The following is a 63,417-nucleotide window of genomic DNA, read 5'->3' on the forward strand; positions in this document are numbered from 1 at the left end:
CTGTAAAAGCAGTCCTAAGGGGAAAGTTCATAGCAATACAGGCATACCTCAAGAAACAAGAAAAAAGTCAAATAAATAATCTAACTCTACACCTAAAGCAACTAGAAAAGGAAGAAATGAAGAACCCCAGGGTTAGTAGAAGGAAAGAAATCTTAAAAATTAGGGCAGAAATAAATGCAAAAGAAACAAAAGAGACCATAGCAAAAATCAACAAAGCCAAAAGCTGGTTCTTTGAAAGGATAAATAAAATTGACAAACCATTAGCCAGACTCATCAAGAAACAAAGGGAGAAAATTCAAATCAATAAAATTAGAAATGAAAATGGAGAGATCACAACAGACAACACAGAAATACAAAGGATCATAAGATACTACTATCAACAATTATATGGCGATAAAATGGACAACGTGGAAGAAATGGACAAATTCTTAGAAAAGTACAACTTTCCAAAACTGGACCAGGAAGAAATAGAAAATCTTAACAGACCCATCACAAGCACAGAAATTGAAACTGTAATCGGAAATCTTCAGCAAACAAAAGCCCAGGTCCAGACGGCTTCACAGCTGAATTCCATCAAAAATTTAGAGAAGAGCTAACACCTATCCTACTCAAACTCTTCCAGAAAATTGCAGAGAAAGGTAAACTTCCAAACTCATTCTATGAGGCCACCATCACCGTAATACCAAAACCTGACAAAGATGCCACAAAAAAAGAAAACTACAGGCCAATATTACTGATGAACATAGATGCAAAAATCCTTAACAAAATTCTAGCAATCAGAATCCAACAACACATTAAAAAGATCATACACCATGACCAAGTGGGCTTTATCCCAGGGATGCAAGGATTCTTCAATATCCACAAATCAATCAATGTAATACACCACATTAACAAATTGAAAAATAAAAACCATATGATTATCTCAATAGATGCAGAGAAAGCCTTTGACAAAATTCAACATCCATTTATAATAAAAACTCTCCAAAAAGCAGGAATACAAGGAACATACCTCAACATAATAAAAGCTATATATGACAAACCCACAGCAAACATTATCCTCAATGGTGAAAAATTGAAAGCATTTCCTCTAAAGTCAGGAACAAGACAAGGGTGCCCACTTTCACCATTACTATTCAACATAGTTTTGGAAGTTTTGGCCACAGCAATCAGAGCAGAAAAAGAAATAAAAGGAATCCAAATTGGAAAAGAAGAAGTAAAACTCCCACTGTTTGCAGATGACATGATCCTCTACATAGAAAACCCTAAAGACTCCACCAGAAAATTACTAGAACTAATCAATGATTATAGTAAAGTCGCAGGATATAAAATCAACACACAGAAATCCCTTGCATTCCTATACACTAATAATGAGAAAACAGAAAGAGAAATTAAGGAAACAATTCCATTCACCATTGCAACGAAAAGAATAAAATACTTAGGAATATATCTACCTAAAGAAACTAAAGACCTATATATAGAAAACTATAAAACACTGGTGAAAGAAATCAAAGAGGACACTAATAGATGGAGAAATATACCATGTTCATGGGTTGGAAGAATCAATATAGTGAAAATGAGTATACTACCCAAAGCAATTTATAGATTCAATGCAATCCCTATCAAGCTACCAACGGTATTCTTCACAGAGCTAAAACAAATAATTTCACAATTTGTATGGAAATACAAAAAACCTCGAATAGCCAAAGCAATCTTGAGAAAGAAGAATGGAACTGGAGGAATCAACCTACCTGACTTCAGGCTCTACTACAAAGCCACAGTTATCAAGACAGTATGGTACTGGCACAAAGACAGAAATATAGATCAATGGAACAAAATAGAAAGCCCAGACATAAATCCACGCACATATGGACACCTTATCTTTGACAAAGGAGGCAAGAATATACAATGGATTAAAGACAATCTCTTTAACAAGTGGTGCTGGGAAAACTGGTCAACCACATGTAAAAGAATGAAACTAGAGCACTTTCTAACACCATACACAAAAATAAACTCAAAATGGATTAAAGATCTAAACGTAAGACCAGAAACTATAAAACTCCTAGAGGAGAACATAGGCAAAACACTCTCCGACATACATCACAGCAGGATCCTCTATGACCCACCTGCCAGAATATTGGAAATGAAAGCAAAAATAAACAAATGGGACCTAATTGAACTTAAAAGCTTCTGCACAACTAAGGAAACTATTAGCAAGGTGAAAAGACAGCTTTCAGAATGGGAGAAAATAATAGCAAATGAAGCAACTGACAAACAACTAATCTCAAAAATACATAAGCAACTCCTACGGCTCAATTCCAGAAAAATAAATGACCCAATCAAAGAATGGGCTGAAGAACTAAATAGACCTTTCTCCAAAGAAGACATACAGATGGCTAACAAACACATGAAAAGATGCTCAACATCACTCATTATCAGAGAAATGCAAATCAAAACCACTATGAGGTACCAATTCACGCCAGTCAGAATGGCTGCGATCCAAAAGTCTACAAGCAATAAATGCTGGAGAGGGTGTGGAGAAAAGGGAACCCTCTTACACTGTTGGTGGGAATGCAAACTAGTACAGCCACTATGGAGAACAGTGTGGAGATTCCTTAAAAAACTGGAAATAGAACTGCCTTATGATCCAGCAATCCCACTGCTAGGCATACACACTGAGGAAGCCAGAAGGGAAAGAGACACGTGTACCCCAACGTTCATCGCAGCATTGTTTATAATAGCCAGGACATGGAAGCAACCTAGATGTCCATCAGCAGATGAATGGATAAGAAAGCTGTGGTACCTATACACAATGGAGTATTACTAAGCCATTAAAAAGAATACATTTGAATCAGTTCTAATGAGATGGATGAAACTGGAGCCTATTATACAGAGTGAAGTAAGCCAGAAAGAAAAACACCAATACAGTATACTAAGGCATATATATGGAATTTAGAAAGATGGTAATAATAACCCTGTATACGAGACAGCAAAAGAGACACTGACGTATAGAACAGTCTTTTGGACTCTGTGGGAGAGGGAGAGGATGGGATGATTTGGGAGAATGGCATTGAAATATGTATAATATCATATATGAAACGAGTCGCCAGTCCAGGTTCGATGCACAATACTGGATGCTTGGGGCTGGTGCACTGGGATGACCCAGAGGGATGGTATGGGGAGGGAGGAGGGAGGAGGGTTCAGGATGGGGAACACATGTATACCTGAGGCAGACTCATTTTGATATACGGCAAAACCAATACAATATTGTAAAGTTAAATAAAATAAAATTTAAAAATGAAAAATGAAAAAAAAATTAAGATAAAAAAAAAGACACTTTCTCCTTGGAAGGAAAGTTATGACCTACCTAGAAAGCATATTAAAAAGCAGAGACATTACTTTGTCAACAAAGTTGTGTCTAGTCAAGGCTATGGTTTTTCCAGTGGTCATGTATGGATGTGAGAGATGGACTATAAAGAAAGCTGAGCGCTGAAGAATTGATGCTTTCGAACTGTGGTGTTGGAGAAGACTCTTGAGAGTCCCTGGGACTGCAAGGAGATCCAACCAGTCCATTCTGAAGATCAGTCCTCGGTGTTCATTGGAAGGACTGATGTTGACAGTGAAACTCCAATATTTGGCCACCCGATGCAAAGAGCTGATTCATTTGAAAAGACCCTGATGCTGGGAAACATTGAAGGCAGGAGGAGCAGGGGACAACAGAGGATGAGATGGTTGGATGGCATCACCGAGTCAATGGACATGAGTTTGGGTAGACTGCGGCAGTTGGTGATGAACAGAGATGCCTGGTGTGCTGGGGTTCATGGGGTTTCAAAGAGTTGGACATGACTGAGCGACTGAACTGAACTGATGGATAGGGAAGCCTGCCATACTGCAGTCCATGGGGTCGCAAAGAGTCAGACATGACTGAGCGACTGAACTGAACTGAAGGTTTATGAACGTTAACAACTGAACAAAAATAAAGTATGATGTGCTAAATGAGATCAATGACTCAAGAGTATTTCATGGTTTAAAAATATCAGTCTCTTTAATGATGATTGAATGAATTATGCAAAGACCTGCTGACAGAGAAAGGACCAAATTATCTCAGTCCCTGAACTATGACTTATAAATCAGTTCTTGTATGTCAAAGAAATTTAACACTCAGCACTTCAGTAAAAACATTATACAATACTGAGAAAATGCCAACAAATCAGCACTCATCAAAATGAAACAGTCTAAACTTTCTTAAGCCATGCCTCAGATTTACTGAATCAAACCAAGATCCCACATGGTCCATATTCCCCATAAAGCTGGAAAAGACTATCTGATCCCATTCCAATTTCACTGTTCATCCCTAATTGCACTTAGTTCACAGTCTCATACTCTGTTCCTTTATTGTTTCAATAGCTTCATTACTGGTCTTCATACCCCAGACTCTTCCCATCTCATACAACATCCATGCAGTTGCTAGAAGTAGGTTTTCTAGTAGGTCATTATGTTCCTTCCATTTCCACAAGATTAAAAAAAAACAACAATAATGCCTACCTTATATTCAAACTCTTTAGAAATTATCTAACTGGACTCCAGACTTAATCTTGACTACTTTCTTCCATTCCTTTCACATACTCACACTTCAGCTTCATAGAATCATGTTTTTCTTCTCAGAGTATGTCTTCCACTATTGAGAAAGTCAATGTTCTTGTCCAAAATGGCCTTCTCATCTGTCCTGACCTTTTATTCATGGTGTGAACATAGAGTTTGGAGCAAAAAGTTGGGTTTAATCTTGACTTGCCAGATATGGAACATTGGACAATGTGGTCATGCATCTATTTTCTCATGTACAGAATTGGAGTTAGAATACCCGCCAGGGACCTAAAGAATTCACATGCCAATCAATATCTGGCCTGGAGCAGTCATATCTTTCATGTTTCTCATTTCCTTATTCAAATATCACCTGCTCTATGATCATTCTGCCTGATCCTCAATAAAGTCAGTCCCTTCCTCCCTTCTCTTTCCAGTGTGCTTGTTCCCAGAGCTTTAAATCTCTAACTCTGCACTTAAGAATGTGGGATGATTGTGACTTCTTTGTCTTAAAAGGGACTGATGCCTTCCTCCACTACGACTGTGCCTACTCAGGATTACACAGTCTTAACTGTCACAGGCAGCACAGTGACAATTCAGTATTCCCTTGACCATATGGTGATCAGAATTGGAGCATCACACAAAAGTATACATTGCATAATTTAGTTTCATTAAGGACATTCATGAGATTAGCAATCTGTTTTTTTAAAAACAACTAACCAATCAATAAAAATGTTTATAGAAATCCAAGAATTTGCAAGGAAAGGAAATACAGCATTTATTAAATGAAGAAAATAACCAAATTAGGATTTTGAACTTCTGAGTTTCCTTATTTTTCTTTCTTTTTACATATGAAATAGGTTTGTGTGGTTGGTCTTTATTTGCTCCCAAGGGCATATAAAAGTTACAACTATTACAAAGGATCTACCAATATAAATGACCTGAAGACCAACAGAAAAGATTGTTTACAACAAAAGATATAAAGAAAGAACCACAATGCAACAGGGAGGAGGGCCAGAGATGCAGATTGGTCAGGAACAATAATCACAGATTGGTGATCCAAACAGGAGTATAATTAAAATTGCAGAGGTTTTCCAAAAGGAATGAAGAGTAGATCCCCACATTGGGCTCCCTAGTCTGAAGACCCTGTATTGGGACGATGAGCACTCAGAATATTTGGCTTTGAAGGCCAGTGGGGCTTATTTCTAGAGCACCAAAGGACTGAAGGAAACAGAGACTCCAGTCTTAAAGAGTGTATACAATATCTCATATACTTGGTGTCAAGAATAGAAGTAGTAATTTGAAACTTGCTTGGATCAATCTACTTGTTGATAATGGAGAGTGTCCCAGAGAGACAGGAGGCAACTGGGACTCACTTGGGGGACAAAGACATTGCAATATATATTTTAGGGAGCTCATCCCACCACGAGGACTTTGATGCAGCAAAGCATCATTTTGGATCCTCCCTTTCATTTATTAGTCTTGGGACATGGCCCCAAACACCAGCTGGTAGGCATCAGGCCTGAGATGCAGTGGACCATGCAGCTAGTAAGGCAGGGACACATTATCAGGCCAGATGCCCCCCTTTGCACCCACTGAACCCCTAGCTGCCCCAGGACCTGATTCCAACCACGAGGAGGCCCACAATCCAGCCCCACCTCCCAGTGGCCAACTAGCACCAGCAGTCAACCATGTCAAGAAATGGCCCAGTCATCATAGAACAGCAAACCCTCAACATACTCGGGGCACCTTTCTTTCTCAAGGTTGATTTGGCTATTTGGGGTGTTTTGTGGTTTCATACATGTTATAAAATTATTCTACCTTTGTGGGAAATGCCTTTGGTATTTTCATAGGAATTGCCTTAAATCTGTAGATTGCTTTAGATAATATGGCCATTTTAACAATATTAACTCTTCCAATAATACATGGAAAAAAATAAGAATGAACCATTACTTAGTAGTCAGTTGAATCAGTAATTGAAAAACTTCCCACAAATGAAAGTCCAGGACCAGATGACTTCAGAGGTGAATTCTACCAAATACTTAGAGACGAGTTAACACCTATCATTCTCAGATTTCAAAAACTGCAAAGGAAATATTGCTTTTGAACTCAATGTATGAGATTAGATTCACCCTGATACTAAGATTCAGGAAAAAAGAAAATTACAGGTCAATGTCATTGACACAAATGCAAAAATCCTCAACAAATAATAGCAGACTGCATCCAACAATGTATTAAAAGGATCATACACCACAGTCAAGTGGGATTTTATCATAAGGATGGAAACAGTTTTCAATATCTGAAAATCAATCAATGACAAGTTGACAAACTGAAGCATAAAAACTATATGAACATCTCAATAGATGCAGGAAAGACTTTGGATAAAATTCAACATATTTTTATGATAGAAACTCTTCAGAAAGTAGGCACAGAAAGAACCTATCTCAACATAATAAAGACCATATATGACAAACCCACAGCTAATGTTATACTCAATGCTGAAAAGCTGAAAGCATTTCCTCTAAGATTAAAAAAAAAAAAAAAAGAATGTCCACGGTCATCACTTCAATTCAACATAGTTTTGGAAGTCTTAGACACAACAATCAGAATAGAAAAAGAAATGAAAAGAATTAAAATTGGAAAGAAAGAAAACTGTCACTGTTTGCAGATGACATAATACTATATGAAGAAAATTCTAAAGATTCTACCAAAAACCATCTACAATTCATGAATGAATTTGGTAAAGTTTCAGAATACAAAATTAGTACACATAAATCTCTTGGATTCCTATATGCTCACTGTGAAAGATCACAAAGAGAAATTAGGACACAATTCCTTATACCATCATATCAACAATAATAAAATATCTAGGAATACACCTGCTACTGCTAAGTCGCTTCAGTCGTGTCCAACTCTGTGCGACCCCATAGACGGCAGCCCACCAAGCTCCCCTGTCCCTGGGATTCTCCAGGCAAGAATACTGGATTGGGTTGCCATTTCCTTCTCCAGGAACACACCTACCTAGGCAAAAATCTGTACCCTGAATCTATAAGAAGCTTATGAAAGAAATTGAAGATGACACAAATGGATAGAAATATATACCATGTTCTTAAATTGGAAGAATTAATATTGTTAAAATGGGCAATCTACAGATTCAACGCAATCTCTAAAACAACAGTTATTTTTCACAGGACTAGTACAAAATATTTTAAATTTTATATGGAAAAACAAAACCCTTGAAAATCCAAAGCAACCTAGAGAAAAAAGAACAGAGCTGGAGGAATCACGTTTCCTGACTTCAGACTATACTACAAAGATACAGTACTACAAAGGTATAATAATCAAAGCAGTATAGTAATGACACACACAGACACACACGCAAATAAAAAACAGAAACATGGGTCAACGGAACAGGATAGAGAGCCCAGAAGTAAATTCACACATACTAATTAAGATCAATTAATTTATGAAAAAGGAGGCAAGAATATATCATGGAGAAAAGAGCCTCTTCAATAAATGGTTCTGGGAAAACTAGACAGCTACAAGAAAAAGAAGGATATTAGAACACTCTGTAACACCATACACATATACAAAGAAATGGATTAAAGACACAAATATAAGGTCAATACTTCAAACCTCTTAGAGGAAAACATAGGCAGAACATTCTCTGATGTAAATAATAGCAAGATCATTTTTTCAATCCACTGCTGAGAGTAAGGAAACTGAAAACAAAAATAAACAAATGGTACTTAATTAAACTTAAACTTCTGCACAGCAAAAGAAAGCCTTAAACAAAATGAAAAAGACCTGCCACAGAATGAGCAAGATATTTGTAAACAGGGCAGCTGACAAGGGATTAATCTCCAAAATATACAAATAGGTCATTCAGTTCAATATCAAAAGAAAAAACAATCAAAAATTGGTTGGAAGATCTAAATAGATATTTCTCCAAAGAAGACATGCAATTGTCCAAAAAAACACAATGGAAACATACTCAACATCTCTAATTATTGTTGTTTAGTTGCCTGCTGCTGCTGCTGCTACTAAGTCGCTTCAGTTGTGTCCGACTCTGTGCGACCCCATAGATGGCAGCCCACCAGGCTCCCCTGTCCTAGGGATTCTCCAGTCAAGAACACTGGACTGGGTTGCCATTTCCTTCTCCAATGCATGAAAGTGAAAAGTGTAAGTGAAGTTGCTCAGTTGTGTCTGACTCTTAACGACCCCATGGACTGCAGCCTACTAGGCTCCTCCGTCCATAGGATTTTCCAGGCAAGACTGGAGTGGGTTGCCATTGCCTTCTCCAGTTGCCTAGTCATGTTCAATTCTTTGTGACCCCATGGACTGCAGCACACCCAGCGTCCCTGTCCTTCACTATCTCCCAGCTTGCTCAAACTCATGTCCATTGAGTTGATGATACCATCCAACCATCTCATTCTCTGTCGCCCCTTTCTCTTCCCGCCCTTAATCTTTCCCAGCATCAGGGTCTTTTCCAATGAGTCAGATCTTCACATCAGGTGGCCAAAGTATTGGAGCTTCAGTTTCAGCATCAGTTCTTGCAAAGAATTTCAGGGTTGATTTCCTTTAGGATTGACTGGTTTGATCTTGCTCTCCAAATAAAAACTAAAATGAGACAACACCTCACATTTGTTAGAATGGCCATCATCAAAAAAAAAAAAAAAAAATCTACAAACAATTCTAGAGAGGGTGTGGAGAAAAGAGGACCTCTTCTACACTGTAGGTGGGAATGCAGGCTTGAATAGTCACTATGGAGAACAATATGGAGGTTCTTTCAATGACTAAAAATAAAGTTACCATATTATCCATCAATTCTACCAGAGAAAACCATAATTTGAAAACCATAACCAATTCTACCAGAGAAAGGCATATATCCAGAGGAAAACCATAATTTGAAAATACTTATATGTGGAACCTAAAAAAAAAATGGTACAAATGAACTTATTTAGAAAACAGAAATAGAGTCACAGATATAAAAAACAAACATGGTTATGATGGAGGTAAAAGGAGGAGGGATAAACTGGGAGATTGGGATTGACTTATACATACTGATATATATAAAATAGATAAATAATAAATATCTACTGTGTAGCACAGGGAACTCTTCCCAATACTCTGCAGTGATGTATATGGGAAAAGAATCTAAAAAAGAGTGCATATATACATGTGCATAACTGATTCGTATTGCTGTAGACCTGAAACTACACATTGCAAATCAACTACAGTCCAATAAAAATTGAAAATAAAAAACCCAGTGATCTGAATTATGAGGATAGGAAGACTGTTCCTGCTCCAATTAAGTCCATTCCTTTAAATTTTTTTTTTTTTTGTTATTTCAATACAATCTTGAAAGGTTACTTTCCATTTATGGTTATTACAAAATATTGGCCATATCCCTGTGTTGTACAATATAATCCTGAGCCTGTTTTACACCCAATAGCGTAAAAATGTCCACTTCTTTCCATTTTTTCCCAGGTATATTGTCCCTCCCCACTTGCACTGGCAACCAGCAGTTTGTTTTCTCTGCGTTTGAATCTGCTTCCTTTTTGTTATATTCACTAGTTTGGTGTATCTTTTAGATTCCACATATAAGTGATATCATAAAGTGTTTGTCTTTCTCCATATGACTTCATGTAGCAAGTGCTTTCCCTGTCCATCCATTTGAAACAATTGCAAAATTTCCTTCTTTTAAGCTTTCTTTTTTTAAAATTGGAGGATGATTGCTTTACAATGTTGTGATGTCTTCTGCTACACAACAGCATGAATTAGTTATAACCCCATGTATCACCTCCCTCTTGAGCCTCCCTCTCACACTCCCCATTCCACCCATCTAGGTTCCCACAGAGCATCAGACTGGGCTCCCTATGTTATACTGCAGCATCTCCTAGCTATCTATTTTACACATGGTAGGGTATATGTAAATACTACTTTCTCCATTCACTCGACCCTCTCCTTCTCCCTCTGTGTCCACAAATCTTTTCTCTACATCTCCATCTCTATTCCTGCCCTTAAAGAAATTCATCAAATAGTACCATTTTTCTAGATTCCATATATATACATTAGTATACAATATTTGATTTCATTTTTATGACTTCACTCTGTATAACAAGCTTTATGATCAAGTGTTTCACATTTGTTCCTTTTTATGGCTGAATAACATTCCATTGTATATATGTACCACAACTTCTTTATCCATTCATCTGTCGATGGATATCCAAGTTTCTTCCGTGTTCTGGCTATTGGAAATAGTGCTGCAATGAACATTCAGTTACATGTCTTTTTTGAGTTATGGTTTTATCAGGGTATATACCCAGTAGTGGGATTCCTGGGTCATAGCTTTATTCCTAGTTAGTTAAGTCATCTCCATACTGTTCTCCATAGTGGCTGTATCAATTTGCATTCCCAACAACAGTGCAAGATGGTTTTCTTTTCTCTACAGACTCACCAGAATTTATTATTTGTAGATTTTTTGATGATAGTCATTCTCACTGTGTGAGGTGATACCTTATGGTAGTTTTGGTTTGCACTTCTCTAATAATGAGTGATGTTGAGTATCTTTTCATGCATTTGTTGGCCATTTGTATGTTTTCTTTGGAGAAATATCTATTGAGGTCTTCTGCCAATTTTTTGATTTGGTTGTTGTTTTTCTGATTTGGTTGTTGTTTTTCTGATATTGAATTGCATGAGCTCTTGTATATTTTGGAGATTAATCCTTTGTTAGTTGCTTCATTTTCAACTTTCTCTTGTTCTAAGAGTTGTCTTTCATTGTGTTTCAAGTTTCTTTTGTTGTGCAAAGGCTTTTAAGTTTAATTAGGTCCAATTTATTTTTGTTTTTATTTCCATTACTCTGGGAGGTGGGTCATAGAGGATCTTGTGATTTATGTCAAAGAGTGTTCTACTTACGATTTCCTCTAAGATTTTTATAGTTTCTGGCCTTGCATTTAGGTTTTTAATCCATTTTGAGTTTATCAGTAGTATTCATATGTGTATGTATTCATATATATATATATACACACACATACCATTTGCACGTTATACATTCAATTGTTGATGGACCGTTAGACTGTTTCTGTATCTCAGCAATTGTAAATAATGCTAACATGAACATTGGGATGCATGTACCTTTTAAAATTAGTGTTTTTATTTTCTTCAAATATATACCCAGAAGTGGAATTGCTGGGTCAGATAATAGCTCTATTTTTTTTTTTTTTTGAGAAACATTCACACTATTTTACATGGTGACTGCTTCAATTTACATTCCCACCAACAGTGTATAAAGGCTCCCTTTTCTCCACATCCTCATCAACACTTGTTATTTGTGTTCATTTTGATGATAGCCATTCTAACAAGTATGAGGTGATATCTCATCATGTTTTTATTTGAATTTCCTTGATTATTAGCAATGTTGAACTCTTCATGTGTTTGTCAGCCATCTGCATTTCTTCTTTGGAAAAATGTCTTTTCAGGTCTTCTGCCCTTTTTAAAAAACTGGTTGTTTGTTTTTATTTTTCTTTTGCTATTAAGTTGTATGAACTGTTTCTATTTGCTGGATATTAATCCCTTATCAGCCATATAATTTACAAATATTTTCTCCCATTCAATATGTTATCTTTTCACTTAATCAATAGTTTCCTTTGCTGTGAAAAGCTTTCAAGTTTAATCATGTTTGCTTTTATTTCTTTACTTTGGGGCACCAAAAAAGATGGTTAAAAAGGGCCATTAGAATTTGTGATAGACATTGCACTTAATCTGTAGATCACTTTCAATAATAGGAACATTTGATAATACTAAATATTTCTAATCCATATGAGGCATGTTGTTTCATTTAATTTTGTCTTGCTCAAATTCTTTCACTAATGTTTTATAATTTTCAGTGTATATGTCTTTCATCTCCTCGGTTAAGTTTATTTCCATATATTTTTGTTGCTTTTATAAATGGAATTCTTTCTGGGTTTCCTTTCTGAATAGTTTGTTGTTAATTATAAAAATGCGGAAGCTTTTATTTTTATGTAATAAAAATAAATGTTAAAAACTAATTATCTAGCAAACCATATCCACTAACACATTAAAAGGATCACACACCATGATCAAGGTGGGATTTACCCCCAAATGCAAAGATTCTTCAATATCTGCAAATTAATGTAATATAGCACATTAACAAACTGAAGAATAAAAAACATACGATCATGTCCCTAAATGTAGAAAAAGCTTTTGCTAAAATTCTATACCCATTTATGGTTAAAAACTCTTAAGGAAGTGGGAATACAGGGAAACTACCTCAAATAATATAGGTCAAACCAATATTAACATCACTTGTAATCATGAAAAGCTTAAAATATTTCAAATTCAGGAACAAAATAAGATTGACAAAGCAATCTTCAGATAGAAAAACAAAAATAGAGGCATCATACTTCCTGATTTCAAAATATATTACGAAGCTATAGTAAATTAAAATAATATGTTGCCAACATAAGAGCAGATATATAGACATATGTAACAATAGAGGAACCATGTATTTCCCCAGCTGTGGTTCCAAAGAGATTCCCCATTTTCTCTGTGAGGTCATGGCCATCCTGAAACTGGCCTGTGAAGACATCTCTGCCTATGAGAAGGCTGTGATGATGACAAGCATCACGGGGTTCCTCATCCCCTTGTCCCTCATCATGTCCTCTTATGCCCTCATCTTCCTTGCTGTCCTCTGCACAAACTTCCCTGAGGCCAGGAACAAAGCCCTGGCCACCGGCTCCTCCCACCTGACTGTGGTGATTCTCTATTTTGGCCCAGCCATGCTGGTCTGCATGAAGCCTAATTCTCACCACAGTCCCAAGCTGGCCAAAGTTCTTTTTATGCTTCGTGCCATTCTCACTCCTATGATGACCCCCCTCATATACAGTCTGAGGAACAAGGAGGTGGTGTGCGCTTGGCAAATGGCGTTGGGATGCTGCCTAACCTCAGTTTAGATACAAACATGATGGATGTTGATCACTAGCTCTATTTCATTCTAAAGCAGTGCTGCTTAGATTCCATTTCAGCCCTGGTCTTTTCATACTTGAAATTGCAACGGGATCATTGACTTCATGGGTTCAGTTCATATATACATAAAACTAGTGACCTGTGTTTATCCTCTTCATGCTTCTTTGAGAACTGTAGGCCCACATTCTCAAATTGGGCACTGTAGGACTGATGATGGTGGTGGTTGTGGTGATAGTGGTAGTGTTGGCACTGGTAGTGGTGAGAATAGTGATGGTGGCAATAATGATGGTGGTAAAAGGTGTAATTGGAGTGATGGTAGCTGAGGTGGCAGATGTAGTGATGGTAAGGATGATGAAGTTTCACCAAGAAAACTGGATCGATGATGCTGTTTTCAACTACAAAGGAAATTCGAGTCTATTATAGTCTTTGAAAGAGGCCAACCATGACTGAAAGTCCCAAAATGCTGCAGCTTCTAAAAGACCCTTGTGCTGTGCTGTGCCTAGTTGCTCAGTCAGGTCCGACTCTTTGTGACCCCATGGACTGTAGCCCGCCAGGCTCCTCTGTCCATGGGGATTCTCCAGGCAAGGATACTGGAGTGGGTTGGCATGCCCTCCTCCAGGGGATCTTCCTGACCCAGGGATTGAACCCAGGTCTCCCTCATTGCAGGTGGATTCTTTACCACAAAAGACCCTTAAGTGAAGATAAAAACAGTTGAGTTCTTGCTGTCAAATTTTTAAAATTTGGCTAAAAACAGACCTAAACAAAAATCCAATTAAATTACTCTATTTTAATCTTGTAATAACGTATAATGTGAAAGAATCTGAAAAAAGATATATATATATATATATACACACACACACACATATACACACTCATATATATGAGTGTGTGTGTGTGTGTGTGTGTGTGTGTGTGTGTGTGCGCGCGCGCATGCTCAGTTATGTCCAACTCTTTGCGACCTCATGGACTGTGCCTGCCAGGTTCCTCTGTCAGTGGGAATTCCCAGGCAAGAATACTGGAGTGGGTTGCCATTTCCTCCCCCAGGACATCTTCCTGACCCAGGGATAAAACCTGTGTCTCCCAAGTCTCCTGCATTGCAGGCAAATTCTTTACCACTGTGCCACCTAGGAAGCCATATATATATGTATATATATGGCAGAGTGGGAAGAAGGTGATTTATTTTTAATAATATTTTGAGTATTATATGGAAGAAATGTTTTAATCTACCAAGTGGGTAACAAAGTTTTAGGACATTCTTCATATAAGGGATTAACATAAATTATCTGTACAAGAAAGAAATGTATGTGCTGATCAAGGTGTAGAGCAGGGAGGGTTAGGGGAAAGGTATGAACTAGAAATCTTTGATAGTGATTGAACAAGGACACATGCTACAGCCCATAAGCATTTATTCAGGTATCACTTGTCAGGTTCGAGCCTGTCTACTTCTGGCAATAAAGCTGAATTCCTCGCACTTCAGTTTTCTTTCTGATATAACCATTCTATTATTATACTAATTGAAACCAGAGAGGAAGTGCTTTACAAATGCCCACACAAAGTTCTATAAGTACCCTCTTCCTCCATGCAAGAACAAAATTAAGTTTTAGTAAATTGACTTATTTTTAAGATAATAAAAAAGAAAGACTGGGCAAAGAAAATTCCTAGGCAAGGCTCTCATCCATTTGCTCACTACTGCCAATGTCACATCCCTTATCAACAGGCTTCCGGTAAATGGGATGCATAACCAACTCAACTCAGCAGCTAGGAAAAAGACAAAGGCAGCCCCACTGCCCTTGAAAAGTTCATTGACCTATCAAAAATCTCTCTCCATGGAGAATGAAGCCACATGGCAGAAACCACTTCTTTCTGATCTAATTGGAAACCTCTGTGTGTGTGTGTTAGTCGCTCAGTCATGGCCAACTCTTTGCAACCCCATGAATTCTTCTGTCCATGGGATTCTCCAGGCAAGAATACTGGAGTGGGTTGCTGTTCCCTTCTCCAGGGGATCTTCCTGACCCAGGGATTGAACCCAGGTCTCCTGCATGGCAGGCAGATGCTTTACCATGTGAGCCACCAGGGAAACCTCTGGATATGTCTTAAAAGAGAAGATAAAGTTATCTAGTGCAGAGAAATGAGATACTTCAAAAGATAAAAATGACTAAGAAAAGACCTGCAACAGAGTGAGGGTAAGGCAGAATGGGAAACCAACTTTTCTCTTTTTAGACTGGAATTTCTTCAGAGGGGAGAGTCTCTAACATAAACTTAAACCTCACTGAAACAAAAATTAGTCTTTGTAGAAGACTGAAATTGCCACTGGTCCTTTATTGCCCTCTTCCTCTGAGATTAACAATTAGATGAACAGCATCCTCACTATCAGACCAAGCTGCATCACTGAATATAGTAAAGTCATTCTTAAATTCTAAATAATTGATCTAGCATGATTTCAGTTCCTTTATTTGAATCTATTTCCTTCCATGAATGATCTAGATTCCACCTCATTTGCCATTTTTATTGTGATTTAACCAGCCTCCCTGCCCCTCTGTTTTCACTTAACAATATAAATGCTAAGAGCTAAATTTCTAATGCTATATATATATATCGTGTTCCAACCCTGAATGATTCCAGAATTCTGCAGTTAGAGCTGCCCAGTGGTGAACCAATTGCAGAATCATCTCAGGAAAAGAGCATAAACAGCACCCTATGTCCCCGAGGACAGGACTTTTCTCAGCAACCGTCTCAGGACCTTTCTGTGAGTGACCATTATGCTTTCTCCCCAGTTTTTCTTACAGAATCCTTAATTTTGAAGATTTCATAAATGCTACAGATGCAATGACACAAATTTTAGATGAGGAAACCAAACCTATCAACATGAGAAAGAATTTGAACCAAAGAATTAAAGCTAGAAGGAATGTCAAAGATTCAGAGTGAGGGAAACAGAGAAAGAGAGACTGAAAAGGAGGAAAGTAGGGAGGTTGAGGATATATTTTCTCTAAGTTAAGGTAACACTAGATGACTTTATTCCAAAGATTTGACACTAGAATTTCTCAGATTTAATGCATATGACACCAGCAACAAGAGTGCAAACCGACACCACTCAGTTACAGTGACAGAGCTACCAAGTTGCTGTCACAGTTGGTTCTGCACAATCATCCACTAAGGATGAGCGCAAATGTAGACTGTTACATGCAGTTTTCTGCACTGTCAACTCTGTTCATCCCCATGAGGGTTTACTGAAGTACCTGACACTCCCGGATCATTTCTGGACCATGCTCACTAAGATCAAAGCTGTTATGCTCTTGGGGTGACCTAGGTATTGTGTAAGAATATTACATTCTTGAGGTAATCCAGGCAAGAATAGTCTCTTACTCCTAGGTTTCTGTGTTCACCAAACCAGCTAGCAGTTTAATATCAATTAAAAAATTGCCATCTTCCACACATTCAAATATTACCACATGTCTGAACATACCTAATAAATGGAGCCAGAAGTAAAATGTTTATATTAACAAGATAGAAAAGTTTTGCAAAAATTTACAAAACCACACACTCTGGTTTTCCTTCCCATAATTTTTCAGATGAAATCAATCAAGGCTAAACTATGAGGCAAGGAAATAAAAGTTAACACAAGACTTCATTTTCTAGAACTATTCTCTAGAACTTCCTTGCTACCTCACTTCCACTCACCTTCTTTCCAGGTTGCTTGTCCCTGGAAACACAGACCTGACTTTTCTTCATGCAATCTGCACCTTTTTCCGTGCCCTGCTTCATCCACCAACATCCCCAAGACAGCCTCCAGCTTCTAAAGAATAAAGAAGCACTCAAAAGGGCTGTGGAGCACATATTTTCTTTCACTGACATCTTATTTGATGAATGTTTCCTTTTCTGTGTCTTCTGATCTATGGCTGTCACCCTTCCAAGGGTCTGGGTGAAATGCCTGCTGAGTGCTGGGTTAGGTGGCTTGTTTTTTCTAAACCTTATGGTTTGTGCCATATATTCCACTACCAGTGTTCTGGAGCTGGTTCACACCGACTCACAAGAGCTAATTGTTAAATCTTAAATACTTCTGCAAGCTGGTTGTTAAACCATTGATAGCGTGGTGGAGGTATTCAGACCATGGCAGCTGAAAAAGACTATAAACTAAGGCTTTTTATTTTTTTTGTCTTGGCATATTTTTTTCGAGAGCTAATTTACCAACACATCACTGTCTCTACCTACACCTTGAAGGAGAGCGTCATCATCTCTTCTGTGAAATCACTGCCTTCCTGAAATTCACTTCTGAATTTCACTACACATAGTTTTTGATTTCAAGGTTTGTTTAACTTATTCTTTTTATAACTTACCCTCCCCAACCCCTATAAGTACCCCTCCCAAGTGCTGAGCCCCTACTCTCGTGCTGCCACTGTTACATCTACAACCCCAGAGACCACCCATGTACACAGGGAAAAGCAACTTATTTTTCCCTTTGATTCACTGCACACCTACACCCCTCATTTATCATTTAAGAAACAAGGACAGTTATTCTATCATTCAAGAAATAAGTGAGAGGGTAACAGGCAGGAAGGCCAGGGGTCTCCAAACGGAGGAAATAGGCTGCAAGTGTCAGATATTTTTTTCTCTCTCTTAAGCGGCAGGAGGAAACAAACTATTGATACATTCCCCCAACCCCCACCGCCCCTTCTCTATATAAATTTAAAAAGAGATTTCTCTTAAAATACTGTGTTGCCATAATGACACCTGGTTCCACTTGAACTTAACTATTCTCAAACTTTGAGTTAACCAATGCATTTTTCTTATGGAAATGTTTGTCTTAAGCTATGTTAATGTACTCAGAGAAGGCAATGGCACCCCACTCCAGTACTCTTGCCTGGAAAATCCCATGAGCAGAGGAGCCTGGTAGGCTGCAGTCCATGGGGTCGCTGAGTCAGACATGACTGAGTGACTTCACTTTCACTTTTCACTTTCATGCATTGGAGAAGGAAATGGCAACCCACTCCAGTGTTCTTGCCTGGAGAATCCCAGGGATGGCGGAGCCTGGTGGGCTGCTGTCTGTGGGGTTGCACAGAGTCGGACACGACTGAAGCGACTTAGCAGCAGCAGCAGCATGTTAATGTACTACGAATTTACCCCAGCCTCTGTCTTTAAGTTGGTTCCACCTAATGGCTCAGAATCGACTTGACAAACCAGTAGGTTATACTCAGACATTGTTTCTCTAATCTATGTAAGTAAAACTATTTGTATGGTAATCTGCCTTTCTACAAGATTCAAGTCAATCATTTTATGGCCCGGGATGACTCGTCTGGTGCCAAGATTATCCCAAAATACATCTTACAGATGAGGGGCCTGGTGCCATTCTCTGAGTTTTAAGACATTCCTTCTTTCATTAACAGACTGCTAGTAACTATATCACATCCAGCTAAAAACTAGCAGGGAGGTATTCTTTCTGCCCTCTTCTGATGTCTATGTCAGAAGCTTTCTCTATCTCCTTTATACTTTAATAAAACTTTATTACACAAAAGCTCTGAGCGATCAAGCCTCATCTCTGGCCCTGGATTGAATTCTTCTCCTCTGGGGGGCCAAGAATCCCAGTGCCTTTTCGTGGCTCAGCAACAACCTCTCACAAGGATAGTTCTTCTATCATTCAAGAACAGTTCTGAAGAGTATTAACATTCACAAAGGACAGTTCTGAAGAGTATTAAGATATTTAAACAAAACATTTGATGAAAATTGAACTGACATACCCAAGAAGCTCAAATATTCCCAAGCAATGGGAAGAAATAGGAAGAAAACTACAAAGAACAGCATAATAAAATTGCTAAAAATCAATGATAAAGAGACAGACAGTCTTAAAGCACCTGGGGAGAAAAACACACTTTATGTACAGAACCAAGAGAATAAGAATTACAAGAGACTTACCAAAAAAAAAAAAAAACACCACAATGCAAGCCAGCAGACAATGAACAGGTATCTTCAGAGGACAGAAAGAAAAACTTGTCTATGCAGCAGAAACAACTTTTCAAAACTAATGTTAGTAAAAATGCCAGAGTAAGGACTTCTGAAAATAAATTTCATACCCATAAAAGCAGTGAAAACACTGGACATTTTTCCAGAATCAACTTTTTTCAGACTTCTGAAAATTAAACAAAGGCTTTCAGCAATCTGGTGAGGATTTTCTTGAGAAAAATGGCTGAAACTTACTAAATCAGTGAGTTTTATGGGCTTTTAACTCATCTATTCTTATTGTTCCCTCTCCTGTTTAGCTATTGAAAAACAACAGCCTGAAATGGAAAAAACAGGAGCAGGGCAATAACTGGAGTGGCAAGTCAAGACTGGATCTCCTTCAAAGACCAAACCCCAGAGAATTATCATGTACTCTGTTTGCTGATTCCCTGGAAGATCCTCACTAGCAAAACCATCTATATTTGATCTGACTCAGCACTCATCCAGTACAAATAGGCCCCACAGGTATTTTGAAAAAAAAAAACAATCAAAGGCAACTGTTGGAACATCGTGACCGCCAAAGGCAATACATACTACTTGGGCAAAAATTGGTTAACCAAAAGGCTTAAAAAGAAAACTTGGGGAATGAGATATCTATAGCAGATCGTGAAAAGCTTTCACACAGTCCTGGGATTCTTGAAGGCCGTGTGCTTTCATAGGACTGTGTACACTGTCAGAGATTTGTGCTTACTCAGGAATACCTGAGAAGCTCTAAGCACTCACTTCTGGTTAACAAGGAGGCTCAACACAAGCTGGAAGTGAAGGCTGAGGGGAAACTGTACAGCCTGACTCCATGCTGAAGGCAGGTCCCAGCACGCAAACTGAGGTCCATGACAAAGACTGGGAGACTTCTGGGTTGTAGGCTGAGGGAAGAGGGAAGATGAGTTGTTCAACTGATACAGAGTTTCAGTTCTACAGATCTTTTGTACAACAACGTGAACATATTTAACACTACTGAACTATATATACTTCAAAACAGTGAAGACAGAAATTTTATGTGTTTTACATTTGTCATTTTATAAAGACATAATTGTCTGGTAATCAATGAAGCCTTAAGACAAAGTCGTTTTCATTGTTCATTAGAAGAACTTCAATGTTATACATGTTTCCACAGTCTGGTATACTGTTTTTTTGTTTGTTTTAATTTTGTCCAGCTTCTTAACAACTGGAAGGATTTTGAAATGTCATTCAGAATAACCAGGACAACTTTCATATCCTTTCCAGTTAAAAGATTTGTGAATGGTTCTGCTAGAGTACACAAGGCAGACACTCTGTTCAAGTGCTTCCCTGCTTGTGGGAATGGTGACCAACCATAGTTTCATTTTGTACCCTAAATTCTTTTGGGAATATGCCAACAAGGAATGTCATCTGGCCTTGACTGCCAGTGTGATACTTGGTATTGTCTACACAGATTCTACTGTATTAGTTCTGGCATCATTCAGTGGCCTGGAATAGTCTGCACATGTTCCTACATCAATTACAACTTGAGACTATCCGTCAGTCTCAGTGGGAATTTTTCCTTTAGCTCTTAAGCAAGTGTTAGTCACTTAGTTGTGTGTGACTCTGCGACCCCAGGGACTACAGCCTGCCACGTTCCTCGGCCCATGGAATTCTCCAGGCAAGAATACTGGAGCGGGTAGCCATTCCCTGCTCCAGAGGAGCTTCCTGACTCAGGGGTTGAAGCCGGGTTTCCTACATCGCAGGCAGATTCTTTCCTATCTGAGCCACCACAGAAGTCACAATTGGCCATTCTGTAGCTTCTGGAAGCTTTACAAACTGTTCTCACAACCATTCAATTAATTCAGTTGGATGATTAGTTAGGTAAAAAATACCTGATAAGTAAATGCTAAAATCTCAGGATCATCATGATGCAAGAGACAAAAACTGAAAAGTAAAATTTGATCAACAAACTTCTTAAGACAAATGTTTTAAGTGTCCAGGCTAGATTCCTAAAGATGTGCCAAAGGTTTAAACATTTTTTAACATCCACTTTGAAAGCATGTCAAACCTACAAAAGTTCCAGTGGTACTAGATAGCTAGCTCCTATTACCTGTCTTCCCCAGATGTTGACATCCTGCATAACCATAGTACAATTGTCAAAGGCAGGAAGTGAATATTTATAAAATGGTGTAACTTCAGACCTTATTCAAGTTTCATCAGTTATCCCACTAAACCTTTTTTTGTGGAACCTGGCCAGTATCACACACTGTATTTGTTATACTTCATTGGTCCCATCTTATCTTGAACAGATCCTCCTTTTCATTTTCTTTTACAGCCTCAACACTTTCAAAAGCTATTAGCCAACTGTTCTGTGATATGTCCCTCAATTTGGGTCTATCTTGTGTTTTCTCATGATTTAGAATTCAGGTTGTATCTTCTGGGCAGGAATATCAAAGTGTACCTACCATACCTGAGGTGAGGTGGGTAGCACAGGACATCTATATCTCAACACTGGTAGTATTAACTTTGTTTGGTTGTGGTGGTGTGCCTGATTTTCCCACTAAGTGGTTACTGTTTATTCCCTCTGGAAATCTTGCCCCTAAGGAAATTCTTGCCCCTAAGATTAGCAACTATGGATAGTTATTGGCTGAAAAATTACTGCTGTGACATTTGCCAAATAGCAGTATTTTATTTCCATCCTCCCTTCTCCATTTATTCGTTGGGATTCTACTAAAAGAAGGATCTGTCCCTTTTCTCCCTTTTATTTACATCACAAGGGACCAGACATTTGCTTTTCTATGGGTATGAACAATTTTTAAGATTTTGGATGGACCTGTTAGATCACCTTCAGAAAGGCTGCAGATTCATACTTCCTCAGGTACTGCATGAGTCTGTCACCTTTCTCCACCATACCAACAGGAATTAGGTACAAATAAATTAGTTTTTTTAAAAAAGGATATCTCAGTTCAGTTCAGTTGCTCAGTTGTGTCCGACTCTTTACGACCCCATGGACTGCAGCACACCAGGCTTCCCTGTCCATCACTTATGTATCTTCACTGTTCATCTTCCATTTGTTCTTTTATATATAAGAGCACATTTTATTCTTGCCACCTATGTGTTTATAAGATCTTTTTGCACTGAAGATACTACTACAAATGAAATAATGTGAAACATATCTTTTTAATTTCCTCGTGTTTTCCTTTGCTAATGGATGTTTTAGTTGTATATGGTCAAACATATTGATATACTCTTTTTATTTGTGCTATTGTAGCAAGTTCTTTCCCAAATAAAAATACTCAACATGCTCTCTTAGGTTTTTTATTAAGTGCAAATTTTTATATGTATTTCTTATATTCTTCTGGATTATATTCCACTAGGCTTTCCAACATAAACTTTTTTCTTTGTTTTAATACTTTCCTCCAAAGTTCAGGAATTTTTAAAGGAAGAATTTAAATCATTGGGGAAATATATTTAATATTTAATAAATGATGCTGACCAGCCTTTTGGGTGAAAAAATTCCCTCCACACTATTTATAAAAATGGATTCCATATGGATATACATGTATTAGGAAAATATTTTTTATCAAGAAAATACAAACTCTATACATCTAGTCAGCTGGGTAAATAATGGCAGATTATCTATCCCTGGAAAGTTTGCTAGCATTAGATAAAAGTGAAATAAATATGATTAAGATATCCTTCATCATATTGATACAATATTGCCTATATCAGATTAGTACAACTGATAGCATATACTATAAAATCTTTTTACTGTTCACAAGTTTCTATAAGGTTTTGGTTACATTCAATTGTCCTTACCAGACAGCTATACCCCAAAGGAAGAATTTTATTTGAATAAAAAGGGCCCATAAGTTGAGATAAATAGTTGTATAAAATATATCTTTACAAAAATTTATGATTACTAATGTAAATATTAATGTATATTACATGTAGGCATAATAGAAGATAATTAAAAGGTAACTGTGATGAAAATGGGAAAAAATACAAAACCAAATCAAGGACTCAGGTCTCTTTCTTGTCAACACCACCACAAGTGCCCCAAATGCTCTATGTAATTAGCTGTAAACATCTCATTGCAAACCACATATCCCGAGGGCTCCCTCTGCCCATCAGGCATTACCGGATGTGGTATGCCCTGAAGCACTTGGCATGGACGCCCTTCTGGCACTTCTCACAGCGGGTGTTGGTCTGTGAGTGGCACAGGGCACACCGGGTCCTCTTGTCCTGGTGGATGATCCAGTGCCCAATCATGTCGAAGCGGCTCTCAGTTTCCAGCCGCCTGCTTCTCCTCCCTTGGGATGATGTGTCTGCATTGCTCTCTAAGTACACACAGGCCACATATCTTCGGAAGGCCAGGAGGTCCACCTGGGCATCATGGCAGCATATCCTATGCAGCTGCCAAGCATTGTTAAGAGCTGCATCAATAACATAACCAATGAAACTCGAGTACCACTTCATACCCCGGATCTTCACTTTGTACTTGGCGATGTTCTGGTCCATACGCCCGACACCCCCCACCTTCTCCTGGTACAGTCTCAGCAGGGATGGCTGATGAACCTGGGTCTGCATCTTGTTTGCTCCTGAGTGATGGCTCGTCAGCCCCACTGGTTCTATGCCCACAGCATTGGAGCAGATGTTGACCACACTGCTATCGTGCCAGCGACACACAATGATCTCCTCACTCTCGTCAACTTTGTAATCAAACGAACCCCTCTTCATTTTCTTCAGTTCTTTGGGATCTTTAAGGGGACAACGCTCAGTTCTGTACTCACGAACAGTTCCTGTGGCCTTCACTCCTTTCTTCCTTAAAATGGACATCAATTTGACACTTGTAAAAACCTTGTCAAAAAATATGTGGTATGGCAGACAGCCACGAGTCTGAAGTGCGTCCACAAATTTCACCACCATACTGCCTCCCAGGTCCAGGCCCCTGTCTGGCTTAGTGAACAGTGTGCCCTGGGAGGGCTCAAACCATACCAGATAGCCCCTGCTGGTCGTCCCACACCAGATCTTGTAGCCCAGCCGCACAGGCTTCCCCGCAGGCAGCTGCTTAGACCCCCGGTATCCAAAATATTCACACATGGATTCGCCAAAGCTATAGAACTCTTCCAAGGGTGCATGTTTCTGGAAATTGTAGTTCATGCGTACGATGAGAGGCCTGACCTTGGCAAACCTATCACTTTCATCAAGCTCATTGTTATCTGCAAAATGTAGGTATGAGAAGATCAGTTCAAATCTGTCCCTTCGAATTGCATCAGCCACAAGATGGTGATGTGAGTCAGGAGATGTTTCCCAAAACATCCTTCTCCTTGGATAAGAGATATACCCACTTAAAATCAAAATGCCCAAGATACACTTCAATTCCTGGGCTGTGAGACCCAGGTTGACATTTTTCTGCCTAGCATAACGATTGGTTTCATTAACAATAAAATTAATTGTTCCTTCATCAAAAAACAGTTCAAAGAGACCTACAGGACTCAGTTCCTGGCTTTTGAGATCTTCCATATGAGGATCTGTTGCTGTCCAACTGCTGAAGTCTGGGCGGATATCTCTTTTGGTCCAAACACGTTGAGGTTCCACTACTGCCTTCTGCTTCTTCATGGCTGGCTGCAGCTGCAGGTCCTCCTCCTCCTCCTCCCCGGTGCCAGAGTCCTCAGGGACCACAAAAGCATGCAGCACATTACCGGGCACGTGGGTTCCTCGCTGACCATCTTCATCACCTGAGTCTTCATCAGTGAAGTCCCCTGCAGCATTTTTGGGCGGTGCAATGAAGATCTCCTCCCTACTGTGGCCAGATTCCTCCTCTTCCAGAGCATTCAGAACCTCAAGTAACTTCACAGACTTCAGCTTTGAGCTGGTACTTTTTCCAGTAAAGAGGCCGCTGCAATGACAGGAAACAGAATGAAGAGAGGCCATGCAGGAAAGCTAGTGCTTCAGCAGAAAACTCCACCAAACCACTGCCCAAGAGGGGGGGCACTCCCGCTGTAACAGCATCTCAGATCCAACAGCACCAGGCAATGTGCCAGATAAGTCAAAGTTCCAGACAAACACAGAGTGCTCTTCTAATCTGTGTTTTAATAAAGGGAGGCATTCTAAAGAGGTATTCCATACTTCCTTTCCTTCTTCAAGTCTTTGAATAGAGGATTCTCTCTAGTGATGAGTCCAGATGCCACTGTCATCACCTGGTTAATAGTAACTGCCAATGGGAAGGTTGGGCTGCTGAAGTGACGTCCACTGATGTCTCTTGACTCAGTGACCTGAGCAGCCCTGCTTTTGTGCTTCTGCCTTACCTCTCTCTTCCCTTGTTCTTACTCACTTGACAAATATGTTTCCTCACTTTCCAAATTCTCATTCTCCCTACCTGAACTCTCATTACCCAAATTCAAGACCTAGCCAGATTCAGACAGATTTTCACATGGCTCCCTCAACATCTGCTATCCTACTGCATGCTGCTGCTGCTGCTAAGTCACTTCAGTCATGTCCGACTCTGTGTGATCCCATAGACGGCAGCCCACCAGGCTCCCCCGTCCCTGGGATTCTCCAGGCAAGAACACTGGAGTGGGTTGCCATTTCCTTCTCCAATGCATGAAAGTGAAAAGTGAAAGTGAAGTCGCTCAGTTGTGTCCAACTCTTTGCGACCCCATGGACTGCAGCCTACCAGGCTCCTCCATCCATGGGATTTTCCAGGCAAGAGTACTGGAGTGGGGTGCCATTGCCTTCTCCATACTGCCTGCCAAATGGATTTGGAAACATGGAAACCCCTGTTATTCTAATTCTGCCTGTCCATGTGGGAACCAAATACAAGAGATGTTTGTATTTAGTGCTGCTCAGGGACTGCAGTGGGCACACTCCGCTCCCCGACCTGCATAGCACTTGTTTCCAAATGAAGGAAACAAATGACATATCAACAAGCAAGTAGCTATACAGGATGGCATCAGGTAGTGATGCGGGCCATCCTGAATAAGGGACAGAGAATACAGCAAAGGAATAGGGCTGGGGGTGCTACTTTAGACAGATGATGAGGGAAGGCTTACAGGGCAGACAGACTGGCAAGGTGAAGGAGTGAGCCTGCAGCCTTGCAGGGTATCCCAGATGGAGAGAACTGCAGGTACAGGCACAAGGCCCTGTGGCTGAAGGGCCTTGAGATCTATGAAGAGCAAGGAGGTTAGTGACACTGCAGACCATAGTGAGGGGAGAAGAGTAGAGCAGAGGTAGCTAGGTCCAGGGCCAAGGCTCCACAGGGTTCCAGAGTCCTGATGAGGACTTCCAGGTTATCAGAGAAAGTCCCTAAGGGGTATGGAGCAGGACAGTGAGTGGTCAATACATCACTGTGGCTATGAGAATAGACTGGACTTGAGAAGGAGGGCACGCTGATGTCCTATTTCCTGGCCACTGCATGAGAAAAGCCACACACCAGAGGGAGGATACAGACTTTACCATGAAGGCTATTTCTCTGCAGGTCTGCCCTGTAGTTTTGGAGTTTAGGCTGCATTAGAGACTCACTCGAACTTCACTTTCAGGGCATTGGCTCCACCAGCCCCCATACTAGAGGCTAGGGCACAAGACATCTGACCTCTGGGGAGATGAGGTACACCTCAAGCTCTCTGCGCCAGCCAGAAAGGGAGAGGAAACCTGAAGCTCTGCCTTTCCACAGACCTCAAAGGAAGACATGTTCTCAAAGAGCATCAGCCCTTTTCATGCCTCCTCTAGCCACCCATGGTCTATAGCAGCAGATTCAGACCTGCCCACCCACGGTCTTGGCTAATCTCACCACTCAAGCTGTTGTGCACCCACAGGCCCTCAAACACCTTCTCTGCCTGGCTGTTCACACCCCTGTATTGAGAAAGCCTACAGGAACTGAGGCAGCCCCACACAGAACCCTCTTGTGTCTTGAAGGATGGGGAAAGCAAGTCACATCTTTAGATCAAGTGTGGAAGTAGAGCTACACAGCTGCATCCATAGCACCCCACACACTCCCGTCTGCCTTGCCTTTTCTCCTATCTTCCTTTCTCCTCTCCCTCCTTAGTGCTTCATAGACAACAAGTGCTTAGGGTGGCTGGCAGGACTGAGAGCTGAAAACGTTGAAAACTTGGCCTTTCAAAAGCAAAGGGGTGAATACAGTTAGCCTTGAATAACACAGGTTTGAACTATGTAAACTGAGAGAAGACTCTTGAGAGTCTTGGACTACAAGAAGATCAAACCAGTCCATCCTAAAGGAATTCAGTCCTGAATATTCACTGGAAGGACTGATGCTGAAGCTGAAGTTCCAGTACTTTGGCCACCTGATGCGAAGAACTGACTCACTGGAAAAGACCCTGATGCTGGGAAAGATTGAAAGCAGGAGGAGAAGGGGATGACAGAGGATGAGATGGTTGGATGGCATCACTGACTCGATGGACATGAATTTGAGCAAGTTCCGGGAGTTGGTGATGGACAGGAGGCCTAGCATGCTGCAGTCCATGGGGTGGCAAAGAGTCGGATACGACTGAGCGACTGAACTGAACTATGTGAGTTCACTTATACATGGATTCTTTTTCAGTAAATATGTACTAGAGTACTACACGATCCTCAGTTGGAGCCAGCAGAGCAGAGGGCTCCATTATAAAGTTACACACAGATTTGTGAATGCACAGAGGTGAGCAACCCTAGTCCCCATGTGTTGAAGAGTCAACTGTATTTGCATAAAGCCTTTCATCAAACATTACTCCTACCTTGAAGATGAAGCCATGATATACTGGGAACACCAGGTTATCTTTACTTGCAGAGTCTAAGAATCTGTAAGAAAATGGAAGTCAGTTTTAAGAAATCATATGCAAGACAATAGGACCTTCTCTATCATTTGAGGGAAAAAAAATCTTCAGATTCACTACCAACCAGAGGGAAATGGATCAAGTACACACAGAAAATGATGTGTAGTTGACTGGCTAGTCAGAGAAGAAAAGAAGAAGCTCCTTCATCTCACACCTCACAACAAAATACATTCTGGGACAGGGTTTCCAATAGTCAGAACTATTGGCATTGTTTGTTGTGGGGGGCTCTCCTATGTATTGTGTGATGTTTAACAGCATCCCAGGCCTCCATTTACTACATACCACTGTATGGGTATGTACAGAACAACTGTCCCACTGGTTGTGAAAAACAAAAGGGTTTCTAGACATCACCAAGCGTTCCCTGGTGGGAAGGACTGGAGGTAAAATCTGCCTTGGTTGAAAACTACAGTCCTACATCAGTGCTGCCAATAGAACTTGCCACAGTGATAGAAATATTTTGCATCAGTGCTATCCAGTATAGTAGGCATGAGACATCTGTGAAGATTAAGCACTGGATATATGGCTAGTGTGACTGGGACACTGAATTTTTGATTTTATGTAATTTTTAGTAATTCTAATTTACACAGTCACATGTGGACCATGGCTACTTTTTAGACAGTGAAGTCCTAGATGTATTAAGCACTAATTGCAAAACAAAACAAAACAAAAACACAACTTTAAAACTTTTGAAGTATATTAATGACTACAGCATGGGGAAACCTTTCTTTTAGAAAACACAGAAACTCAAAGGAGGATGGACAATTTTAACTATATCAAACTTCCAACAAATCTGTAGTAGGTTGTTTTTGAACTGTAGTGTTGGAGAAGACTCTTGAGAGTCCCTTGGACTGCAAGGAGATCAAACCAGTCAATCCTAAAGGGAAATCAACCCTGAATATTCTCACTGGAAGGACTGATGCTGAAGCTGAAGCTTCATTACTTTGGCCATCTGATATGAAGAACTGTCTCATTGGAAAAGACCCTGATGCTGAGAAAGATTGAAGGCAGGAGGAGAAGGGGACAATAAAGGACAAGATGGTTGGATGGCATCACCGACTCAATGGACATGAGTTTGAGCAAGCTTTGGGAGATGGTGAAGGACAGGGAAGCCTGGCGTGCTGCAGTCCATGGGGTCACAAAGAGTCGGACATGACTCAGTGACTGAACTGACTGATCCTTAGAAGCCAACACAGCCCCTGGCATGTAACAGGCACACAGTAAATACCTTCTGAACTGAACAACTTCTGCTGTAGAGCAAATGGCCATACTGCAGGGCATTCTCCTAATTCTATAGCAGGCTTTCATTTTCATCTTAACTTTTTGGCTTTAAGACAGCTATTTAGTAAAGTACTAAGGAACTCAATACTTAATTCACCCTAACAAAAATGCATTCCTAAAGATTCTCTAAAACTTTGCATACGAAATGTCTAGCAATGGAGAGCCAACTGATACAGTGGACTCAAGAACAGAAGGGATAGCTAGGCAGAAAGGGTAGGAAAAGCCATTTTTCTCTTTCAGTGGTCCTCTGGCCGTGCTCCTCAGTCCCTCCATACCCTACTGCATGGCCCTTCCATCCTTCTTGCCCTTCTTGACAGAACCACCAGAGGAGCTGGACAAGAGTAAACAGTGCCTCTGCAGGCTAAGCAAATTCCCAACGGGAATGATTTCCAGAAAGAGGTTGTTGGGCAGCCATATAAAGCAGCCCTTAATTTCTTCACTCCTTTAGCAAACATCAGAAGTGCCTACTAGACACCTAAGCATGTATAAAATCACTACTCTAACAAGGCTACCAAAAAGCAGAGGTAGGCGAGATTAAGATCTACAAAACAGGACTTAGTTAGATCTAGTCAGGAAAGTCACAGAACTTCTTTCTAAGGAAAGGATAATTAGACCTCCCCTAGGAAAGAGATGGAGAAGGCAATGGCACCCCACTCCAGTACTCTTGCCTGGAAAATCCCATGGACGGAGGAGCTTGGTAGGCTGCAGTCCATGGGGTCGAGAAGAGTCAGACACGACTGAGTGACTTCACTTTCACTTTCACGCACTGGAGAAGCAAATGGCAACTCGCTCCAGTGTTCTTGCCTGGAGAATCCCAGGGACAGGGGAGCCTGATGGGCTGCCGTCCATTGGGTCGCACAGAGTCGGACACGACTGAAGCAACTTAGCAGCAGTAGCAGCAGCAGGAAACAGACCCTCCAAAAGAGTACAAATTCCCCGAGGAGGCAGAGAACAGCATCCCAAGCAGAAGAAACAGCAAATACGTGGGAAAGCAAAGACAATTATGACAGGGTAGAGAACCCAAGGGAGAGGGTATACAAAGAGACTGGATCAACTATTCCATGTCTTGAAGGCACTGTTTAAAGAGACTTATCTTTAATGTAAAGCAAAGGGAAATCAAAGAAGGTTATAGGCAGAGCATGACACATTTGGCTTTACATTTTAATAAGTTTATTCTGACTGTGGTATAGACAACTGAGTCAGGGCACCAAAGCAGACGTAAGGAGATAAGAGCGATCATCAGGATGGTGGTGCTTATGGCAAAAAGTGGGCCAACCCAAGTAGGACTCAAAAAGTAAACCAACAAGTTTGGATGATTGAGGGGGAGGGAGAGGGCTGATCAGGGAGGCCTCCCAGAGTTAAGGTTTAGTGGCTAGAGTAGGGTGGTGCCATTCACAGAGGCCAGGAGCACAAGAATGGCATGAGACGTGGGTGATTTGGACCTGTGTCTTGCACATATTGGGATGGAAGTGCTTTTGAGATAACCCAGAAAGGTACTGAAAGGCCACAGTCCCTCTAGGTCTGAGAAATGGCCTGGGATAAAGTCATAAGTGAGTCAGTTTTCTGAGGATTTGTGGAAGCCCCAAATCCACAAGAATCCCTGAAGCCACAGGTGATACCCAGGGAGGAAGCCTGAAATGAAAGAGAAGCTGGAAAAGGCATCTTCAGAGATGTCTAAGAGATATAAGGGCAGGAGGTTGACCTGAGAGATAGAAAAACCAGGAAATGCTGAGCAGTCAAGGGCCAGATGTGTCAAGGCACAGGTGTGCAAAGCTGTGGTTCAGCTGGACATTCTCAGTTGGACATTCCCAGAGGCTCAGCTGGACATTTTCAACTGACTCTGGCACCCAGGAAGAAAAGGCTCTTAGATTTGAGATCTGATGTTCCTAGGGCCATTCTGAGGGATCTTAGAGGTGAGGGGACCTCTAGTGCTTAAAATATTAAATTTTCCAATGAGACAGGACAACTAAATGGAACTAAATCCTGACTTGGATCCTATACCACAAAAAGGAAATGGTTGAGAAGAGCGAAAAATTCTGAACAAGGCCTGTAGACCTTTGGTGTCCTGGTTTAGATGTTAACATTTGGGGAACCCAGGTGACTTGAATGTAGGGATTCTTTGTATTAGTTTTCAAACTTTTCTCATTTTTTAAAGTTACTTAGAAAAAACATTGTTTAGTAAGACATTTTATAAACGTAAATGCCTCAAAGTCAAGCCAGGTGCAAAACGGCTCAAGAATGGCCTTTGTGAGATATGGGGGCTCTCCTTCTCGTACGCATCTCAATGCTAAACAAAAAAGGGGAAGAGAGGAAAACAAAGATGCTATGCAACCTCAGAGATCCCAGAAGCAGGCAGAAACTGTGGAAATGCCAAAAGCGCCCTTCACACAGCGTATCCCCACGCAGAACCCCTTCTCTCCTAAAGGGCAAGGCCTCTAAGCCCGCCCGATCCCGCCGACCCCGCCGACCCCGCCCACAGATGTCCACCCGCTCCGCCCCCAGCGTCAGCCCGCCCGAGCCCAAGCTCCGCCCACAGCAGTCTTTCCTGCCCCAGCCCGGCCTTGCCCCGCCCCCGATCCCGCCCAAGAGCCCTGGTCACTCCTCCCTTAGTACATTCTGCATTAGCGGGCCTCGGCTTCTCCCCCAGCCCGGCCTAGCCCAAAGGCTCCCACCCCCACGCTCGCTCCGCCCCAGTTAACCCCGCCCCGGTGCCGGCCCCGCCTTCCTCCCCGCAGGGGGACCCCCTCAAACGGCTCTGTTAACTCGAAGCCCCGAGGTCCGTTGTGCCTGTACCAGTCACACCTACTCACCGTGCGCCCGCGGCATCGAGGCCCAACGCCTGGGGCACCGTTGAGAAAAAACATCGCTACGGTCCGCCGCTCCCACATCCAAGAGGGGTATAGTCGGCGGTGCAAGCGGGGCGACCTCGACCTGCGATGAACAGACTGGAGCCTCGTGGTTCGTGCCAGATACCACTAGTAGCGCGGAGCCTAGAGCGCCTCGGCGCTGCTGGCGTCGGCCGTCGCGGCAGCGCATCGTCCGGCAAGAGAGCGCTCCACTCGCCTTCGGCCCGCCTTCCGCTCCCCGCCCAGGACACACCCTGCTTAGGACACGCCCCCGATCCCAGCAACCAACGAGACTTTGGGGCTTCCGCTGTGCCTAGGGGAAACCCGGAAGTGCCTCTGAAGCCGGGGCCAGGGAAGTGAAATATACTCTTGCACCCCTTGCACCTCTTGCACCCCTTGCACCTCTTGCACTTCTCCAAGGCCTCTCTTGCACCCTCCACTCCCCCGGTTCCTCTACTTGCTAGCCTAGGCACTTTCCTCTCTATTACTTACGAAGGGACGAAACCTTTTTTTCTCTCTAGGTGGATGGTTCTCCAATATAATTCAACAACAGCTTCGCTTGGGAACATGATAAAAATGCATATTCTGGGGCCCCATCCCAGAAATACCTAATCAGAAATTCCGAGGCTTGGCCCAGTAACTTGCATAACCTGCTCAACTTTACACCTTGGACTTTTTAGTTTGGATAATTCTTGGTCGTGGGGGTCTGTCCTGTGTATTGCAGGTAGGATCACCAGATATAAATCAGGGTGCTCAGTTAAGTTCGAATTTCAGATAAATATATACCCTAAGATTAATCTTAGATTGGCATGCTGCAGTCCATGGGGCAGCAAAGAATTGGACAAGACTGAACAATAAGATTAATCTAGGAGTTAAGGATTTCATCTGGTGACGCTGTTGTTGTTCAGTCCCTCAGTCCTGTCCAATTCTTTGTGACCCTATGGGCTGCATGCAGCATGCCAGGCTCCCCTGTCCTTCACCATCTCCCAGAGTTTGCTCAAGCTCATGTGCATTGAGTTGGTGATGATATCCAACCATTTCATCCTCTGTCTCCCTCTTCTCCCCATGCCCTCAATCTTTCCCAGCATCAGGGTCTTTTCCAGTTAGTTGGCTCTTCCCATCAGGTGGCAAAGTATTGGAGTTTCAACTTCAGCATTAGTCCTTCCAATGAGTATTCAGGGATGATTTCCTTTAGAATTACTGGTTTGATCTCCTTGTTGCCCAAGGGACTCTCAAGAGTCTTCTCTAGCACCACAGTTCAAAAGCATCAATTCTTCAGCACCCAGCCTTCTTTATGGTCCAAATTTCACACCTGTACTTGACTACTGGAAAAACCATAGCCTTGAATATGTGGACCTTTATCAGCAAAGTGATGTCTCTGCTTTTTAATGGTAGGTTTGTCATAGCTTTTCTTCCACAAAGCAAGCATCTTCTAATTTCATAACTGCAGTCACCATTCATGGTGATTTTGGAACCCAAGAAAATTAAGTCTCACTGTTTCCATTTTTTCACCATCTGTTTGCCATGAAGTGATGGAACCAAAATGCCATGATCTTAGTGTTTTGAATTTTGAGTTTTAAGCCAGCTTTTTCACTCTCCTCTTTCATCAAGTGGCTCTTTAGTTCCTCTTTGCTTTCTGCATAAGGGTGGTGTCATCTGCATATCTGAGGTTATTGATATTTCTCCTGCAAGCTTGATTGCAGCTTGTGATTTATGCAGCCCAATGTTTTGCATGATATACCCTGCACATAAGTTAAATAAGCAGGGTGACAGTGTACAGTCTTGACATATTCCTTTCCCAATTTTGAACCAGTCCATTATTCCATGTCTGGTTCTAACTGTTACTTCTTGACTGACATACAGGTTTCCCAGGAGGCAGGTAAGGTGGTCTGGTATTTCCATCTCTTTAAGAATTTTCCACAGTTTGTTGTAATCCAGACAAAGTCTTTCTCATAGTGAAGCAGAAGAAGGCATTTTTCTGGAATTCTCTTGCTTTTCCTGTGACCCAACGGATGTTGGCAATTTGATTTTTGGTTCCTCTGACTTTTAAAAATCCAGCTTGTGCATCTTGAAGTTCTTGGTTCAAGTACTGTTGAAGCCTAGCTTGAAGGGTTTTGAGCATTACCTTCCTAGCATGTGAAATGAGCACAGTTGTGCAGTAGTTTGAACATTCTTTGGCATTGCTCTTCTTTGGGATTGGAATGAAAGCTGACCTTTTCCTGTGGCCACTACTGAGTTTTCCAAATTTGCTGGCATATTGAGTGCAGCCTTTTTATACTGTTCATGTAGTTTTTGTGGGCTTCTCTGGTGGCTCAAAGGTTAAAGCATCTGCCTGGAATGTGGGAGGCCCAGGTTTGATCCCTGGGTCGGGAAGATCCCCTGAGAAGGAAATGGCAACCCACTCCAGTACTCTTGCCTGGAGAATCCCATGGAGGGAGGAGTTTTTGTGGCAAGAATACTGGAGTGGCTTGCCATTCCCTCCTCCAGGAGATCAAACAAGTCAATCCTAAGGGAAATCAACCCTGAATATTCATTGGAAGGACTCATGCTAAAGCTGAATCTCCAATACTTTGGCCACCTGATGTGAAGTGCCAACTCACTGGAAAAGACCCTGATGCTGGGAAAGACTGAAGGCAAAAGGAGGAGAGGGCAGCAGATGGTTGGATGGCATCAGTGATTCAATGGACATGAACTTAGTGAACTCTGGGAGATGGTAAGGGACAGGGAGGCCTGGTGTGCTGCAGTCCGTGGGGTCACAAGGAATCAGACACAACTTAGCGACTGAACAACAACAATGGGTGAAGCACTTTAACAGAATCATCTTTTAGGATTTGAAATAGCTCAGCTGTAATTCCATCACCTGCATTAGCTTTGTTCATAGTAATGCTTCCTAAGGCTCACTTGACTTCACACTCCAGAATACCTGGTTCTATGGGAGTGGCCACACCATCATGGTTATCCAAGTCATTAAGACCTTTTGCTGATTCTACCTATAGGTATTTTTACTTGCTAAATCTGGTAGCACTGATTTAGGATTTTGAGCATCCCTTGGCTGTATCCACTAGGTGCCAGTAGCAAACCACACCCCCTGTTCCACCAGTTATGATAACATCAACTACAAACTGGCACTTGCCATGGGTGCTTTCCATCTACTTCTACAAGGATTAAGTCATGTGCTGCTGCAGCTGCTGACCTTCAACACCCCCTGAAGGAGTTGAGGCTGGAGAGAAGAAATGAGGTGCTCTGTGCTCAGAGAAAAACTGGCAGGACAGGTTCTTCAGATAGGTATTCTCAGGAGCTGACTTTATGAGCCCAATTCTCATATCTCATATCTAGAAAAGCACCAAAATCCTTCATGGTGATGACTGTTTCTTGTGACTAGCAGAAGCTTCACGAGACTAGTAGAAACCTTGTGGAAAATATGTGCTTGATTGCAAGTACTCCCCCCATTACTAAAATCACATACATACTGACCTTTCCCCCTTGCCTCCGTGGAGCAGTTTCTCAGAGGTATCTGAGGTGCTGTCTCCTGAACTGCAGTCCTCATTTTTGTCCCCAATAAAACTTAACTCACAACTCTCACATTGTGCTTTTTTTTTTTTTTAGTTGACAACAACTAAAATTGTCTGCAGGTACTATGAAGGGGGTGGTGGGCAAAGTCCCCCTTCCACCCAAGATTACCCCCATCTCCTCCCTATACACACACTTTGAGACTCAGCTCCATAAGGTATATATGAGTGTACTTTACAGTAAAAGGTGCCTTGACCTCCAAGGGATTTTCTAAACACAAAAATCCTTGGGACCAAATCATGCTAAATATTCAAGAAGAGGGCCAAGTAGCGAAGATTCTGTATTGGCTTCTCTAAGTTGGCATTTCTCCATAAGGGGTTTGGTTAGCGTAAAAAGTAAACCACCTAGGTCAGGAAAATAAGTCATCATCCTCATTTGTGAGATTCTGGAGCCAAGGGCACACTCAAGTTTGTCACTGTTTATTCCACAAATCTATTGATGGCCTGCAAACAAGATACAGCAGAGAACAAAAAAGTTCTTGTTCTCAGTGGAGTCTCTTTTTAATAAAAGAGGCACTCAAGAAACAAATAGTGTCAAAGGTGATAGATGCTGTGAAGAAAAAGGAAGTAAGTTAAGTGGGTAGATGAGTTCTGGGAGGGTGGAGTGCTATTTTAGGTAACGTAAGTGCAGTTATTCCTATCTTCCTTTGTTCCCCATACCTACATCTCATTCATTCACACGTTCAGCAAGATCTGTTGCAGTAAAAACAGAAATGAGTGAATGGCCTTTGGCACATACCAGTCAAACAGGCCTGCAGGAGTTAAACAATCTTTGTTGTTCTTTAGCTGTTGCTACTCGGAGAAGGCAATGGCACCCCACTCCAGTACTCTTGCCTGGAAAATCCCACGGACGGAGGAGCCTGGTAGGCTGCAGTCCATGGGGTCGCTGAGAGTTTGGCACAACTGAGTGACTTCACTTTTACTTTTCACTTTCATGCACTGAAGAAGGAAATGGCAACCCACTCCAGTATTCTTGCCTGGAGAATCCCAGGGATGGGGGAGCCTGGTGGGCTGCTGTCTATGGGGTCGCACAGAGTCAGACACGACTGAAGCAACTTAGCAGCAGCAGCTGTTGCTACTAGCAAACACTTGTAGCTGAACTTGTCCTTTACAAAGCTAATCATTCTCTGACTGATACATAGATTATACTCTGCACCTGGCATTCTTTGACCCTACACTCTTGTAGCAGTCTGCATTTCAAAAAGAAGGTCATGGGCCAATAACTGCAGGGTCACTAGACCCAGTTGCTGAGTTGCCTGATGGCAGCTGTGGCCATTTTGAGACTACAGAAGGAAAAAAAAAATGCAAGACCTTTAAGAGGATATAAAACCTTTCCCTATTCCTGAGCAAGGGGGGCACAGTTCTTGAGGAGCTAGCCGACTGTGTTTCCCTTTTGCCTGGCAAAAATAATAAAGCTACTCTTTTCTGTTTACCCCAAACTCTGTCTCCGTATTTCTATTTCGCATTGGCAGACAAGGAGCCAAGATTTTGGCAACACAGCTACTGAGTGCCCACTCTGTGACAGTCACTGCTTACATCCCAGTGAGAGAAACAGACAATAAACAAACTAGTAAAATATGTGGTATTTATTATAAGTGGAAAGTTCTATGGAGAAAATGAAATCAGAAAAGGGGGATGTTGTATCCTGTTTTAAATAGTGTAGTCATGGAAAGTATCCCTGAAAAAAATTATATTTGAGGGGAAAGCCAAAAGTTATGAAGAATAAGCCATGCAGAATTCAAGCAGGGAAATACTTGAGATGGGGAGAATAGCATGTCTAAAGACCTTGAGGTGGGATGAACCCCAACACTTTGGAGGAATGGAATAGCTGCAGCTGAGTAAAGAAGGGGAATCAAAACAATGAAGTTGGAGAGATGATAAGTTATATGCCAAATATGTGGCCAGCCTCTGCATGCATTTAGGGTCCTAGTGGAGGAAGAACGCAGTCTGATGAAGCTTTTGTAAGTGCCCTCTGAGGTGAAGCAAGAGCAAAGAACCGCACAGGAGGCTATTGCAGTGGTTCAGAAGAAAGACGATAGTGACTTCCAAGGTGCGAATGGTGGAGCCACAGAGAAATAGTAGTGTTCTGAAAGTATTTTGCAGGTAGAGTCAAAGTTTGCTTATAGATTGGATGTAGAACATGAGAATAAGGAGTCAGGGAACACTCCAGGTTTGGGGCCTTCACAAGTGGAAGAATAGGGTTGTCATTGACTGAGAAGGGCAAGATGGCACAAGGAGCAGGTTTGGTGGGAGATGAGGAGTGTGGTGTTAGATACATAATCCTCAAAATTCAAAAAAATAAGATCATGGCATCCAGTCCCATCAGATCAGATCAGTCGCTCAGTCATGTCCAACTCTTTGCAACCCCATGAATCGCTGCACGCCAGGCCTCACTGTCTATCACCAACTCCCGGAGTTCACTGAGACTCACGTCCATCGAGTCAGTGATGCCATCCAGCCATCTCATCCTCTGTCATCCCCTTCTCCTCCTGCCCCCAATCCCTCCCAGCATCAGAGTCTTTTCCAATGAGTCAACTCTTCGCATGAGGTGGCCAAAGTACTGGAGTTTCAGCTTTAGCATCATTCCTTCCAAAGAAATCCCAGGGCTGATCTCCTTCAGAATGGACTGGTTGGATCTCCTTGCAGTCCAAGGGACTCTCAAGAGTCTTCTCCAACACCACAGTTCAAAAGCATCAATTCTTCGGTGCTCAGCCTTCTTCACAGTCCAACTCTCACATCCATACATGACCACAGGAAAAACCATAGCCTTGACTAGATGGACCTTTGTTGGCAAAGTAATGTCTCTGCTTTTGAATATGCTATCTAGGTTGGTCATAACCTTCCTTCCAAGGAGTAAGTGTCTTTTATTTTCATGGCTGCAGTCACCATCTGTAGTGATTTTGGAGCCCAGAAAAATAAAGTCTGACACTGTTTCCACTGTTTCCCCATCTATTCCCCATGAAGTGGTGGGACCAGATGCCATGATCTTCGTTTTCTGAATGTTGAGCTTTAAGCCAACTTTTTCACTCTCCACTTTCACTTTCATCAAGAGGCTTTTTAGTTCCTCTTCACTTTCTGCCATAAGGGTGGTGTCATCTGCATATCTGAGGTTATTGATATTTCTCCTGGCAATCTTGATTTCAGCTTGTGCTTCTTCCAGCCCAGGATTTCTCACGATGTACTCTGAATATAAGTTAAATAAACAGGGTGATAACATACAGCCTCGACGAACTCCTTTTCCTATTTGGAACCAGTCTGTTGTTCCATGTCCAGTTCTAACTGTTGCTTCCTGACCTGCATATAGATTTCTCAAGAGGCAGGTCAGGTGCTCTGGTCTTCCCATCTCTTTCAGAATTTTCCACAGTTTATTGTGATCCACACAGTCAAAGGCTTTGGCATAGTCAATAAAGCAGAAATAGATGTTTTTCTGGAACTCTCTTGCTTTTTCCGTGATCCAGCGGATGTTGGCAATTTGATCTCTGCTTCCTCTGCCTTTTCTAAAACCAGCTTGAACATCAGGAAGTTCATGGTTCACATATTGCTGAAGCCCCATCACTTCATGGCAAATAGATGGGGGAAAAAATGAAAACAGTGACAGACTTAATTTTCATGGGCTCCAAAATCACTGTGAACAGTGACTGCAGCCATGAAATTAAAAGACGCTTGCTCCTTGGAAGAAAAGACACGACAAAACTAGACACGTATGAAAAACCAAAGACATCACTTTGCCGACAAAGGTCTGCATACTCAAAGCTATGGTTTTTTCCAGTAGTCGTGTACACGTGTGAGGTTTGGCCCATAAAGAAGGCTGAGCACCAAAGAATTAATGCTTTTGAATTGTGGTGCTGGAGAAGATGCTTGAGAGTCCCTTGGACAGCAAGGAGATCAAACCAGTCAATCCTAAAGGAAATCAACTCTGAGTATTCATTGGAAGGACCGATGCTGAAGTTGAAGCTCTGATACTTTGGCCACCTGATGGGAAGAGTCAACTAATTGGAAACGCTGATGCTGGGAAAGATTGAGACCAGGAGGAGAAGAGGGAGACAGAGGATGAAATGACTGGATGGTATCACTGACTCAATGGACTTGAGTTTGAACAAACTCTGTAAGATAGTGAAGGACAGGGAAGCCTGGCGTGCTGCAATCCATGGGGTTGCAAAAATCAGACATGACTGAGCGACCAAACAACAACATAATCCTCATTCTTTTGGGACCTTGCTTCACAAGTTAGTGGAGGTGACTGACTGGCTTTCTTTTCTAGATGGAGAAATACTTACTCAACTCATACCCACCTCTGTCTAAATTGATGGTTAGGATCCTTAGCTAAGTCATTTTCTCCTGCATAAATGCTCAGTAAAAATCTGAGATTTTTGCCTGGATGACTGGTTTGTTACACTCAAACTTTAGCTTCTTCATATAAATAATGAAAATATTCACAACCCCTGGGTGATTCATAGAGTTTAGCCTGGGAAGGATTACACTGAACCATCCCCCTCCATTCTGGATCCCCAATTCCTTCCTCTTCAGATAACAGAAGGGGTATGCGAAAGGATTTCACTATTCATACAGCAGTACATGTGCTGGCAACTGTGGCTCTTCATTCACAAATCACCTCAAATAGAGGATGGAGGACTCTGAGAATGAGAGGCCAACACTGTTCCAGAATAAACCTGCATACAAACCACTAGAAATATCAGATCCCTATTTTGGGATATTAGGATCATAGAGATTTGGGGGAGAGGGGGGTCTAAGATACAGGGAGAAATAAACATAGATCAAAATGGAGAAGAAAATAATCATGAAAAGATGGACTGAGGTAGAAAAGAGAAGAAAGAGGAGAATGATGGGATAGTGCCAGGGTTCTCCAAGTGAGCCCATCTAGTAATGCAGGTGCTCTCTCCTTGACTGATGTTACCTTAAAACAATAAAACAACCAATTATTTTACCAGCAAAAATGAGTTTATTGTGGGGGGGGGCAGCAAAGAACTGCAATTATGGTGAACCACATGCAAGTCCTATAAGAGGAGAGGAAACCTTTTACAGAAAAAAAGATGTTGGGATGGGCTGTTACAATAAGTCCACTGAAGTATAGTGACTTTTCATTGGCTGAGTTGTGACAATGTCACGTTTGTTGTGCTGTTGCCAAACAAGGAGAAAAACATCTTTCTTCCTCATGGTGGCAGTGGGTAAAGTAGGGTCATTTTCAGCCAGAGATGCAAAGCAGGTGTCTTCCTATTAAGATTTGTATTGCCATGGAGTGGTATGTGTGTGAAGCTTCCCATTCTGGCCTCCCAGCTCTAATATAGTTCCTTTTATTAATTTTGACACTCAGCTGCCTTCTCAGAGTACACTGAAGGAATTTTTTTATATAAACAATTCCTTTGCTAGTGGTATTGGATGTTTTAACCAGCACTGTAGCATATTGATTGATGCTCCCTCAAAAGCTATATCCACCCAGAACCTCAGAATATGACCTTATTTGGGATAAGAGTCTTTGCAGATATGATAAAGGTGAAGTGAAATCATCATAGATTATGGTGGGGCTTAAATCCAATGATGAGTGTCCTTGGTGTTTTTGGCTTGTGGCTTCATCAATTCAATCTCTGCCTCTTCAACATGTGTCTGTGTGTGCCTTCTGCTTTTCTGTCTTCTATAAGGACATCCATCATCTCACTTTTGTGTTTTAAGCTGTTGCTCATAGTATTCTGGCAAAACAAACAAACAAAAAATGTGTTTTGTTAGTTGTTTAGGTTTAGGGCTCAGCATGGTGGAATCTTGGTTTTCATGTATTTTAAAATGTTAAAATCACTTTTGTAGATTATTTTTATTTCAGCTAGAGCTTTTTAATGGCTTTGGTTAAAGTTTAACTTTCTTATTTCTGTTAAATACACGTTGTGACAAATTTTGTTGAGTTAGCATATGCTCACAGTGACTGGTATGAAATTTATCAACCCTTATATATGCTTCTGAGTATAACTCAGTCAAACTTTCATTTATTGCAGAATTTTTATTATTGCTGTGTCCCATGAAAGTGAATTGAGCAAGGAGTAATGAGATACATAAACAGTACATAGACAGTGTGCTCAGAGCTTGCTCCCTTCAGCTTTTTATAATGTAGAGAGAATTCTGAGAGCATTCGCATCTAGAGAGCGTTTGTCACCTATGGAGCATTTTGTTAATGTTACACGTGAATGCTAGCACATGTAACTTTATGAAAAATTAATTACAGAGATTTGAAGAGCCCATGTAGACATTTTCAGTGCCTTGCTTGGAATTAAGCTACATTAACAATTTTTAAAATTTGAGTTGGAGACTAAACAATATGCCACTAAATAGCCAAGAGGTCACTTAAGAAATCAAAGAGAAAATAAAAAGTACCTGGAAACAAAAGAATGAAAACACAACCCAAAACCTATGAGATGCAGCAAAAGCAGTGCTAAGAGGGAAGTTAATGGCAATACAATCCTACCTCAAGAAACATGAAAAAGATTCAAACAACCTAACCTTACACCTAAAGCAATTAGAGAAAGAACAACAACCCCTCCCCGCTCCCCAAAAATCCTCAAAGTTAGTAGAAGCAAAGAAATTATAGAAATAAATGAAGAAGAAATGAAGAAAACAGTAGCAAAGAGCAATAAAACGACAAGCTGCTTCTTCGAGAAGATAAACAAAATAGATTAACCATTGTGTTAAATCACTTCAGTTGTGTCTGACTCTTTGCTACCCTATGGACTGTAGCCTGCCAGGCTCTTTTGTCCATGGGATTCTCCAGGCAAGAACCCTGGAATAAGTTTCCCCAAGATCTCCAGGGGATCTTCCCAACCCAAGGATGGAATCCACGTCTCTTATATCTCCTGCATTTGTAGGTGGGTTCTTTGCCATTAGTGCCACACTAGCCAGACTCATTCAGAAAAAAAGTGAGAAGGCTCAAATCAATAAAATTAGAAATGAAGAAAGGGGAAATTACCATTGACACCACAAAAATACAAAGGATCACAAGAGACTACTACAAGCAACTATATGCCAATAAAATGGACAACCTCAAAGAAATGGACAAATGTTTAGAAAAGTACAGCCTTCCAAGCCTGAACCAGGAAGCAATAGAAAATATGAACAGACCATTCACAAGCACTGAAATTGAAACTGTAATAAAAAATCTTCCAACAAACAAAAGCCCAGGGCCAGATGGCTTCACAGGTGAATTCTATCAAGCATTTAGATACAAGTTAGTTAACACTTATCCTTCTCAAACTCTTCCAAAAATTGCAGAGGGAGGAATATCCTCAAACTCATTCTATTAGGCCACCGTCACTCTGATGTCAAAACCAGACATAATATTACACAAAAAGGAAAATTACAGTCCAGTATCACTTAAGAACATAAATGCAAAAATCCTTGATGGAAAACTAGGAAATAGAATCCAATAATACATTAAAAGGATCATACACTACAATTGAGTGAGGTTTACACCAGAGGTGCAAAGTGTATATATATACAAATCAATCAACGTGATACACCATATTAACAAATGAAGAATGATGCAAAAAATTGGGGATGAAAAGGAGGAAAAAACCTACATTATAGGAATTAGAAAAATCAGGCCTTTAAACCAGAATTCTTTCTAAAATATAAAATTTGAAATTGTCTTTAATTGAGAAATAGGATGTTTTAAAGAAACAAATTTGGGAAAAAAAGTTTTAAATTTATTATCTTAAAAGCAAATTTCAAATAAATCTGTCGTAGCTCATTTATAAATGAGCTTCAGGGGGTTGATGATTTTTTTAGGGTGTTTGTAAAAATGCTGTAAGACATATTTAAGGAGGAAAAGGAACAGGAGGAATTAAACTTCTATCTTTATGTAAGTGATCACTGAGTTTATTTCACGTGTATGCGTATACATCTACATGTGTATGTGTGGGATAAATTTTTACATATTAAAATTATCATGTCTGCCAAGCATGAACTAAATAACACTTTACGGTTGATGATGTTGATAAATAACATTCAATTATAGCTCAGCTACCTGAACTTAAGTGTCAAGGCCTTCATTAGCCATGAGAAGAATCACAGGCTACTCAACAATTAAGTATGCCACATGCATGACATCACAGTTCTATGGGACCACTAGCAGGTTAGTCATCTGTTCATCAAGGTGTCTTATTTAGGGGAGTGCATGAAGTTTTTAGGCAAGATGGCTCTGAAGAAAGAATCAGATGCCAAGTATAGAGTCAAGCTGGAATCTCTTGCTATTAACAGGCCCAGGGCAATGAAAATGGCATTAACCAAGAGGCTGCTGTTTCCCCAAACTTGCTTGTTAAGGGATGATACTGACTGTGATATGCATGCTGATAAGAATAGAACTGATTGAATACACTCTGTATGATTAAGGAGTTAATGTCCTATGTAAAATCTAAAATTACTATTGGTAAAGAATATCCATGGAGATGATAAATATATGCACAATTAAACATAATATGTATTATGTAACACCAAGAATACAATGTACATGCTTAGGGTAATATTATATTCATATTATATAGTATTAATTCCATGATACTTATGTATGACAACATATAGTATATACTATACAAAATTAAACATACATAGCATTAATAGAAATATTAGTGGGGAAAGCACGGAAACTTGGCATACAGAGGAATATGTTACTCTTTTTCACATCTTCTATATAGATATAGCACATGAAAAGAGTTTTGAATACAAAGAATTCATTTCTTTATTTTTTAAATATATGTCCTTATATTTTAAAAGTATTATTTATCTGAATTTAATACAGAGTCTGAATCCATGTATAATACCCTTTCCTTCATTTAAACACTTGAAGGAGACACGGTCTCTAACTGCCATGTTGACAATAGACAAGTAGGGGCCAGCAGATGCAAGGAGAGAAGCTGGGAGGCTACAGAGATATCCAGACAGAAGATGGTGGTTGGGACCAGGATAGGAGCAGGGGAAGTGCTGAGAAGTTGAAAGTAGAGTTGATGGAATCTGCTGATGTGAGTGTGAGAGGAATCCAGAACGATCCCCTGGATTTTGTCTCGAGCAGCTGGAAGTGTGGGGATATTTTTATTTAAACTGGGAAGATAGCAAGTTTGGGCTGGGATGGACAGAAATTAGCAGATCAGTTTGACCCATGTGAGGTGCTTATTAAATATCCCAATAGACTACTGTAGATCTCCTGGCTAGACAGATAGACTGGGGTAGGCAGAATATAAATGGTACTGAAAGCTGCCAGCCTCAAGGAAAGCACAAGCCATGAGGGTAAGTGGATTGGATTGCAGAGTATGAGTGGAGCTCCTTCCAGGCCACCTGTCCTCCCAATCAGGGAGGCTGAGCTGAGTGAACTTCAATATCTCAGTGGCCTCAATGCCTACCTGTGCATGCAGGCCAGATCTCAGCTGCCAACCTGGAAAGAACAGGGTGCTGGTCTCTCTGATGTGGCCTGGGAGCCCAGACAATTCAGACAAATCTCAAAGAAGGAGCTCAGGGTTCTGTATTCAATTCAAGTTTCTGTTATGTGAAGATAAAACAGAAACGGGGTTGAACTCTTCCTGAAACACACTGATCTGCTCATAGTCTGGCAACAACCACTGAGTCACTCACAAATCATTAATTTTTATTAGAATAAGGCTCTTGAACTTGGACCTCCCCAACAGAAGCCAGGCCCCGCCCAGGCTATAGTTCTCAAATCTCTGAGTTTGCTCATTTCCCTGTAATTTAGCTCCTCCCACCCCACCCCAAAAGGGATATCAGAAAGTCACATTTCCAGTTAAATGAGGGAGCTGATTAACAGCGTTCTGAATAAAGCAAGGGTTGACTTTGTTTTTCCTGGTCCACCAAAGACAGACAGGAGTCTTTCTCCACCCTCATACCCATGCTGCTGCTTCTCCTTCAGCAGCTTTCTCAGGGTCAGAGTCCATCAGTCACAACATTCTCAAAGGCAGTCTTGCCACAGATTTGCTCCCTTGAGCAGCAGACCCCTCGCTGCTCACATCCTCCCCTTTATATTTTATACCCAAGTGTGTGTTCAGTTGGGCTGGCAATATGGCCTCTGCATGTATGGGGGCCACTCACACCAAAAGAACTAACACTGCAGGGTTGGGACTAGTCTCCATGAAGTCAGAGCAAAACTAGATAGCAGCCACAGTCACACCCCTCTGGCTGCTTTCTGTTTAAACTCCCAATCACCAGCCTGTTGTTGGGGATCCCCAAGACGATTCTCAGCTTCAATAGAAGGAGTCACAGAACTGAGAAAATCTTTTATATTAATTTCTATGGTTTATTACAGTGGAAGGATAAAGAGTAAAATAAGTAACAGGGTCCAGGTTCCCCCCAAAACATACAGGGGCCAGAAAAGACCAGGAGCAGGCTTCCAGGTGTTCTCTCCTGGTGGAGTCATACAAACAGTGCTTAGTTCTCCAGTGATGACAACACAAAATACTATCATCCAGAAAAGCTCACCTGAGCCTTGGTGTTCAGAGTTTTATGGAAGTTTTTATGGTTGATCTTAGTCTCCAGCCCTTGCAGAGGTCAAGTCGACACTGCATGGTCCAAGGTATCCAATATAACTCAAGTTATCGTTGTAGACTATATGAGGTGGCCCAAGCCCCAGGCAAACAAAGACTCTTATCAGACAAATTATTCCAAGGTCTTATAAGTTACTTCCCAAGAGCCAGGCAAAGCCTTCTTTGGAATGTGCAAGGTTTGGAAGCTGCAGATCTCCTTAGTCTTTACTGCCTAGACCTCATAAAGGGCTTAGAAACTTTCATTTCATTGGTCATTGCCTAGAAAAGAAGAAATTAGCTGTAAAGACTTTGGCTACAAGGGGTTGGACTTTTCTTCAAAACATATTTTAAAAGTATCTTTGATGATTTTCTTGTGACTTTCCATCAAAGTACATAATTCTTATTAAGCAAAAGGAATGATGGGGCTTTCCTGGTGGACAAGTAGTTAAGAATTCACCTGCCAATGCAGGGGACACGGGTCTAGGAAGATTCCACATGCCTCGAGGCAATTAAGCCCATGCGCTGCAACTGCTGAACTAGAGAAAGCCTGCACACAGCAACAAAGATGCAGAGCAGCCAAAATATATAATTAATATTTTAAAAAGAATGATAAGTACTGAATCAAAATCTTCAAAATGTACATGAGGAAACTCAAAAAGTTTAACCCATATTCCACTGTCATAATTACAGATTTTCCCAGAAATATCTGTGACACAGCCAATCCACATAGTCCTTACCCTCTGGGTCCCACTGATATCTGGCCCCAGGGTCGACACCTGGAAGAAAGTACAGTGTGAGCATCTCTCAGGCTAGTGGGTTGCAGGCAGGGATTCCCCATCCTTCAGAGAATCATTGATGTCCAACATTTTGAAAAATGAAATGGAAGACAAGATGAAATTCAGGCATCACACCTGGTAGAGGCAGATTCTGTATACCTTTTATTTCAGTTATGTTAACTGTAAGTATGAGTATCTGTGTGTGTGACTGTGTAAGTATAGGAGAGTGTGTGAGGTGGTATGTGTTCATGAGTGGGCTGGGTCCTTTCTTGACGTATATTACTCCTATGGCCCTTTGGCTGGTTGGAGGCAGCATGGTTAAGTGGTGAAGCATAAGAGACCGTATATGCAGAGTACATCATGAGAAACGCTGGGCTGGAAGAAGCACAAGCTGAAATCAAGATTTCCAGGAGAAATATCAATAACCTCAGATATGCAGATGACATCAACCTTATGGCAGAAAGTGAAGAGGAGCTAAAGAGCCTCTTGATGAAAGTGAAAGGAGAGTGAAAAAGCTGGCTTAAAGCTCAACATTCATAAAACTAAGATCATGGCATCTGGTCCCATCTCTTCATGGTAAACAGATGGGGAAACAGTGGAAACAGGGTCAGACTTTATTTTTGGGGGCTCCCAAATCACTGCAGATGGTGATTGCAGCCATGAAATTAAAAGATGCTTACTCCTTGGAAGGAAAGTTATGACCAACCTAGATAGCATATTGAAAAGCAGAGACATTACTTTGCCAACAAAGTTTCGTCTAGTCAAGGCTATGGTTTTTCCAGTGGTCATGTATGGATGTGAAAGTTGGACTGTGAAGAAAGCTGAGCGCTGAAGAGTTGATGCTTTTGAACTGTGGTGTTGGAGAAGACTCTTGAGAGTCCCTTGGACTGCAAGGAGATCCAACCAGGCCATTCTAAAGGAGATTAGTCCTGGGTGTTCATTGGAAGGACTGATGCTGAAGCTGAAACTCCAGTACTTTGGCCACCTCATGCGAAGAGTTGACTCACTGGAAAAGACTCTGATGCTGGGAGGGATTGGGTGCAGGAGGAGAAGGGGATGACAGAGGATGAGATGGCTGGATGGCATCACCAACTCCATGGACATAAGTTTGGGTGAACTCCAGGAGTTGGTGATGGACAGGGAGGCCTGGCGTGCTGCAATTCATGGGGTCGCAAAGGGCTGGATGCGACTAAGCGACTAAACTGAACTGAATTGAACTCCTAAGGCCCTTTGGCTGGTTGGAAACAGCATAACCATGGTGTTATGGTGAAGGGTAACAGTCAAGGGCCCAGAGGCCTGGCCTTGAGTCCCGGCCCTGCATCTTAGGGATTTTGTGACTTTGGATAATTTTCTTGAACTCATTGAGTCTCAATTTCTTAAAAAAAAAAAAAAAAAAGTAACTACCTCAAGGTTATCATAAGGACTGAATAAAAAAAAATGTAAAGCATCTAGTACCATGCCTTGCTCAGTAAGTACTATTTATTTTATTTTCATCATTCTTATTACTGTTGCTATTATTATAGATCATGGTCAAACATGAGAAAGTGTTTGAGAAATAGTAACCTAGAGGATATGATTGACAAAGCCAAAGTCAGTGCCTTCCATCAAGCCAGCCTGATTTTTTAACACCTGAAGAAGGGATGGTGGTTTTGTACAGCCCAAGCCTGAGGGATAGACGTTCACTTTAGGTTTAAGTTCCCCTGTGGGCAGTGAGTGGACAGACATACTTCCCAAAGCAATGGCTGGACACTTGCCCAGGCTGGAACATTCTGCTTTTTGTAACACATGTTCCTCCCACCACCTCTTAACTCAAAACTTGTCTTTGCTAATCAAGTTTAACATCATCACTAACAAGACAGACTGACATCAGGTATCTCCTGGTACAATGCTTTGGGAACGACACAACATCCTTTCTGTGACACTTGACGAGAATGCAAGTCCTTATTTAACAATGAGTAAAAAGCCAAAAAAAAAAAAAAAAAAATCAAACCAATCTGAGAGCCATTCACAAACTTAGAGAATAAACTTATGGTTGCCAGGAGGAAGGGATAGCTAAGGAGTTTGGGATGGACATATGCACACTGCTCTATTCAAAATGGATAACAAACAAGGACTTACTGTATAGCACATAGACATCTGCTCAGTGTTATGTGACAGCCTGAATGGAAGAAGGGTTTGGGGGAGAATGGGTACATGTGTATATATATGGCTGAGTCCATTCCCTGTTCACCAGAAACAATTACAATGTTGTTAATTGGCTATACCTCAACACAAAACAAAAAATTTTTTAAAAATCACAGTATCCTTGATTGGACACAACACCAAAAAATGCAATATGAGATACTGTTTGGACATTAGTGAAAGAGCTTGTGAAATTTAAGTAAAGCCTGTAGTTTAGTTAACTCTCTGCTTTTGATAACTGTACTATGGTTAGCATTAGGAGAACCTGACTGAAAGGGATTCTCTTTTTTACTATTTTTGTAACTTCTCTGTAAGTTTAAAACTCTTTCTAAATAAATAGCAGACGTGTCTATGAATGTATACACACATAGACATATATGTATGTATGCATATAAACATATATATGCATATATGCATACGTGTATGTGTGTATATATACATACACACACACACACACACATATATATATATATGATCCACGTTGAGTGAGTTGGCTGCCAGCAAGCCACAGGGTTTTACTCTGTTGAGTTTTTCTGATTAGCCTGCTCTTTGAGAAAGCGTGATTCTTCCACTGCAAGTTCCCTGTTGACTGCTTGCATTATTAAAAAGTAAGCATCTATTTTTTTTTTAAGTTTCCTATTAAACACTCCATGGAGGACCCGTGTGGCACTGGTTAGGGAGTACTTATTATGCTAAGTCCCTAGGCCCCACCAACATTCCCTGTCCCAAGAAGGCCAGGTTGCATGTGCTGTCAGACCTGAACCACACATGAAAACCAGATCCTCCAACCCCCACTTCCCATCCCAACACCTGGGAAGATACTTTTCAGTTGTAATGTTTGTTCAAAACCTGAGTCTGTATAATTTTAATTCAAAGAGATCAAACTTTCAGATGGAGCAGAAACAATCCCTGAAGGAGTCCTGAAAGTGATGAATCTCTTGGTACCAAATTAACAATCACCTTCATTTCTCAGCTCAAAAGAATAATTAGTCCCAGAGGATAGAACTCATTTAGTTGATCACATTAGGATGGATATGCCGCTGCTGCTAAGTCGCTTCAGTTGTGTACGACTCTGTGCGACCCCATAGACGGCAACCCACCAGGCTCCCGCATCCCTGGGATTCTCCAGGCAAGAACACTGGAGTGGGTATAGACAACACTATTTCTATTAATGGATGTACCCTTAAGTATCAGGCTGATGATATTGATACTAATAACATTGTTAACAAGAATTTATTATTGCATTATTATTAACAATGCATATCATTGACAATTCTAATTTCTACCTTTATGCCAATAAACTATAAGCATTCCCCATAGAAACCTGGCAGGAGCTGAGAGCTCTGTCTTCACCACTTTGCCAGTTTGGATGTGGGGCAAGTTTTGCAAACCAGGTATAATCTCAGCAAAGCCTTTGGCAACCACTGTCTGTACAAACAATCTTAAAACGGATTATTAAAGGGAACACATCGTACTTTGATGTATGCATGCAAGATAGGAAAGCTTGCTAGAAAGAGATCAATTTCCAAGCTAGTTAAGAGCAGAAGCTTGATGGGGACTTGACAAGATGAATTTGTGAAAAATGTTCACCCAGCAAGGACTTTGTACAAGAAATTTTGTTCTAACATCAAATTTAATATATAGGCTGGTCTCAAGGGCTGCATGTATTTATTTAGCAATTACTATGTATTTGATTGTGTAGCAGGATATTAAAATAGGATTCTTTCTGCTTCAGTTTAAACTGAGTCACCGGGAGTTCCCTGGTGGTCCATGGTTAGTTCTCAGTGCTTTCACTGCTGCTAAGTCACTTCAGTCGTGTCCGATTCTGTGTGACCCCATAGATGGCAGCCCACCAGGCTCCTCTGTCCCTGGAATTCTCCAGGCAAGAACACTGGAGTGGGTTGCCATTTCCTGCCATGGTCCATGTCCAGGTTCAATTCCTGGTTGGGTAACTAAGATCACAAACACAGTGTGGCCAAAACAAAGAAATAAACTGAGTCACCAATCTGAGGGACATCAGATACCACACCATAAGACAGATCTCTGGATGCAGAATTTAGGAAAGAAGCAATTGGGGAACCAGTCCCTGACCCTTTTCTCTTTTTATCAATGTAGATAGATGGGGCTGGTGATGGAGATCAACAGGACTGATGAGATTATCTTTGTCAAGCCCTGTTGATGATGAGAAATGGGGTGGGATCCTTTTACTAGTCTTGAGTCTAATAATGTGAAGGGGTGTTGTTTCTGAACTGAGACTAGGTTTGAAAATTCAAATGATGGTAAATCTGTAAAATAGCAATTTTCTTTTGCTGCTATAACAAATTAAATGCAAATCTATTGGCTTCAGTTCAGTTCAGTCACTCAATCGTGTCTGACTCTTTGCGACCCCGTGAACTGCAGCACGCCAAGCCTCCCTGTCCATCACCAACTCCCGGAGTTCACTCAGACTCACGTCCATCGAGTCAGTGATACCATCCAGCCATCTCATCCTCTGTCGTCCCCTTCTCCTCCTGCCCCCAATCCCTCCCAGCATCAGGGTCTTTTCCAATGAGTCAATTCTTCACATCAGGTGGCCAAAGTATTGGAGTTTCAGCCTCAGCATCAGTCCTTCCAATAAACACCCAGGACTGATTTCCTTTAGGATGGACTGGTTGGATCTCCTTGCAGTCCAAGGGACTCTCAAGAGTCTTCTCCAACATCGCATTTCAAAAGCATCAATTCTTTGATGCTCAGCTTTCTTCACAGTCCAACTTTCACATCCATACATGACCACTGGAAAAACTATAGCCTTGACTAGATGGAACTTTGTTGGCAAAGTAATGTCTCTGCTTTTGAATATGCTATCTATGGTCATAACTTTCCTTCCAAGGAGTAAGTGTCTTTTAATTTCATGGCTGCAATCACCATCTGCAGTGATTTGGGAGCCCCAGAAAATAAAGTCTGACACTGTTTCCACTGTTTCCCATCTATTTGCCATGAAGAGATGGGACCAGATGCCATGAGCTTCGTTTTCTGAATGTTGAGCTTTAAGCCAACTTTTTCACTCTCCTCTTTCACTTTCATCAAGAGGCTCTTTAGCTCCTCTTCACTTTCTGCCATAAGGTTGGTGTCATCTGCATATCTGAGAAATATTGATATTTCACTCTCCTCTTTCACTTTCATCAAGAGGCTTTTTAGTTCCTCTTCACTTTCTGCCATAAGGTTGGTGTCATCTGCATATCTGAGAAATATTGATATTTCTCCTGGCAATCTTGATTCCAGCTTGTGCTTCTTCTAGCCCAGCGTTTCTCATGATGTACTCCGCATATAAGTTAAATATGCAGGGTGACAATATACAGCCTTGACATATTCCTTTTCCTATTTGGAACCAGTCTGTTGTTCCATGTCCAGTTCTAACTGTTGCTTCCTGACCTGCATATAGGTTTCTCAAGAGGCAGGTCCGGTGTCTGGTATTCCCATGTCTTTCAGCATTTTCCACAGTTTATTGTGATCCATACTCTATTGGATTAACACAATGCAATTTTTTGGTCTTACTGTTCTGAAAATCAGAAGTCTGACACAGGGCTTGCTAGGCTAAAGTCAAAATGTTGGCAGGACTGTGTTCCTTTTGGAGACTCTAGGGGCAGTACGTTTCCTTGATTTTCCAGCTTCTGCATTCCTTTGCTTATGGCCCCTTCTTCTCTCTTCAAAGGATCATTGTCGAGCTAAGTCCTTTCCATGTCACTTTACTCTGAGCTGCTCTTCTGCTTCTATCTTCCACATTTAAGGGACCTTGTGATTGTATTTGGCCCACCTAGATAATCTAGGATAATCTCTCCATTGCAAAGTCCATTGATTAGCAAACTAGTATTCTATATACTACATGTGCAACCTTAATTCTCTTTTACTATATTACATAATATATTCATACATTCTGGGGATTAGAATGTGGATTTGGGGGGAGATCATTGCTATGCCCATCACAGGTGCCTGCTGCTGCTGCTGCTGCTAAATTGCTTCAGTTGTGTCTGACTCTGTGCGACCCCATAGACAGCAGCCCACCAGGCTCTGCCATCCCTGGGATTCTCCAGGCAAGAACACTGGTTGCTATTTCCTTCTCCAATGCATGGAAGTGAAAAGTGAAAGTGAAGTCACTCAGTCGTGTCCTACTCTTTGCGACCCCATGGACTGAAGCCTACCAGGCTCCTTTGTCCATAGGATTTTCCAGGCAAGAGTACTGGAGTGGGGTGCCATTGCCTTCTCCACACAGGTGCCTAAGAGTGAGTATAAGTGGCCTGAGTATGTGCATGTGTGCATGCTAAGTTGCTTCAGTTGTGTCCAACTTTTTGTGACTCTATGGACTATAGCCCTCCAGGCTCCTCTGTCCTGGGATTCCCTAGGCAAGGTTCTGGAGTGGATTTCCATGCCCTCCTCCAGGGGCTCTTCAACACAGGAATTGAATCCACATCTCTCATGTCTCCTGCATTGGCAGCTGAGTTCTTTACCACTAGGACCACCTGGAAAGCCCATAAGTGGCCTGGCCCTCTCCAAATTTTCTCCTGTAAACAGGAATTGACTATCCTTCTGAACACATTTTTAACGGACTGTAGTAGACATGTAAAATTGTGTTTAACCTTTCCACAAATGGTGATTGATTATGCTGGAAGAAATTTTTACACATTGAGGTTTGAGGAAGTCATCCTACTTACCACATTATGATGGCTGTTTTAAAGCTTTTGGCTTGTCACTCGATAAATCATTGACTGCTTTCCATGTCAATAAACTTAGCACTACATCATCATTTGTAGGGCTTCCCTGGTGGCTCAGATGGTAAAGAATCTGCCTGCAATGTGGGAGACTCAGATTTGATCCCTGGATCAGGAAGATCCCCTGGAGAAGGGAATGGCAACCCACTCCAGTATTCTTGCCTGGAGAATTCCACAGATAGAGGAGTCTGGCGGGGTACAGTCCATGGAGTTGCAGCAGCAAACACAACAACATTTGTAATGACTGAGAGGTATCCCATTATTCATTTAACAATAATTGTTTTAAAAATCCCTCAGTGAATGAATTCGATTTAGATTTTTTCAATGTTTCTCATATAAAAATAATACTTTCGTGAACCTCCTTTACACATCTTTGCAACATTTTAGTAATTATTTCCTCAGAATAAATTCCTAAAAGTATTATTGCTGTGTAGGAGGGAATGTATTTTTTTAAGGGTTTTACATATATATTACCAAACTTTCCTCCAGGAAAGTTATGTCAATTATTTTATTTAAAACTCTACAAATCCCATACTCTTAAAAAGATTGTCATCTTAATTTTTTTTTTTTGCAATTTCTTGTCCATCTTACTTCTTATAAATTGGCAGCTTCCAATGAATTTTTAAAATTAATTTATAAGATAGCGTATGTTAAGAATACTACTCTTTTGTCATGAATTGTACTCATGTTTATGTTTTGTCTTTTATTTTGCTTATGCTGGTGTTTGTACACAGATTTTTTTATGTAGTCAAATACATATGTTTTTCACTTTGGTTTCCATAATGTTTGGTTAATACTATGTTTAGAAAGACCTTCTGCACTTAGAGCAGATGAAATAATTCATCTTTATTTTTAACTAGTACTTTTACAATCCTTCCCCCTTTTTTTTGGATTTAAAGCCTTAGTTGAGGATTCTGGAAAGTTAGTCTTGGTGGTAGAGTTTTTATTGTATTCAGTCCTAGAAACAACCAGAGAAACTAGATTGCAAAATCTCATCAACAGTGTTTATAACAACATTAAGTGACAAGCTATCTCTATGAGGGCTTGCCAGGTGGTGCAGTGGTAAAGAACTGGCCTGCCACTTTTCGGGAAACTAAGAGATGAGGGTTCAATTCCTGGGTTGGGAAGATCCCCTGGAGAAGGGCATGACAACCCACTCCAGTATTCTTGCCTGGAGAATCCCACGGACAGAGGAGCCTGGCGGTCTATGGTCCATAGGGTTACACAGAGTTGGACACTACTGAAGCAACTTAGCACACATGCCTGCACATATCCATATAAATCCAAAGTACCAATAGGATGAGGACAAAATAGTGGGTCACAACACCAGCACGCTATTGGAGTCTGTGTAGGGGAAGCAAAGCAAAACAAGAAGGTATCTGACAACCTGAAAACAGGAGAACAACAAAATTGTCAATAGATACTTATTGGAAAATTTAGCAAGCCAATTTGAGAACAGCAGATGAAATTAGAAGGGATTTTGCCCAATCCAATAGTGACTGTGCTCTGAAAAAACAGGGATAGACCAGGAAATGTCAGAGAGTGAGCAACCACTTTTTAGAAGCAATAGAAGAGATAGCTCCATGAAGTTAGAAAAGCTATCCTGAACCATGGCTCCTAATGTGTAGGAAAACAAATTTCACAGGGAAGTGAACAGCAGGGAAAAAATCAAGGTCAAATTGTTACTGAACCAAATAGGGTCCTCTCACTTGTCCACAATATAGCCAATTGATTGATACCACCTTGTGGTGAAGTAAAGTACAATATTTATTGCAAGCCCAAACAAGGAATAGGGACTGCTAATGCTCAAAAGACCTGAACTCATCAATGGCTTTCAGGGAAAAGTTTTTAAAGACAGGGTAAAGGAGAGAGTTGTAAAGTGCATGATCACTTCATAGGCATTTTTCTGATTGGTTGGTGGTGAGGTAATCAGGAATGAACATCAGCCTCATGGTTCAAATTGGTCTGGAGCCTATGTGTTTGTGGTAGCATGCAGTTAACTTCCTCCACCAGATGGGGGTTTCAGTATCTGCAAAGTACCTCAAGGACATGGCTTAGAATATCATCTTTGGCCCCGGAGAAAAAGAACTAAAGATGTTAGGTTTAATGGCTAAACTATTATTATTTTGTCTTGCTTGACTGTTTTCCTTTGTTTCTGCATTTTCTCACTTCCTCTATTAAATCTGTTCTTTGGAACTCAGGGAAGGCTTAGGAGGCTAAAGTTTTTCTACAAACATGAGGCATGGCACAATAAGGGGCTGGAGTTGTCTGTCTCAGAAAGGCCCCACAGAGTTCTCCTTGGATTTATTTTTGTTGCTCAGTTGCAATGTCATATCCAACTCTTTGTGACCTCATGGACTGCATCAGGCCAGGCTTCTATGACCTTCACTGTCTCCTGGAGTTTGCTCAAATTCACATCTATTCAGTTGGTAATGCTATCCAACCATCACATTCTCTGCTGCCCTATTCTCCATTTGCTTTCAATTTTTCCCACCATCAAGGTCTTTTCCAATGAGTCAATTCTTCACATCAGATGGCCAGTGTATTTGAACTTCAGTTACAGCATCAGTCATTCCAATGACTATTCAGCGTTGATTTCCTTCAGGATTGACTGGTTTGATCTCCTTGTAGTACAACGGACTCTGAAGAGTCTTCTGCAGCATAATTCAAAAGAATCAACTCTTCAGCACTGACTTGGGAACCTAAGGAAATAAAATCTATCACTGCTTCCAGTTTTTCTCCTTCTATTTGCTATGAAGTGATGGGATTGGATGCCATGGTCTTAGTTTTTTGAATGTTGAGTTTTAAGACAGCTTTTTCACTCTCCTCTTTCACCCTTATGAAGAGGCTCTTTAGTTCCTCTTCACTTTCTGCCATTACAATGGTATCTTCTGCATATCAAAGGTTGTTGATATTTCTCCCAGAAGTCTTGATTCCAGCTTATGATTCCTCCAACCCAACATTCCGCATGATGTATTCTACATATAAGTTAAATAAACAGGGTGACATTATAAAGCTTTGTCATACAACTTTTCCAATTATGAATCAATCAGTTGTTTCATGTTTAAGATTCTAACTGTTGCTTCTTGACCTGCATACAGGTTTCTCAGGAGACAGGTAAAGTGGCCTGGTATTCCCATCTCTTTAATAATTTTCCACAGTTTGTTGTGATCCACATAGTAAAAGGCTTTAGCATAGTCAATGAGGCAGAAGTAGATGTTTTTCTGAAATTCTTTTGCTTTCTCCATGATCCAACAAATGTTGGCAATTTGATTGATGGTTCCTCTGCCTTTTCTAAACATAACTTGTACATCCGGAAGTTTTCAGTTCATACAATGCTATTATAAGAAAAAAGAGAGAATAAGAGTGAAATAAAGTCTCTACAAACAATGGAAATAAGCTAGAAAGACATGCCAATGACACAAATCACCCAAGAGTTCAAAAAGAACTAAAATACATTTAGAAAATAACATAAGATGTGAAAAAACAACAAAAATCAAAAATAGAAAAACATTGGAGTTTTTGTTTAGGAAAGAATTAGAATAAGAAAAATTGATATCATAATCAAAAACTAAACTAGAAGGAATACAAAAATAAAAGACCATATCAAAAAATGTCTTAATACAAATAGAAGATGAAAAGGAAGAAAACAATTTAAAATCAATAAATAAAAAAATGAAAATGATTCAAGATAATTTTAAAAATTTAACATAATAAAGAAAATCCACAATATGGATAATGCGAATGCATTATAAAGAAAAATAAAGCAAAATAACAGAAAAAATTCTGAAAGCTAGAATTTAAAAAACTTTCAAGAAAGAGACAAAAAAATATTTGAACCTATATTTGAAAGAGTACACCATAAGTCTAGATATACCAACCTAGAATGAGTGATACTGAGATATAAACTAGTAAAATTATTGGATTTGAGAGAAAAAGAAAAAGAAATCAGTTGAGAGTGTTCACAAAAAGAATAAGTGACTTGACAAGAAAGAAATTAGGTTATCATCAAACTTTTGGCAGCACTCATACCAAAAAAAATTGACATTAAAATACTCAAGGAAATTAATGATTTTATGATTAATGATTTTATCACCAACAAAATTGATACTCATTGTGACCAAAGGGAATAGACAAAAGGTGGTTATCATGCAAGAGCTCAAAGACAATTGTTCCTATGAGCACTTTTGTATGTATCTGCTAGAGAATGGGCTTTAGACAAAGAAAATGACAGGAGAAAACTGATGTAAAGAATATAAGTGGACATTAAATACAGAGTTATTTGTAAAACTAGTACTAAATAAAGGGTGAAAGACAGAAAATAGTTTGTAGTGTCTATATGTTCACTCATGCAAATATAGTACAAATGTATTTTAAATGGGAGAGAATGAACAGAAAAAATGTTAATCTGGTTTCAGTAATTATAAAATTGATGTCAGTATTAGTATTACCTTTACTGAAACTGTTGCATATGTGATACAGGGAAAAACAAACATAATACTAAATCATGCTAATTCCATTATTTCCTCTTTTCTTGAGATCCAGGATTCTCAGGGTTTAAGAAATGAGGTAAAGATGTATTATAGAAGAGATTTAGTTTTAAAAATCTTTGAAGCTGCATTTAATTTGTAAGTATGAATGTATGAAGTGTCTAATGTTTCCATTCTGTCCACTGAAAAGGCTTATAAATAATAACCAGCTAAGTAGCATTGAGTATTCCTCACCCCCAGAACAGATCATGGTTTTGAAATACCATTTCGTTGTTAAAGAAACCAAAGAGACTTGGACAAATGGTTGATTCCAGGTCCAGAACAAGAAATACACAAGACAAGCCTAGAACATCTTGTAATGCTAGAAAGCCAAGAATCTAGAAGAACTATAAGGGTCATGACTAAAGCACTTAAAGGTCAACTTGAAAGGGCTACCACCAGTCAAAGATGGGACAATTATTTTTTAAGATGGGACAATCTGAACTTCAATAATGATAATAATTGCAAAGGGTTAAAATGTATCCTATATGCTTAAAAATAGCAATTTCATAATGATACCAAAAATTTTTTTGGTTACACTTGGAGAATTATATAGCATAGAATATTATCTTGAAAAGTAGTGAATTAAAGAGAAAATTTTATCTTTCTTGTATGATTCATACCAATAGGTATAGAAGTGGAAATTCCTCTTTATAAAAAGTATTCCAACTAATAAAAAAAAAGATTGTTTTAGAATATCACATTTGTAACTCCCAATGAAGTAATGGACTTAATGGATTCGGGCATTGAGCATCAACAGCTGCTAATATCGCAAAAGACAAATTAGACATGAGGTTCCTCTTGATGAAGGAATATGCCACTATCTCCTGACAAAGGGGACAAACCTGGATCTGCCCAAGCCTCTCAACCAGTTAACCCAAAGCTCTGAGGACAGAGAAGCAGGTTAAACAGCACCACAAGTCTGCAAACAGCTATGTGCAGACTAGGAGAAACTACAAGTCAAACACCCAACACCTTTAGCAGATTGTGAATTGTAAAATGAAGGAAGGATGAGACTAAATCATAATGTCAGGGATGTTCTTTGAGTGGTAAAGCTATAGAGAAACGCAGATGAAACTGTTACGAAATCAGTTGGAGTTTGCTTTCCTGGTTGAGGCCAGTGTGACTGAGGTGGGCACAAGGAGGGGGCCATTGGATGACTGATTTTTTTGCCAGGATGGTGGTTATACGGTGGCAATTCGTAAAAGGTATTATGTCATTTGTTGGTTTCCTGAATTTGTGCTTCATTTAACAATAAAAGTAGTTGCAAAAATTTAGTCTATCTGGATTTATTTTGCTTTGGCATTGAGTAGTAATCTAATTTTATTTATTTTTCCCAAATGGTTAGTATCTTTTTACAGACCCAAGTGACAACTCATATAATACCTTCAAAATACATTCAAAAGACAATATTTATACTTCTAAATATTACTTTTACTTTTTTGTAAAAGTAATGTATTATAATTACTTTTTCTTAATTGTTAATGAAGTTGGACATAGAGAAAAGGCCTTCATGATGTAGGTTTAAAACTCAGGTAGAATGGACATATGTCCAAGGGAAATAAGTACTTATCACTACCAAAAGTCATGTGCTAAAATGCTCTCACAACTTTAGTCTCAAAAGCCAAAAGCTGGAAACCACCCAAATGTTCATCAACAGTGGGATGAGTAATTAATTGTGGCATATCATGAGCGTCAAAAATGATACCAACTTACTACAGCAACAGCATAAATAGATGCAGGATTCCCCGATGGCTCAACAGAGAAGAATTCACCTGCCAGTGCAAGAGACATAGGTTCCATCCTTAGTCCAGAAAGATCTCACATGCAGAACAGCAGCTAAGCTGGTGAACGGCAACTATTGAGTCTGTGCTCTAGAGCCCTGAAGCCAAACTCTGAACCTGGGGGCCACAGAGCCGGTGCTCCACAACAAGAGAAGCTACCTTAATGAGAAGCCCACACACTGCAACCAAGAGTAGCTCCACTTGCAGCAACTAGAGAAGACCCAGCACAGCAATGAAGACCCAGTGCAGACAAAAATAAATAAATAAATAAAATTATTTTAAACAAATACGAATAGATCCTACAAACACAGAGCTGAGAGAATGGTGATGCTGTCTAAATGAAGTTCAAGAACAGGTCATAATAACTGTATTTAATGCATTAAATTTAAAATACACTTAATATTTAAATTTAAAAAGTAAGTAGCAAGGGAAAATAGGTAGAAAGGTCAGGAGGAAGTAGGACATCTAGGTAAAGCATTAAGCATAGGAAATATTTGATGCCGGTTTAGTAGTTCTCAGCTAAGTATAAAAGAAGCCCAAGGCTCACAGATGAAGCTCTGGGCAGGGCCAGAGTGGCCAGTGCATCATTCTCCCTATACTGAGGCCAGTGAGAGTGATGATACTGATCACAGAGTACAGAGCTGGAAAGGGACCTCAGCAATCTTCTTGCCCAGAGTCTCCAAACTCAGTGCTGGGGACCCAAAAGCTGCAAACATTCTTCAGCAGAGGTAGGAGGGGTGAGGAAGAAGTGGGTGGGGAAGACCCACAAGAATCCTGAGTGCCACTGAGAAAGGCCCACAGGGCACACAGTGGGGAAAACAGCCCCTTTGCTGTCTGAGGTCTGGTGGTAAATAGCACTGACCAAACAAGAAGTCAAAGAAGCAGCCCAGCCAAGGAGTGTACTGCTGCGAGAATTGCCTCAGTTCTGGGTTGTGTGGCTGGAGCCCCAAGATAAGTAAGCAGGTTGGTCCACTCTCCCACTTCACTGGGGTCTCTCCTCCCTCACCCTCTTCTTCTCACAGAACCAAGAGTAACCCAGAGACTCTAAGACTGACAAAAACTCACACTGAAATGTAAGCTGCCCCTAACTTGTGAGTCACTGTGGGTCATCTCCTCTCACATGATGCTTCTGATGCTGGGAGCAAGGATGACATTCAGAAAGGCCAGGAGCCAGGCTCCGCTGTCTGCACCATTTCTAGCTCTATGGTGTGGCCTTGGAGGTTGACTTGGCATCTCTAATCTTTGCTTTGATCATCTGTAAAACTGAAGCAATAGCACTCTACTGTTAGATGAATTATAATATGTAACATACAGAACTGGCTCAAAAAGAGGGCCTAACCCCTGTGACTACTCACACTGGAGCCAAAACCTTGGGCTTCCAATTCACTTGCTCTTTCACAACTGTGAGCCAGTTCCGCCCCTCCCTGACCCAGGCTCCACCTTACTTTCCCTCTTTTCCACTGCCCAGCACCACTCTGTGCGGAAATTTCTTCTCCCTCAGAAACTCCTGCATACAGAAGGAAAATGAGCTTAATTATGAGGATGATTGGAGAGGCAAGAGGTATGATTTACGCCTTGACCCACAATGTGATGTTCAGAGCTGGAGCCTTCAGAAGATAGTAGGTTTAGATGAGAGCATGAGGGAGGAGCCTCTGGATGGGAATAGTGCCTGTAGAAGAAGAGGAAGAAAACAGATCCCTCTCTTCTTTCACTGTGTGAGGACCTGTCAGGTAGGTGGCTATCTGCAAGTCAGGGAGTACCTGAAGGTCCTGAGGACCCAAATCTCAGGAGGGTGAGAACAGACCTTAGAACTTCCATTTCAAACCCAGCTTCTGCCACATGCCTCAGTCTTCAGCAATGCAGACCGCAGAAGACTATCTTCACATCTTGATTCAGAATTCAATCCAACATTTCTCACATGCTTTTTCTGAGCCAGACACCAGGCTAGAGGCTGGAGTTTTGACAACAAACGTGAGGTTTGTTGACCTGGAATAAATAGACTGCCATTTATTTCTCCAGCTAAGATGGGTCTATTTGGGTTCAGCAAAGAATTACAATTCAGGGTCTGCAACCATGGCAAGCCACATACAAGTTTCTTGCACAGCAAAGGAAGGAGAACACTCTTATAGAGTGAAAAAGGAAGCTGGGAGGGTTATCATAAGCCAAGAATTCCGGGGTTGTTGGCTGAGTCTTTACCAGAAAAACCATCTCTTCATCTCACCTGGGATCTGCTATCATTGCAAGGTATGAGAGCTCCCTCTTCTGGTCTCCCAATCCTATTTAAATGAGGTTTCTGTTGATTAATTTTTTTGTATTTCCCCCTTTGAAGAAAAAAGTTTCTCTGAAAGCAGAACTTGGTCAAGAATTAGGTTTTTTTTTTTTTGGTTTCAGTGACTTTTCGTCTCAACATCAAGAAGGACCTTTACTGGGTTTAGTGTCTCAAATTGGAGGGAAATGGCATGTTTTGGAGATCTATTAAGGTCACATTCAAATAACAAGGAGGGGTAGGAGAGAGAAGTCTCAAGAAGGTTTTACCTAAAGCCCATTATCTGTTATCAAGATCACAGATATTGAAGATCATATGAAGTGTTATGTATCATCAGAGGTTGGGCAACAAACTTCCAACAGGCCTGGTCCAGATATTTTAGAAAAGTAGTCTCATCTGATGTCATCTACTTCAGTTTGAGGAAATCTATACTTTTAGGTCACCAGACAATGTGTAGATTCATTCAGAGTTTGGCACTTTTTTAAGGTATATCACATGAATCCAAGAGTCTATTCCTTGGAGTTTGGCAGCACAAGGGTTGATTAGTAGTACCTGATTGGAGTCTTTCCAGTGAGGTTAAGTAGAGTTCTTC

General features: G+C 40.7%; 2 protein-coding genes across 2 annotated transcripts; one reads left to right on the forward strand and one right to left on the reverse strand.

The window, feature by feature from the left end:
* Nucleotides 1–12,745: 12,745 nt before the first annotated feature.
* LOC113895473 (olfactory receptor 2T7-like) lies at nucleotides 12,746–14,090 on the forward strand. The gene has a single exon (XM_027546730.1). The coding sequence runs from the start codon at nucleotides 13,104–13,106 to the stop codon at nucleotides 13,551–13,553; it is 450 nt and encodes a 149-aa protein (XP_027402531.1). The 5' UTR covers nucleotides 12,746–13,103; the 3' UTR covers nucleotides 13,554–14,090.
* An 8,709-nt stretch (nucleotides 14,091–22,799) lies between these two features.
* On the reverse strand, nucleotides 22,800–32,694 carry PGBD2 (piggyBac transposable element derived 2). Its single transcript, XM_027546726.1, has 3 exons — nucleotides 32,417–32,694; nucleotides 28,230–28,293; nucleotides 22,800–25,399 (listed from the first exon to the last, which is right to left on the reverse strand). The coding sequence occupies exons 2-3, from the start codon at nucleotides 28,244–28,246 to the stop codon at nucleotides 23,635–23,637; spliced, it is 1,782 nt and encodes a 593-aa protein (XP_027402527.1). The 5' UTR covers nucleotides 28,247–28,293; nucleotides 32,417–32,694; the 3' UTR covers nucleotides 22,800–23,634.
* Nucleotides 32,695–63,417: the final 30,723 nt, after the last annotated feature.

The sequence above is a fragment of the Bos indicus x Bos taurus genome, chromosome 7 (genome assembly GCF_003369695.1).
Source record: "Bos indicus x Bos taurus breed Angus x Brahman F1 hybrid chromosome 7, Bos_hybrid_MaternalHap_v2.0, whole genome shotgun sequence".
NCBI lineage: Eukaryota > Metazoa > Chordata > Mammalia > Artiodactyla > Bovidae > Bos > Bos indicus x Bos taurus.

Coding starts and splice junctions, on each gene's coding strand:
- LOC113895473 (XM_027546730.1), top strand. CDS start 13,104: ATGTATTTCCCCAGCTGTGGTTCCAAAGAGATTCCCCATTTTCTCTGT.